A 72089-nucleotide genomic window follows, 5' to 3' on the forward strand; every position below is an offset into this window, starting at 1 on the left:
CTTAAGTTTTTTTCTTCCTTTCTTCTTCTTCTTCTTTTTTTTTTTTTTAATTGGCTTTAGATATGTAGCTACCATATCTACTCAGTACCTCAGTTTCTTCTGGGGTAAAATAATAGTATCTATTCACTCTGTATCTTAGAATAGTCTTCCAAGGATTAATAAACTAATGAATTTAAATCACTTTGTGTTTCTCAGTGATATTATTATGTATTATAATATATCCAACTTTAACTTATATATAACATCCAAGAAGGAGACATGAAAAACACTCTTTTTAGGGAATTTTCAGTACAAGATATTACTACAAAGTAATGAGATTGATTTTTTTTCCCCACAAGGTAGAGAGTGAATGTTTGTGGTATGTACTTACATGACACCTGAAAATTAAAGCAAGGCCTCTAAATTTCAATTCCTCCTAATCATTATGGAAAGAGTCAGTATCTAAACACACATAGTCCCTGAAGTCAGGTAGCTCTGCAGCTTCAGTCAAATTTAGACATTCTAATCTGTGTCCTCACAGGGATGCCCTGTGCCCTAGGGTCCTCCTCCTTGGGTGTACCTCCTATCACACCTTGGGATGGTCTCACACATCTCTGGGGGTATTGCCAAGGGGTAAGTGTTATCTCCCAAACACTGAAAGGACCTGTAGATGTCAATCCCTTAGAATATCCTGGAGACCCTCCTTTCCCTCTGCTTTAGTATCATCCCTTTACAGGCACTGGCCACTCTATCTGGCATAATCCTTTAATAGTCTCAATGCTTAAAGTTCAAATGATCTGCAAATTAAAGAAGAAATCCACTAGTACTAAAGTCAGAAACCCCATGCAGTTTCCATTCTGGGCAACTTCACTCTTATGCAGGTGACTTCCAGCCGTCTGGCCTATTAGGTTGCTGGATGTTCCAAGGACAACATTTATCTATAATTTACTTCAGCAACTTAGGCTTTGAATTCATATTGTACATGGAGAAGCAAGAGGAAAAGAAATTGAATATTGCTCACTTGTCTACCATGTATATCCCCTTTTGTAGTCTCCTTTTCTTAGATTTTACAAGTCTAACTAAAGAGGACTAACATATGTGAAGACCTCTGTTGGCTTGCATTAGAATTTCATGCTATCTAAACTTGGCTCAGCTTTCTATGTGTGTAAATGCCCAACCTTTCTCAGAAACTTCTAAACCTTCACTTTGTGGCCACTCAACAGTCTTATTTTCAGCATGCAATTTGGTCAAAAGAAAAACAAATGTACACACACACACACACACACACACACACACACACAGGGTGCCAAAAAATTTTCCTTTTTAAGAAAAGAAAAAACTGTATTAATTGTAAAACTCAATACATACTGATAACAAAAGATGAATACAGGTCACGTTTGTCTTCTGCAATTACAAGAGGTGCTCAAAATGGTTACCATCAGCATCCAGATACTTCTGATTATGACAAATTACTGCTTGAGCATAGATAACATCCCTTAAAATGTATATACATTTTTTCAGCACCCTTGGTGTGTGTGTGTGTGTGTGTGTGTGTGTGTGTGTGTGTGTGTATGTGATAAGCCATCCAGGAAGACATTCTTTGATCTCACCTTACCCCTACACCCATGTAATTCTTGCATACCTTAAATTAGCATATTTACCTGTTTTATTTTTCCTCTTTTGTCAGTTTTACACCAGTTTATTTGTCCAGTTTTATTTATGATACCCTTTCCCTTTTTCTGTCCTCTTGGCTTTCTTCATTAATTATTCTTGACTTTTATATTTTCAATATTTTTAAAAAATAGCTCTTTCTTTCCAGATTTTTGCCCAATTAGATGTTATTCAGTTCAGTTCAACATATATTTTTAGATACTCGATACTCATGCAAATTAACTTGCCCAGCCCTGTAGGAGATCTAAGCAGCTCACATGAATTTTAAGTCTCACTGAAGAGTTTTCTAATACAGATTTTCTTCTTTTCTACATCTCCAAATATCTTGAAATACTTCCACTATATTCAGTTTTTCCTCCTAAAACTCTTTAACTCATTATTCTTTGTCTTTAGGCTCTATTACTAAGTGAAACTATGTTGAAGGTCAATAACGACCTCCTTCTTTAAAACATCTAATGCCTACATTTTGGATATCATTTTAGATTATTATTTTTTTTTCTGCTGCACATGACAGTACAGAGCAAAGGTTATATTTAGCACTATTTTTATTCCCAATTTCTGTGAAGGTGGACATTCGTTAATCTGCTTTTATTGCGCTTACTGCTAATTCTCAGCCTCTCTACAGTTTCTTTGTTTTCACAATCCCCTTCACTGACTGATGCATTTTCTCTGAGGCATCTATTTGTGCCACTGACTCATTCATCCCAGTCATGTTTCCTTAGACCATTTTTCCAATTTGGATTGTTTGCCTGTGTTCTTGATTTGCAGTACGACTGTCCATAGGGCATTTTCAATGAGTCTACTTTAAGCTGCCACTCAATATGCCCCAACTCGAGCTCATTATTTTCACAGAAATATTTATTACTCATATTTAACATCTATATTAAAAATATCATTACAGTCTCTCTGGCAGATATCATTTGCCCCTGGTGACGAACACATTCTATATACAATAAAATCGGACATGGTTACAATCAAAATTGTTTTATTTAAAATTTATTTTTGTGTATTCTTTCCTTTTACAAGATCAAAGTCATACAATTTTGCAGCTAAGGAACTCTAAAGGTCATTAATTTTCTCATTGTTTAGATGAGTTTAGATGAGAATCCTGAGGCTTTGCAGGGTAGTGGTGAGGGATACATCTAAGTTAGTTAATGGCTAAGCTGGGTTTAAACCAAGTTACCCTTACTCTCAACCTCAGCAATCTAATGTTTTTTCTACTGCCACAGTTTATGAACTTGCTTCCTATCTTCCTAAGTATCCTCTAATAGATCCTTTACTTCATCCCCATTATATGATTTGTTAGGCATTTATTTGATACCTTTTAAATGCCATACATTGAACTATCCATGCTATTTTGCATAAAATAATGTTATCTGCTGAAGAAAAATAATGACTCTATAATTTTTTAAAATAAAATTCTAATTCCTTAGAAAGGTGCCCTGTGATATGGTCTCAAGTCTTTTCAGTTTCATTTTCTACTATTTGCATGTGCTCTACACTCCAGCATCATTTAAATCATCTGTTCTTTAATTACACCATGAAATCTCATAAGTCAATGTCTTTCCTTATACCCTATATTCCCTCAGGGTCAAATACCCTTCTTCTCATACTGCAAAACAGTTACCTTTCTTCCTTCAAAGTGAGGTGTGGGCACCATTGTAGCAAGGTTGATAAAAGGTCATGCTTTGGAATCATACAGTTCTGAGTTTGAATTCTGACCCTGACACCCGTTACGTGACTTTAAGTTAGTACTATAGCAGTGTTGAAAGAGATTTCAATTACTGGTATATGGTCTTACTATTAGTCACCTCCAGAGTATTGTAAAGATCGGGCAAGGTAAAACATGTAAAGATCTAGCATTGCTGTTGCTATTAGGAGTAGAACTGGAAACATAAGGAAGAATAAAAGAAAGAAGAGGAGGGTTATAGGAGGAGGTGGTATTCTTAGTGTATATAATCCCTCACCACCTTTTGCATTTATCTTTATTTTTATTTTTTATTTTTAGTGCATTTTTTTTTGTAGTCTATTAAAGTATTTCTTACAGATTTTATTTAACACGGCTTCATGTTGCACTTGTTTTATCATCAGTAACTTAAGTTCAGGGAGAACATTTTATTCAAGTTTGACTCTTTTCCTTCAATGCCTAATATAGCCTTTGTACCCAATAGGCTCTTAGGAAATATTGAAATAATTGACACTAGGTGGCTCAGATAAAGTGTTATAGGAATTCATGGGCTGTCTTGGGAAAAGAAGGATCGTACCGCAAGATCAGCCTCTCAGTTTATGTAGTCTGAATGCTTTCTCTTCTACATCATGGCCTCTGGTGCTAGATAGCAGAGGAAACAAAATCAAGCTGACCACAGAACAAGATGCGGTTGGCACAGTATCTTCTCTGTTATCGATTTGTGGTTGGTAGGCAATACTTTTGTTAGATTTCTCAACTCATTGAAGACAAAAATATTGACTTACACCAGTTATATCCACATAGACTAATGCTTTAAGCTCAAATATGAAAAATTAAAACCCCCAAGTGTACTAATTTGTGCAAATAAGACTGCTTTTGCTAGGATGAACAATTATTGGCCGGTCTAGAGGAAGGTTGAATTTACTTTATGCACATATACCTGAATGTGAGGCATATATAAATCACATTATAATATATGAAAGTGGCATTTAGTTGACAATTAATACACTTGTGCTTTAATGTAATGAAATTGGTTCTTAGACAATATCTTTGCGATTTAGCCACAACTCCCATTTTTTATAATCTTCAAAATTTATTAGACATAAAATGATTGATAATTATTAAAAAGTCTATATTGTGTAGGGTTGTTTTGTTTTTGTTTTCTTTTTTTTTTTTTTAAATTGGGGAACAGTGTGTTTTTCCAGGGCCCATCAGCTCCAAGTCGTTGCCCTTCAATCTAGTTGTGGAGGGTGCAGCTCACTGGCCCATGTGGGAATCCAACCATTAACCCTGTTGTTAGGAGCTCGTGCTCTAACCAACTGAGCCATCCGACCGTCCCATATTGTGTAGGTTTTTTTCATCTACATTCTCTTCAATTTTAGCATATGCATCTCAAGGTTTCACATATAAAAGGAGATTGTATATTTAAAAAAGTTCTAAGTAAAAATCTCTTGAGTTGCAATAAAAGATGTTTGGAGGAAGCAAATATTTGCTGAATGAAGTTTTAGGGATCTGTACAGATGAAAATCCAATTTGGCAAAATAAAATTTCTTCAAAATATTGGTTTTAAGTAATGAAAAAATATAAATATCAATGATTTCATTGTCTCCAGTTGCCAATTTCAATTTTAGGCTTCATATTTTAAAATTATATTTATTTTGCCAGTGGAGATGTTCAGCTTCATTGTGAAGCAGTCAAACGTGAATAGTGGAATACATTTAAATTAACTTTTCTTACACACTTTGTTTATATGTGATTAGAGTATTTATTTTCTTAATTGAGTTCAAGATACCTCAAAAACATCCTAAATGGTAAATGTTTTTTCTTCAACAAGATGCCAAAAGTTATTAGATTTTAACTTATTTGTTACAGTTTGCCTAGTATTTTCACATTTATCATCTCATTCTAGCACTAAAACACTACTGTGAAGGAATCTTCACTTTAAGTAAGTTGGGAGCCCAAAGCCCAGAGTTGTTAAGGGATTTGACCAAAGCCACATAAATAATGGGAGGCAAAACTAAGAATTGAAATAAGGGTCTATAATTTAACATAACTATTCATTCAGCCTTTCATTTGTTCTACAGTTTCTTTTTGTGAGCCAAGAACTACTTTAAGGACTGGGATTATATAAAGGAAACAAAACAGATGAGGTCAATACACTCGTGGTACTTACATGCTCACAAGGAGGGAAGATAAACAAATGCCTTCAACAAGGAAATAGTTCCATAAACATAATAAAACTGAGTAATATGATAGATGATGACATGTGAAGACTATGGTTATTCTTGTATTAGAGAATTCCAAAAGATTTCTTTGATCTGAGATGTCATTAATGGGAAAAACAAAACAAAACAGAACAAAAAACTCTATACCAAGATGTAGAAGAAGGAAGAGTTTAGTTCACTTTTTCTTAAGTATGAAAGTTTTATATACTAATTGTATAAGACACTTACTGTTTTTCTTTGTGTCCAATCTAATATGAAGGTAGATGGTAGTATTCATATATACACAGTCTAGAAAATGAGGAAAAATATTTCCCTGTGATGTGGTGCTGTATGCTTAACCTATTGAGGTTTAAAATTATAATTCAAAGTTTCTGACGGACCTTGCTATATTTTAGATATGCTAATAAAATTAAAAGTAATCTTAATAAAACAATTTTGAAAGTTTGGGTACTTACATAATTTGAATACAAACATAGGATTATATCAGGATGTGTACAAATACTAAGTCTCTGTCGCTAATTTCCCTTAGTGGAGTATTAGAAAGGTTGCGTTCAAAATGGTAAGTTACAGGATGATGAGAACATACATTTTAAATGCATCTCAGAGGTTATGTAGTTTAACTTTCCACAAAGTGCAGAAGCATATTTTAGCAAATCTAATCAAATTGCCTCCCAACAAAGACCTTGATGATTTCTCATCATCCTTAGCATGAAGATGAAGCTCCAAGTCCTTAACATGACTTATAAGGGTCATAAATGGGAACTGATTCTAACTGACTGTATCTGTATCCCATAGACACTCCCCTGTATATCTCCATTAGATAGTTTTGTCTTCTAAAGCTGTTGTAAAGGTCTGCTTTCTTTGCTATAATCACTAAACTGCCAAAAAAGAAAAAATATATAACATACATTCCAAGTTAGTGAGAAAACGATGACTTAATATTGGACAAAAAAAATTTTTTTTTAATTTTTTTCTAAGCCCCAAATTCCTCATTTGAAAAATATTCATTATTTTTTTTGGCTCCTTTAGGCAAATGTTCATTTACTTATTATCTACTTTATGCCACCCATTATGATAGGATTACAGTACTCATAGTGCACACCATAGTTGGGACTTCTGTTCTCCTAAATCTTACATTCTACTTACATTCTTAAGAGGGAGATAGATAATAAACATACAAAAAAAAAAAGAAAAAAAAAAAAAGAATTCATTAACAATGTTTTTGAAAGAAATTGGCTTATGAAATAGAGAAAAGCAAGTCCATGTTAAAGGCTGAGCTGAAGGAGAAATGTAGGTTATGACCTAATTGATGTGAAGAGGCACGGGATGAATGTCACCAAGGTAAAGGAACAATGAGAGGGAAGTTGCAACGTAGCAAAGAGCTTAGTGCTTTCTGAGAAGTAACAGAAAGCCAGTGTGATAGGAAGGTAGTGACTAAAGGCTGTCATCAGTCATCAAATGAGGTCGGAGATGTTGGGAGGGCTCTAGTCAAGCATGGGGAGGTTTTAGCTTTAATTCTAAGAAAAGACAAATTAATTAGAGTGTTTTAGGCAAATAATTCCATTCCATTTATATTTGTAAAAGAATTACTCAGATTGTGAGTAATTTATTAGAAAACACGAAAGGAGCTGGAAAGACCAGTGCAATAGCTGTTGCATTAGGTGATGACAGTTGATATGAGATGTGGGTAGATTTTGGAAACATTTTGGAGGGTAGAATCAACAGAAATTGATATATAAGGAAAAGGTATTTATAAAATGTGATTCCCCTAACTTCTTATTTTAGTGACTAGATGAATAGTGGTATGAATCAGAAGAAAATGTATTTGTAAAGCTTTGTAAACATAGATTAGGAAAGATCTGTTAAGCCCTGTGAGACAAAAATCATTTAAAAAAGAAAGATAAATGTAAATACTTAACATAGTTTAAAAATTATAACATACCTTTTACATTCACTAATACTGAATGTTTTCTTAATAAAAGAAAAATCTACAAAATAGTAAATAAAGATAGAAGGATCAACTTTTATTGAAAATAAAGTTTAGTGTGCACTTTGGAAAGAAATTTAAAATTTTAAATAAGAAAAATGAGGTAAACATTCCAGTGAAATAGTGAGAAATGGTCATCACAGGCAATTTAAAAAATAAATATAAATGACAGATATATTCTGCCTCATTGGAGACCAAACAATGAAATTTTTTTTACCAATAAAACTGTCAGATTAAAATAAAGAATAACACTTGAGGCAAGAATATAAAGGAAACCGTTATTCTAACTCACTTCAAGAAAAAGAATAAGTTTGATGTAACGCTTTGTAGGAAACATTGCTACTACATAGCAAAAGTGTTCCAAATCACCTCCTTAGACACAGTAATTCCTATTCTACAACATTAATAAGTAAGCATGTGTGAAAATGTTACCTATACAATTATGATATTGTCTATAATAAATAAGAAAGCCTTAGAAGTAGCTCAATGTTCATTTATAGAAGATTGGCCAAATAACTTATTGTAAATGCATTTTGAAGAATACCTATTCAAATATGAAGATATCCTCAATATATTGTTATATGACATACATATTTACAAAACATTGCACACATCATATATGTATTTGGTTTTCACTTTGAATTTTTTTATTAGTTTCAGGTATACAAAACAATGTAATAGTTAGACATTTATCATTTATACCCCTCACAAAGTGATAACCCCCTCCCCCAATCTACTACCCCTCTGACATCGCATACAGCTGTTACATCTCCACTGTCTCTATTCCTTATACTGTACTCCACTTCTTGTGAATATATATAAAATTATAGTTTGACATTCATTATTGTTCAGCTTTGACTTCAGGTGTACAGTGCAGTGACCAGGCATTTACAGCATCCCTGAAGTGGTCTCCTGAGATAAGTGTCCATTGGATACCCTACAAAATCTTTACAACATTAGTGATTATATTCCCCAAACTGTCTTTCGTATTCCATAGCAATCTTGTGGTTATCGATTGTGCTTTCTAATCCCCTTACCTTCTCCCTTATCTCCACCCCCTGTCCCATCTAGGGCCCTCAGTTTTTCCTCTATATCTCTGAGACTGTTTCTGATAAGTTCATTTGTTTATTCTTTTCTTTAGATTCCACATATAAGTGAGATCATATGGTATTTGTCTTTGTATGACTTATTTCACGTATCATAATGTTCTCTAGGTCCAGCCATATCATTGCAAATGGTAAGATTTCATTCTTCTTTATGGCTGCATAATATTCCATTGTATAAATGTATCACAGTTTCTTAATCCAGTTGTCTACTGATGGGCATTTTGGTTGTTTCCATGTCTTGGCTATTGTGTATAGTGCTGCAATAAACATAGGGGTGCATACATTTTTTTTGAATTAGAGTTTTGGATTTCTCTGGATACATATTTAGGAGTGGAATTGCTGGGTTATAAGGTAGTTCCATTTTCAGTTTTTTGAGATACCTCCATACTGATCATGTGGCTGCACCAATCTGCAATCTCACCAACAGTGCACAAGGGTTCCCTTTTCTCCACATCCTAGCTAGCACTTGTTGTTTGTTGATTTATTGATGATAGCCATTTTTACTGGGGTGAGGTGGTATCTCGTTGTGGTTTTCATTTGCATTTCTCTAATGATTAGTGAGGTTGAGCATTTTTTCATGTGTCTGTTTGCCATCTGTATGTCCTCTTTAGAAAAATATCTCTTCATGTCCTCTGCCCAATTTTTAATTGGGTTGTTTGTTTTTTTGGAGTTAAGTTGAGTGAGTTTTTTAAATAAATTTTGGATATTAACCCCTTATCGGATATATCATAGACAAGTATCTTCTCCCATTCAGCAGGCTCACTTTTTTTGTTTTTTTTTTATTGATGGTTTCCTTTGTTGCGAAAAAACTTTTTAGTTTGACGTAATCCCATGTTTATTTTTTCTCTTACTTCCTTTGCCCGAGGGGATATATCAGTAAAAATCTTACTCCGGGTAATATCTGTAAACTTTCTTCTTATCTTTTCTTCTAGGAGTTTTATGGTTTCAAAGCTTGCATTTAAGTCTTTAATCCATTTTGAATTTATTCTTGTATATGGTGTAAGGAGATGGTCCAGCTTCATTTTTTTGCATATGTGTGTCCAGGTTTCCCAGCACCATTTATTGAATAGACTGCCTTTACCCCACCATAAATTCTTACTTCCATTGTCGTACATTAAATTACCATATAGGCATGGATTTATTTCTGGACTCTCTATTCTGTTCCATTGATCTATATGTCTATTTTTATGCCAATACCATGCTGTTTTGATTACTGTAGGCTTGTAGTATAATTTGATGTCAGGTATCATGATACCTCCCACTTTGTTCTTATTTCTCAAGCTTGCCGAGGCTATCCGGGGTCTTGTATGGTTCCATATAAATTTTAGGATTATATGTTTTATTTCTGTGGAAAATGTCCTTGGTAGTTTGATAGGAATTGCGTTGAATCTGTATATTGCCTTAAGCAGTACAGACATTTAAGGATATTAATTCTTCTTATCCATGAGCATGGTGTGTGTTTCCATCTATATGTATCTTCTTTAATTTCTCTCTTCAGTGTCTTACAATTTTTTGAGTACAGGTCTTTTACTTTGGTTAAATTTATTCCTAGGTATTTTATAGTCTTTGAAGCAATTGTAAATGGGACTGTTTTCTTAATTTCTCCTTCTGATATTTTATTATTATATACAAGTACAACTGATTTCTGAATATTAATTTTGTATTCTGCTACTTTACTAAATTCATTTTTCAGTTCTAATAGTTTTTTGGGGGAGTCTTTAGGATTCTCTCTACATAGTATCATGTCATCTGCATATAGTGACAATTTTACTTCCTCCTTACCAATTTGGGTGCCTTTTCTTTCTTTTTCTTGTATGATTGCTGTGGCTAGAACTTCCAGAACTGTGTTGAAGAGAAGTGGAGAAAGTGGGCAACCTTGCCTTGTTCCTGATCTTAAGGGGAATGGTTTTAGCTTTTCCCCATTGAGTATGTTAGCTATGGGTTTAGCATATATTTCCTTTATTATGTTGCATTATGGTCCCTCTATTCCCACTTTCTTAAGTGTTTTTATCATAAGTGGCTGCTGGATTCTGTCAAAGGCTTTTTCTGCATCTATTGATATGATCATGTGATTTTTATTTTTCATTTTGTTAATGTGGTGTATCACATTAATTGATTTGCGGATGTTGAACCAACCTTGCATACCAGGAGTGAATCTCACTTGATCATGGTGTGCAATCTTTTTAATGTATTGCTGAATTCTGTTTGCTAATATTTTGTGGAGGATTTTTGCATATATGTTCATTAGCAATATCAGCCTGTAGTTTTCTTTTTTTTGTACTGTCTTTGTCTGATTTTGGGATCAGGATGAGAGTGGCCTCGTAAAAAGTGTTTGGGAGACTTCCCTCCTTCTGGATTTTTTGGAATAGTTTGAGGAGAATAGCTGATAATTCTGTTTTGAATGTTTTGTAAAATTCACCTGTAAAGCCATCTGGTCCAGGGCTTTTGTTTGTTGGGAGCTTGTTGATTACTGATTCGATTTCCCTGGTTGTAATCAGTCTATTAAGGTTTTCTGTTTCTTCTTAAGTTAGCCTTGGAAGGTTGTATGCTTCTAGAAAATTGTCCATTTCTTCCAGATTGTCTAATTTGTTGGCATATAGTTGCTCATAGTAATTTCTTAATTTTTTTTATTTTTGATTTTTGTGGTGTCTATTGTCACTTCTCTTCCATTTCTGATTTTATTAATTTGGGTCCTCTCTCTCTCTTGTTTTTTTTTTTGATGAGTCTGACTAAAGGTTTGTTGATTTTGCTTATCTTGTCTAAAAACCAGCTCTTGGATTCATTGATCTTTTGTTTTTTTTTTGTTTTTTTGTCTCTATTTCATTTATTTCTACTCTGATCTTTATTAGCTCCTTCCTTGTTCTCCACCTTGGACTTGTTTTGCTGTTCTTTTTCCAGACCCCTTAAGTGTAAAGATAAACTGTTGATTTTTGATTTTCCTTGTTTCTTTAGGTAGGCCTGCATTTCTATGAATTTCCCTCTTAGGACTGCTTTTGTTGCATCCCATAGATTCTGGGTCGTTGTGTTTTCATTTTCATTTGTCTTGAGATGTCTTTTGATTTCTTCCTTGATCTCATTGTTGACCCATTCATTATTTAGTAACATGTTATTCAGCCTCCATGTGTGTCTTCTATTTTTTTTTCCTGTAGTTGATTTCTAATTTCATAGCCCTGTGGTCAGAGAAGACAATTGGTATGATTTTAATTTTCTTAAATTTATCAAGACTTGTTTTGTGGCCTAACATGTGGTCTATCTTGGAAAATGTTCAAGTGCGCTTGAGAAGAACGTGTATTCTGCAGCTTTTGGGTGAAATACTCTGAAAATATGGATTAAATCCAACTGGTCCATTGTGTCATTTAGGCCACTATTTCCATATTTATTTTCCATCTGGAAGACCTGTCTCTTGTTGTCAGTGGTGTGTTGAAGTCCCCTACTATGATAGTGTTACTGTTGATCTCTATCTTTATGTCAGTCAATATCTGTTTTATATATTTAGTTGCTTCTATGTTGGGTGTATAGATGTTTACTAGGGTTATGTCCTAGTTAGATTGATCCCTTTATTATTATGTAGTGCCTATCTTTGTCTTTTAATATTTTCTTCATTTTAAAGTCTATTTTGTCAGGTATAAGTATTGCTACTTCAGTTTTTCCTCATTTTCATTTGCATGAAATATCTTACTCCAACCCTTCACTTTCAGCCTGTATGTGTCTTTTGATCTGAGGTGAGTCTCTTGTATACAGCATATGCAAGGGTTTTGTTTTCTTATCCACTCAGCTGCCCTATGTCTTTTGTTTGGAGCATTTAATCCATTTACATTTAAAATGATTATTGATACTACACAGTTATTGCCATTTTGTTATTTGTATTTAGATTGTTTTCATCTTTCTTCTGCTTATAGAAGCCCTTTTAATATTTCCTGCAATGCTGTCTTAGTGGTAATGAATTCCTTTAGCTTATTCTTTTCTGGGAAGCTCTTTATCTCTCCTTCAATTTTAAATGATAGCCTTGCTGGATAAAGCAATCTAGTTTGTAGGACTTTGTTTTCCATCACTTTGAGTACCTCCTGCCATTCCCTTCTGGTCTGCAAAGTTTCTATAGAAAAGTCATTTGATAGTCTTGTAGGAGTTCCCTTGTATGTAACCCGCTGTCTTTCTCTTGAGACTCTTATGATTCTCTCTTTGTCTTTAACCTTTGCCATTTTAACTAGAATGTGTCTTGGTGTGGACCTGTTTGAGTTCATCTTGGTTGGAACTCTCTGCACTTCCTGGGCTTGTATGTCAGTTTCCTTCACCAGGTTAGTGAAGTTTTCAGTCATTATTACTTCAAATAAGTTCTCGATGCCTTGCTCCCTCTATTCACCTCTGGTATTCGTATGATGCACATGTTGTTGCACTTGATGTTATCCCAGAGGTCTCGTAAATCATTTTCATTGTTTTTTTATTCTTTTTCTTTTTGTTCTGCTTGGGTGATCTCTACTAAATTGTCTTCTAAGTCGCTGATTCGATCTTCTGCCTCACTTAACCTACTGGTAATTCCTTCAAGTGTGTTCTTTATTTCAGTTATTGTATTCTTTATTTCTAACTGGTTATTCATTATGATTTCTCTATCCTTCTTTATGTCATCACTAAGCTGCTTAAACATTCTTATCATCAGTGTTCTGAACTCTGTCTCTGATATGTTGGTTACCTCTATTTCGTTTGGTTCCAATTCTGGAGGTTTCTTCTGTTCTTTTATTTGGGACATGTTTCTTTGTTTTACCATTCTGGCTGACTCTCTGTATTTGCTTCAATGTATTAGGTACCTCCCCTGGGGTTCTTTGTCTTTGCTGGGTGATCTTATGTAATATGTGTCCTTTATATTTGACTTGCACCACTTCCCTATTCTCCTGTGTGTGTGCTCCAAAGGTGACTCTTGTGTCGTGTATATTGTTCTGTCAAAGTTGATCTTTAATTGCTTGTGGCTTGTCAGTAGGGAGGATTGACTCATAGGCTGACTAATTGTGAGACTTGGATCTGTCCACAGTGGATGTTCTGCTGTGTGAGGGTTGACCACTCAAATGAGGCTTGGCCCCTATGGGTTCTTGTGCCTGTAGAGAATTCCCTCTGGGTGTGTCACTTGTAGGTCAAACCTGGTAATACTCTGGTTTGGTCTGGAGATGGCCTCTGGGTGTTTTGAATTTTGTGCCTCTTGGGCTGGACTCTGGTGTAGGGCAATTTCAGAACAAAGCGAATCACCAAGCACAACAACAACAAAGAAAAAAACAAATGCACTCACCTGTAAAAACAACCGATAAGCGACACTCAACACAGGCAAAAATATCAAAAATACAAAAAAAGAAAAAAAAGAAAAGACAAGAAAAAGTAGCGCCAGTCTTAGCTTAAGCCCATCAAGTAATCTCCAGGTTGTCCTCTGCTCTACAAAAAGTCCTCTGTGTCTTGTACAGGCTGACTTGGCCACCTGGTGCCCAGAGTGACCCTGGCACTGCAGTTCTGGATGAGTGGGTCCATGGGGTGTGAATGGTAGTTTTCACAAAGTCAGTGCAGCTTCTGAGCTCGCCTGCACATAGGCGCACTGAGAGTACCACAGCCAACCCTGTGCCCAGGTCTCCTGAGTCTTAGGGCACTTCTTCCCTCCGGAGTGGAGTGTGTGTGTAGAGGGTGCAAGATTTCTGAGCTGCTGAAAGCCCAGAGCAGCCTCTGCCACCTGCTGCTAATCCCTGGGTGTGTTTCCACAGTTGCAACTGCCCTGCCCTAGGCAGGCCAGAAAAGGTGGGGGCTGGGGATGGAGGAGTCTTCTGTCTCCCAGCCCAGCATGTCACACTCTTACCAGCCTCTTACCTGAGTCACAGTTGCAAACTGTGTCTTCCCAGATTCTGAGCGCTATGGCTCCTCTGTAATCTGACACTACTCCTCAGTTCAGGGGCCAGCTTGAGACGCTGGAAGGGAGGGAGTAGGATTGCTGTGGGAGAGTGGGGGGAGGGGCCCAGGTATGGTGTTTACTTCTTTGTCTGACCTAGGGCCCAGCTGGAGGTTTCAGCTGAGGTTACTGCCTCAAACGCTGAATCTGTTTCTCTCTTGCCATGAGATCAGCTACGGGATGCAGGGGAAGAGCCCACCTCCTGGCTCTTGTGATCTCTGTTCTGTCCCCTCAGTCTCCATAGCTGCAGATGCAGGCCGTGTCTCCACTCCGCTCCTTCCCTCTTCCCCTGCTCGCCCAGTTTGCCCACCTTCAAGTAATCCTCCTACAAGTCTCTTAGCTGTTCTGTGTGATGAGCAGAGAGTCCTTTGATGAGTTATAGATGTTCAATTTGTGGTAAATTCCGGAGGAGGACTCAGGAAGACCACCTTGCTGCTACCATTCCTATGACATCACTCCACATTATTTTTATATTGTATATGAAATATGAAATAATATGTAGATAAAGAATTGATAGATATATGATTGATAGATAGAGGATAGATACACAGGTAAAGTTCAGTGAGGGAAACAGAAATAAGTGTGGACATTTTGTAGAGAGGTAATTAATTAAAGGAAATTGTTTACAAACTGGTAGAAGAACAGGAGAGAAGAGGGGGAGGAATGGTTTTGATTTCCACTAGTGCTTCTTGTTGTCAGGAGTTAGTAGGAAGCCAGCAGCTGTATTCTCAGTTCCAGAAATATGGAGTAGAGTACACAAGGTGTGGGACTGAAGGACAAAAGGTGAAAAGAAGCAGACAGACAGAATGAAGGATATAAGGTGGTGAGGAGAGATGCAGGGAGAGAAGGAGGCAGTCAGGTAGGAGAAAATGGAAGAAAATAAACAGGTAGGGACAAAAGGAAAAAATAAAGCTATAGGATATATACATGAAGAATATCAAGTGATTATCTTTAAATTGCCACAAAAAGGTGTTTTTTTTTGTACTTTTTCACACTGACTCTCTCTCTCTATATGTATATATATATGTGTGTGTGTGTGTGTGTGTGTGTATATATATAAAAAGTACATTGAATTTTGAATAGATCGCCAAACTTTCTGTGAGATGACATGACTTCCAGTTCTGACTTTACTCTAAATTCTGTAATCCTGAGTAATTGTTTCAGACCACTTAATTTTCTTGCTATATTCTTTGAAGAAACTCTATTTTGTCAAAATTCATAGATGTAAGGAAGGATATGTCTTCTGTAAAAGGTATGTTTCAGTGTACTTGGGTAGAAAAATTTGGAGCAGAGCACTATTTTTATTATAGTTAAAAAAAAAAACAGAATGGAGGCTACAAACACAAAATTCCTATATCTGCATTAAATAGTGGTTCTGGATAAAACTATTATAAGAGTATTTGCTAATTTAATTTAATGCCTAGATATATTAAATGTCTCTCTTTCCATATATCCCCATAATTGTGACCTGACTTTTTTAACTTAATTATTTATTCCAAGGCAAATCAAATATATACATTGCATTAAAATCTATTATTCATAAGATAGTATTATTTTCTGTAAGAGAGCTTTTGAAGATAAAACTTGTTTGTGGCTCAAAAAGGAGCAAAGTCTATAGATATATAACATATTTGAGTCACTCTTTTTTCAATTACTTAAAATCATTCTATTTATATGTACAAGATCAGACAATCAATGTCCAGACACTTCTGATTCTGGCGAACTACTGCTTGAACAATGCTGACCAAAGTGTTGTGGGGACAGAGCCCTAAAGAGCAGTTTCCAGGCTCTCGGCCTGGAACTGGTATTCATTTTTTTGGCACCCCTGATACATATACTGTTATCTGTAAATAAAAAGAAAGAAATTCAACAAAATCAGACAGATGAATGGGTAAAGATGATGATGATGGTGATGATATATATGTCATCACCATCATCATCTTTACCCATTACACACACACACACACCCGTATACATGCATACACACACACACACATATATCATCACCATCATCATCATCTTTACACACTCATCTGTCTGATTTTGTTGAATTTCTTTCTATGTTTTTTCGTAGCTTACTGAACTTCCTTAAATCATCTGTTTTGAATTCCTTTTTGGGCGAATCACATATCTTCATTTGTTTGGGGCTTGTTACTGGAAAATTATTATGTTCCTTTGGTGGTATAATGTATATTTCCTTGATTTTTCATGTTTCTTGAAATCCTTTATTGCTATCTTCACGTAAGCAGTCACCTCCTCCAATTTTTACTGATTGCCTTTGGGAGAGAAATACGTTGTGTTGTCCTGCTAGGGTAGGGATCCGGAAACTTTCTCAGACATTGTCTGTGGATGTGCCCGCTCCACACTTCCTGTTCCCTCTTGGGGGGGAATTCTGAATATGTCTGCCCTCTTCTCAATCAAGCAAAGTCAAGTCCAATGCTAACAGCCTCCCGTTTGCTTTCCCTAGGGCAGTGCTGAAGGCTCAGTTTGCTAGCTTTCTCTCAGTCCTGCAGAGGTGGCGCCTTTTTCTGTGTGTTCACCTGCTGTCTACAAAGGCTCACACTCATCACTCTTAGGGGCACACACAGGGAGCCAGCCTCAGGGTGGAGATGTGTGTAGGTGATGTATGCAAAGTATTGGGGGTGCCCGTGGACCAGTCGAGGAGATCTGCAGGTGAGGAATCATGAGGAGGCTTTCTGAGGGCATCCCTGAGATGATTAGTAGCATCCCTGATGCCCTCTGAAAGCCCTGGCTGCTGTTCTGCTAGCTCCTCCCACATCAACGCCCTGTCATGCAGCACCCCCCCCCCACCCCCCCGGTATTCTGGAGAGAGCCAAGAAGAGGTGGGCCTGTTTAGCAGCCTCTTGTACAGGTGGGAAGCCAGGAACTCACTCACAGGCTTTCCTGTTTCTCCATGGGAGAAATCACAGGCCTAGAAGATCTGTCTGGGCACCGAGCTTGCCACCTTAGAAGAGGGATAATGTGGGTGAAGTGAAACTGTTCCTCTTAAACTCTTCAGTACATCCAATCTTGTTTTTTCTTTATGTTGTTTTTGTTTTTGTTTTATTTTGTTTGCTCCAGTGGTTGCTGCAACTTCTCTGCTGTACTCCTGGACTTCTACAAAGGCACTGTTGTCCATAAATAATTGTCTACATTGGTGTGTTTGTGGGGAAGATGGTAGAAAACTCCTATTTGGCCATTTTACTGACTTGACTCCTCAGTGATATTTGGCTTTGATTACACTTTCTAACAGTGCTCTGAATTGTACAGTTTGTGTATAAGTGAAGCTTATAAAAATTTAAGTATCATGAAAGCCAATGCCAAGAACTCAATTTTTGGCAGCTTAAATAATTCAGGGATTAGAGAGAAATAATGAAGGTGCCCATGAAAGAGAAGCAGAGTGTGTTAGGAAAAAGAGACAAATCAATGAAGATATTTCTTTGACATATCATAATTGGAAAGAAGTCTATAGGGAAAAATGGAGAAAAATTGAAATTAATTGAGTACCATGTTTACTTCTCTCATTTAAGTATCTAAAAAATAAATTAATAATTCCAAAGTCACTTATAAAAAAATTAAAACACTTGTTTTTGTGGTTTGGTTGTGCTTTTAAAAATAGGACACATTATTCAAAGTGATTTTACAAAGCAGAATCTACTTAGGTTAATCCTGATCAATTTCAGGCATGCTGCATTCATCACTGATGAGAGTAAGGAAACTAGACAGTATCTCTTTCCATACTATCTCAACATCAATGCCATTTTAAATTATAATAGAACATAAGCTAATTTTAAAATCTATTTACTTCTGGAGTACTGTACAAATAACATTTTCTTAGAGTTTTCTGTGAAGTAAATACTAATTATATGGTAAATAGATAATGCCACAAGTGAAAGAATAGTGGTATCCTCATTTGACTGGTAAAGAAATGGAGGCTTAGAGAGGTTAGATCACCCAGTTTAATTCACTTGGGAAGTGATTGAGTCGGGCTTTGAATACAGTCACTTCCCTTTCAGAGTTGAAACTTCCACATTTTCAAGGTAGCCAAATTAGATATATACTTTTTTTTTTTTAAAAAAAGAACATGATATTTATTTATTTATTTTTTAATTGGGGAATATTGGGGAACAGTGTGTTTCTCCATCAGCTCCAAGTTGCTGTCCTTCAATCTAGTTGTGGAGGGCACAGTTCAGCTCCAAGTCCAGTTGCTGTTTTCAATCTTTAGTTGCAGGAGGCACAACCCACCACCCCGTAGCAGGAATTGAACCAGCAACCTTGTTGTTGAGAGCTCATGCTCTAACCAACTGAGCCATCAGGCAGCCCCTCCAGAAGCTCAGCGGCAGCTCGTTGTCTTCTATCTCGTTGTGGAGGGCGCAGCTCACTGGCCCATGTGGGAATCAAACAGGAAACCCTGTTCAGAGCTTGCGCTCTAACCAACGGAGCCATCCAGCCACCCCAAAATATACTTTGTTTTTATACTGGACATTTAAGATATTTTTTTACCCTTTGAAATTTAACAGTTATAAAAATTAGCAGATTCTTGTGGTTTTGAAATCATAATAATACATAGAACTTGGGACCAATATAGATGTGTTCGTGTCCTTATTACTTGGCAGATTAAAGCAGCTATTGATTCTTTTTTACTTGCCATTATTACATTTATGTGAAATATATTTGTTTATATATCTGGAGGTCAATATGTAGTGAAATTTGGATTAGGATAGTGGATATGGATTTTTATTATTGATGCTAATTTTTTCTTTAATATTGTCAATAAAATAAAAATTATAAAATAAGCCTGATGACTTTCATGTCAAATGTTAAGTATTTTTTTTAAAAAAAACAAGCTATTGTGTACTCAGTTTGAGGAAAAATGGAGAGAGGGAGTGAAAATGAGATAGAAAGAGAGAGAGAGAGAGAGAAGTTTACTTTTATTCTAGCCAAAAAAGGAAAAGAAAATTCAATGTTCTAAGGTATTACTTTTTTTCCATTACACTTGCATGTATATGTGGGCCAGTCTGGTAAAGATTGCTGCATTTTATCCTAACATATAGCAGGCTGAAAGAGAACTTACTCTGTTTTCACATTGTCTGGTCACATTCAACCAAACTCAAGGCAAATCTCCTCTGAGCTGCTTTGTTGCTGTGTTACTGCTGTTTGCTTGAAGTTTCTGCAGCCCACTGTTTGATGGTCAAAGACAATAACCCTGAGTTGGAGCCAGAAGACGTTCTTATTGCTCACATGGCCCTCTGCACAGGAAGCTTCATCTTTCTCTGTGTGGGTTCTTAGAACCCTCCTCCCAACAATTGCAACCTGCTGAATTTACACCGATTGCTGACATAATGGGAGATATAACTAGATCTCAGAGACAATATCCACAGAGCTGTAAAGGAAACACAGGAGGTTGAAATTCAGAGTTCTTGTACTCCCTGACAGCACTGGGCATTTATAAGACCCATAGATCATAATGCTTAATGACACAATCTTGAGAGGTTAGTGTCACTGCTGATAGACAAAAGCGGCCATGGCAATAATCATAGTGTGAACATAAAGTGTGAACATATAGTGTGAACATAGAATGCAGGAGGAAAATCTCTTGTCTTTTCTCATGTCTCGTTTTGGATCATTACAATAATTCCTTGGAGGCATATCACATTTACTTATTCACCAGTGATATTTAAACTAAAACCTTGACTTTCCTCTATGTTTAGTTAGCACATAGGAGAATAATTGAGACTATGGTCTTTATTTTCATATAGAAATGTGGATATAGAATTACTGATTGTTCCCATGAATGTGAAATTGTCTAATAAGATCAAGATATACATAGCATGGTACACAGCTTTTCTTTTTGTATGAGTCATTGCTCGCTCAAAGAAAGCCTGGATCAGATCATTTAATTTCATATGGGCTGAGTTCTGTGCTAATTAGCTGAGAACATCTGACTTACTGAGAAGCATTACAGTGCAATGTAAGCACAGGGATATTCCTTTGAGGAGTCTGCAGCTCAACATAGACACATTCAGAAACTGGGTATTATTAGGGACTGAACAAAACCCATTTTTATCTTCCTTTCTGTAGGCTAGTACTCATTTTTAAGGCTAGCAATGAAGACAAACTTTTAGAATATTGTGTCTATGCCTACAGACTACTCTCTAGGATTACTTGAAAACATTTATATGTCAAACACATCATTTTAGTTCTCTGCTTATAAGTTGTTGCCTCTTTGTTTTATATGTCTAAACAGATGTAAACCCTACTTTTTTTTTTTTTTTTACAATGTAGAATTTATTTACCACAAAGTGATATTTATTCTGACTCCTTTTCTTTTTTCTTTCTTAGACCAGCTAGGATAGGTCATAGTGAGGTCCACTTATAGCTCCATTATTGCGTTTGAGGCTATTAAAATGGACAGGTCCTGCTGAGTTCTTTAGTAGCAACTTTCACAGCAAATCAACACATTTTGGACAAATTGTCTCACAGAAATTTCATAAATAATACTAGTTTAGGGAAATTTGCTTCTAGATCTTGATGTGACTTGAGATGGATAACTGCCTCAAATTGTTTTTATTTTTCTACATTTTTACTTGAAAGAAAGAGAGGGAAGGAAGGAAGGAAGGAAGAAAGGAGAGGGAGACAGAAAAAGAGAGAGACAGAGACAAAAGGAAGGAAGGAAGGAAGGAAGGAAGGAAGGAAGGAAGGAAGGAAGGAAGGAAGGAAAGAAGGAAAGAAGGAGAGAGACAGAGAGGGGGAGGGAGGGAGGGAGGGAAGGAGGAAAAATACAGAGGGAGGGAGGATAAATATGGAGGGAGGGAGGATTGAGGGGGTCTGCAGGGATATAGAATGGCAAACAAAGTTTTCTGTTACACTGAGTAGCATGAACTAAAGGAGCATATCAATTCAGTAGAGTTCAGTTAGTGTGTTTTGACAGATTTAATATTTCAGGTCAATATGTTGGACCACAAGACCTAAGTATCTATCTAAAAGTTGTAAGGCAGCCAGAAGTTATATCAACTTTGGTGGTGATATTTCATTCTTATTTGAACGGAACAATTGCAGTGCTACAAAGATAAATTACTAAGAATTCTTATATTAAACTCTTGTCTGTTTGGCTATGTGGCATATATTTTGATTTGTATGACATGGTTTCTTTTCTCAGGAACCCTACAAAACAGTACCAGTGAGCGTGATAGAAGGTGAAGATAATCTAATCCAACAAATATCACATAGTAGTGATACGGATGGCTTAAAGTCTTTTGAGTATAGTGGTCGATAAGGACTTCAGTAAATCAGATATACCAAACTTGTCACATTCCAAATAAGATGGGGATAAATGGGACCTGCCATTTATCATGGACCTATTTGAGTCAATATCCTAAACAGTTTCCATACACTTTGTTACTTAATTTAGGTAAACTTAATTTGTGATTAAGTTTAAGTTGAGTGATCCAGTGTCTCCCAAGTGCTGAGCATAATATCTGATGCATGAAAAAGAACAAATGTTTATTTATGACTTTCTGTTGGTCTTAGCAATGTTATTAATGCATCCTTCAAGAGAAGAAACTGAAACTCAGAGAGGTTAAGTAACTTCCTCTAGATTGTATTGCTAATGCAACTGTTTATGTGAACACACATTCTTCTGGCTATTTATAATTTTAAATAATCACACTAGACAGTTTCCTCTAACTAGACAGACACATTTATGTGGTGTTCTTATGGAATCATGCAAAAAATATACCTATATGTTTATTTTAGAATGTGAAAAACTTTGTCTTATAATTTATTTTCTTTTTGAGAATAACATGATATAAGGTGTTTTTTTTTGAAAGATTCTATAGTCCTGAGATTTATAATGAAGATATATTTACATTCATATGGCCATCTATCAAGTAGTACTTCATGGTGATACTTATCAGGCAGTGCACGAGCATGGCTAACATATGGCTTATTTTCTATCGCGCAGCACACTGACAGAATCATCTGGAAAAATAAATTCAGAGTCTAAAAATTTGGTTAGAAGAGAGAGAGTGCGTTACAGTACATGACAGATTGGCACTTTGGTTCAAACAAGAGATTGATTGACCTATAGATTTTGCTCAAAACGGTAATGTACAATGCTGCAGGCATAGAGAAGCATTAAGTTATCAAGATGGATAGGCAGAGAGTACTTATTTTCTTTGGTCCTACCTTCTTCAAGATAAATGCTGTAGTGGGGAGGCAGAAAGAATGGCATTGAGCAGTTCTAAGAAGTTGAATTTGGCAGATTTTAGTTAACAGAATATACAGGCAGACTTCTTATAGTCCTGTTTCTTTGCACCTGAAAATACAATCTGTGCTAATTATATTATTGGGTTTTTTTATGGCATAAACTGTTGTCAATTTTTTGAGCATGCTCACCTCTCCATCATTATTCAGTTACTATTTTGTTAATCGTCCCTTTCATTTTAACCAGTTAATAACAAAATTGTCTGACTCTGTCAGGGAAAGTCAATTCTTACTTGGGCACCTTTCAGTAGTCAGTAAATCCCACCCAGATTTTGGGTTATTTTGAGAATATCTCAGTAAATACAGTATTAATATATTTACAACCATAGTAACTGAATTGTTGAAATAAATATATACATATAAATTACTTGTGTAAAAACTGTTGAATATAAATCACTATCTACTAGAGAACAGATCAAATCTGTGTCGTATTTCCTCTACAGATACCTTGGTCTTGTCTATCAGTTATCCATTGTCACAATAATGCAGAACAAAAAAGCCTTTTGAACTGAGTGGCAACAACTGATACTAATTGTTGCTTAGGAGCCTGTGGATAATCTGGATGTTTCTTCTGCTTTCTTTTGAGCTCATTCATACATTAGCAGTTAGCTAGGGGTCAGGTAAGTGACTCTGCTAAACTTGTTTGTACTTTATTACCTGGCTTGGGATAAATTGTGTGTCATTTGGTCATGTGTTTTCTCCATTTTGCTGGTCATCGTCTCTCATTATCCACCAGACCAGCCCAAGCATTTTCTCATAGTGAAAACAAGAGTCTAAGAGAAAGAATGGAAGCACGTAAGACTTCTTGAGGCCTATCCCAGGAACTGTCACACTGTCACCACTGCCACATTCTATTGGCCAAACCAATTCACAAAACCTACATAGATTCAAGGAAGAAGGAATAAACACCTCTTGAGGGGAGAAGCAGCAAAGTCCATTGCAAAGGCATAGATTCAGAGAGAAGTGAAGGATAGGGGAAATTTGCAATTAATTTGTCATATTGACTCCCTCTTTTCTTATTTGGCCATTGTCTTCGCTTAAAATGGTAATAGTGGACATCCTTGTCTTATTTCAATTCTCTAAGAAAAAAGATTTTAAGATTTCACCATTCAGAAAATTTTTTGAGGTAGCTTTTTAAATAATTGCCTTTATCACATTAAGAAAGATTCTTTTTATTTCTAATTTGCCAAGAGATTTTGTCATGAACAGTTTATCAGATAAATGATTTTTCCACATCTAATTTATTGATGATATGATTTTTCTTTCTTCTTCATGTGGAATTACACTGTTAAAATTATTGAAAGTTAAATCACTTTCAACCTCTGCATTAATTTTCTATTCCTGCCATAAATTTAGCAGCTTAAACAATGAAAATCTATTATCTTAAAATTTTTTTGGTCAGAAGTCTATTACAGGTCTCAGTGGGCTAAAATAGAGATGTTTGCAGGGTTACATTTCATTCCCCTAAGTGCTTTAGGGGAAGATCTGTTTCCTTGCTCATTCTGGTTATTGGCTAAATTCAATTCCTTGTGGTTCTAGAACTGAGATTCCCATTTCCTTACAAACCATTCAATGATGACTGCTCCTAGCTTCCAGCGACCACACGCATTCCTTGGCTCCTGGCTCCTTTCCTCCATCTTTAAGCTATCAATAGCAAGTTGCGTTCCTCTGGCATCACATCTTTTTGATCCAGCAAGTGACATTTCTCTGCTTTAAAGGATCAGTGTGATTAGATTGGGTGCTACCCAGATAATGCAGGCAAATCTCCTTATCTCAAAATCCCAAACCATAATCATATCTGCAAAGTCCCTTTTGATATATAAGGTAACATATTTATAACTTTTGTCATCAGATCTCCTAGTATTACTGACTAATCCTTCTGCCTCCTCTTATAAGGACCTTTGTGATTACATTGTTCCCAAGTGGATAGTCCAGGATAATCTCCTGAATCTCCAAAATCTTGCAATTAGTCACATATGCAAAGTCCCTTTTACCATTTGAGGTTCTGGGGATTAAGGTGTGAACATTTTTGGGGAGTCATTATTCTGCCTACCACAACTTCCCAGAACAAATTCATTTGATTATAATGCATTAATTGTTTTGCTGAAATATTTGTTTGGGATTTTGCATCTGTGTTTATGAGAGAGATTGGTGTAAATTTTCTTTCCTGTAACATCTTTGTTAGGTTAGTTAAACTGATTTCATAAAATAAATTGGTAGAAGTCTTTCTCTTTTGTAATGCTCCAAAGAGTTTTTGTAAGATGGGTGCAGTTTCTTCTATAATGTTTGGTAGAATTCAAACATTTCATAAGAATTCATATGTTTTTAAATGTAAATCTAATCTAACTGAAAAAATAATATTCATTTTTTCTATTTAATCTTTTTGTCAGTTGTAATGAATTGTGCTTTTCTGGGGACTTAACCTAAATATTTAAAAAATATTCATTTAATTCTTCAAACAGCTCTCTTATTTTTGTAGAAATTTTGGTACTGTCTCTCTTATAATTCTTGATACTGATTGTTTATGTCTACTCTCCTTTTTCTTCTTTAGTTTTGTAAAATAATTTTTAATTGTTTACTTCATTTATAAAACATTAACTTTTGATTTGTTGATCCTCTAGATATTATATTTGTTTCTATTTCATTATTTTTTACTCATATTTATTATCGTTTCAATTTTTTGTTTGATTTGCTATTTTTATGTTGCATTAAAACATTTATGTCCAGATCATTGATTTTTCATCATTTTTAGAGTATTTTTCTATGATTTAAATCCTTTGAAATCCTTGAGACTTTCCTTGTAGCTCAACATATAGTTAATTTTGTTAATTTTCCCATTCTAATATTTTGGGGTGTGTGCTATATATACACCAATTAATTTTAGTTTGCTATTCATACTGTTCAATTCTTCTAACTACGTACTGATTTTTGGCATTCTTAGTCTATCATTTACTGAACAATATGTTAAAACATTTTTGTTCTGCTGTGTATTAATCTATTTAAACTTTTATTTCTGTTCATTTTCCCTTTATATAATTTGATATTATCTAAATTAAGATCATTTTATCTTTCTGGAGGATTGCCGCTGTTATTACTAGGCATGTTCCTCTTTAAGTCTAATAATGTTTCTTGCCTTAAAGTCTTGTAATTTGCATAATATTATTATAGGTATATCAGTTTCCTTTAGTCTAAAGTTTGTACAGTGTATTGTGTCTATATTTTATTTTTAACATAATTCTATCCTTATATTTAAAAAGTGTATCCCTTTCGAGTAGCATATAACACTATATTAGAGTATTTTGTCTATTAATATTTAGTATAATCATGATGATATTCTTATTTCTGTATAAAATCATACTCTTATTATCTGGTCATCCCACTTATTTAAAGTTCCCTTTTTTATTTACTTTCTTGGCATTTTAATAATATTTTAGAATTTATTTCTCTTGCTGTTTGTTTGTTGCCCTATATTCTTTTAGTTCAATTATTTCAGTTGTGTCTTTAAAGATTATAAGATCTGTCCTTGACTATTAATTAAATTATATTATTCTATAATCTAGGAATTTTATCTCTTCTTTTTGTCTATTTAGCTTATTCTGCCTTGAGTGCTCTTATGTGGTAAATAATTTTTGAATTTGTAATCTCATAATACTTCATATTATGGTACTATTTCTCTATATTTGCATGAATATTTGACCATTTCATCTCTTTCTTCATTAAAATTTTTCTGTCTCTGGGTTTCCATTTGTGTGCTTCTATTTGCTATTATGTTCCTTTCACTGGTGGTAACATGTGCTGTTATTTTCTTTGTTTGTAAAATTATTTTATTTTCATTTTCCAAGAGTGTTTTTACTGAATATACCATTCTAGATTGGCCAGTAGTTTTTAAAATCACTGTGAAGATGTCATTCCTTTGTCTTCTACATTTAATTTACTTTTCATTTTTTGTTTTTTTGAGAAGTTAGTTTTCATTAACATTATTCATTTTTGGCAATAATAGACCCTCTTTCCACCACCACCATGTGAGTTCTTTTAGGTTTCCTTTTTGTCTGGTTATTAGCATTTTACTATGATGTACCAAAGTGAGAGTTTTATTATTTCTTTTTAATTAGAAAAATATCCTTCTTGGAGATTTTAACATTTCTTTAATCTGTATCTTGATGGTATTTAAAATATTGCTTCTATACTTATCTGGCAGGGAGATACCATGATCACGAAGGTTTTTTTTCCCAGGGCGAGGCTTATCCATTGCACTCTGGATGTGCTGACCCCTGCGATTTCCCCAAATGTGGGAAACTCGACTGCATAATTTGTGGTAGTGGGGGACTGCGTTCACACTCTCCCGTGTAAAAAAACAAAACAAAAAACAAACAAACAAACAAACAAAAAAGAAATATATATATATATATATATATATATATATATATATATATATATATTGCTTCTGCCTTATTATCTTTCACATAACTACGATAGAAAGATTTATATATTTATTTTACTATTCTTTGTCAGTATTTTTATCTTTTCTCTTAATTTTGTCACTATAAATAAATTATTTTAAGGTGTGTGGATGATAACTGCAATATCTGCTTTGTCCTCTAGGTCAGTTTTTTTTTTTTTTTTTTGGAATTTTTTTAAATTGAAGTCAAGTAGCATTGTCCTGAACACCAAAGTGGTTTTGATTAAATTATGGACATTATTTAAGAAAATGCTAGAACTAATATAATGATCTAGATCAGGGGTGTCCAAACTTTTTTCAACTTTTTTTACCAAGGGCCATATGTGGTAAAATACACAAACAGCCGGGCCACTCGAGGTGAAGTACGTATTGCCTCACCTGGTTTATTTAAGTAAACTAAATATATTTTTGGAATTTGCTGCGGGCCAATTAACAATGGATTGCAGGCCGCAGTTGGCCTGAGGGCCGCAGTTTGGACACCCCTGATCTAGATGATGTAATTAGATTGCTCTTTCCTCAAGAACAAAGGCACTAAAGTTAAATAAATATGTTTTGATATTCAAAGGTATTGTTAAATTTACTTAACTAGGCTTTGCTTGCCATCAATTAATGTAAGGCTATGGCTCAGTTTATAAATTCTGTGAAGCCACTGGAAATACGTGCAAATTATTTTGTCTGTATTTGCTTTTGAGTACATAGGCCCTTGGAGAAAAGCTTTTACTCCCATTGGATGCTCTAAGGATTCATCAATGAAAAGAGTTTTAGGACAATGTGTAGATTGATTACCCAGTTTTAAGTGAGAAAGTTTTCAATAGAAACTTGAATATGCAATGGAGATAATAAAAACTGGTTACTCTGTGCAGATCTCCTGTTTCTGAACAAATTTTCTTCAGTATATGAAAACTAGCATTTATGCTGATTCCTGTATATTCTGCTGTAGGAAAGGAGAAAAAGCAGTGGCTAGTGCTCAAGTCATAAGAAAGTATGTGATCTGAGAGAAATGATCACACAGGAAAAGTGTCACCAGGATCATTTGTTTTTATCTAATAAATATTTTCAAGTTAGCATATTATTTAACTACATGTTTTGATCCTTTCCATACTTTTTCCTACTTTAAGCAATAGAAAATATTCTGATTTATTAAAAAAATACATTATTTAGATTCACTTTCTATCAAATTAATAAACTTACTAGAATCTAGTTTCATAGAAACACATCAAAATCCATAAATTTCACATTTAATCTCAATTCTCTTTGCCTGATGCCAATGTCAAGAGCTAAAAATTAAAACTACTAAAAGAAATCTGCTGATGTGAAACTAGGAATGAAAAAGGATGTCATGTAGTTGTATATGTTTTTTTTTATAATGATAGATGAAACATGAAAGAAAAGGATAACAAAGTAATTGTTAAAGTAAAAATTTCATGATACAAATTACTCATTTTTATAAATAATGGAGACAAATTTAAAATTAGCTTGAAGTTCAAGTGTTCCTTTAACAAAAGTGTAAGTAATAATTAATATTGTTACATGGCATGTGTTACATATTGCTTCATTATGCTGATAGCTCAGATGTCTTGGAACCTTACAGTCACATAAAAAGGAAAATATTTTATGCCTATTTAAAAAATTCTTTGTTCCTTTGACAATTACCCATATTCCAAACTGAGGCGGATGTTTTACTTAATGTTTTGATTCAGAATGACAAATACCGGGGGTGCCAAAATATGTACACATTTTAAGAGATGTTATCTGTGTATTGCTTTTCGAAGTTGAATTGAATTATAGTAGCTATGTGTAGTATGACGTTTGCTCAGAAGATGGTGTTAATCAAATGAATGCTAGTGTCATTCATTGTATGACATTTTAATACAATTTTTTCCTTTCTTAAAATGTGTATGCATATTTTGGCATCCTCGGTATATTCCCAGGTTGCATATTTTATTGATCGACAACAGATAAAGATCTTAATATTGGCCAATGAGGCAGTTTAATTGTCCATCAAAACTTTTATTTTAATCTATTGTTATCCTCATTCTTAATTAGAATGTTGAATCCATAATTGAAAGGGAATATATATATATGTATATATACATATATATGTAAAATATAGGGTTTGAAATTAAATATATATATATATATACACATATACAAACACTCACACACACACACACACACACACATATATATATATATACACATACATATGTTTAATTTCAAACCCTATATTTTACACTAAAACACAAGTTTTGAAGAAAAAGTCTTTTTTTTGTAATTAAAGTTTATTGGGGTGACAATCGTTAGTAAAGTTACATAGATTTCAGGTGTACAATTCTGTAATACATCATCTATATATCACATTGTGTGTTCACCACCCAGAGTGTCAGTTCTCTTTCCACCTTATCCTTTAGACATGAAGATATATTTTTCAAGTAGTGATAACCAGGAAACAAAAATATATAAACATTCTGAAATTATAAACTACATATGGAGTCTTTTACTTTTCAATATTCCAGCTCTTCTTTATCCTCTATAACAACAGATAATAAAAGAGAGATATTCACTGACAATATACTAATTTTTATCTCTCTGTAATAGGGAGGTGGTACTTAAATAGAAGACACAATTTCTTCACCAGACAAGACATAAGCACTTACTAACTTTGTCCCACGTCTTTTATTGAGATCTACTTGGGAAGATGCTTTACTGTGTGTGCTGTTAAATTCCATGTGGCTGACTAGGTAATGAATAGAAAAGACAGAACCTGAGGGCCACAGGGGTTTGCAGTTGTCAGCATGGTGATAAGCCAGCGCTTTATCATCAGGAACTAAAGAGTACTTAAATGATACTGGCTACAGTTGTAGCCATCATTTATCAGCCTCAAGTGACTCTGTGTATGTTCCTTTCCCTTACCTAATCTCAGTTTCTGTTTTGCTGGAGTCCGCATTATAAAACTTCAGCGATCCTCCTTCACATAGCTATTATTTTTCTAACATCAAAAGAATCGGAAAGAACACATGGCTTGAAAAATAAGACGGATACTGAAGAAAAAGAGTTCGAAAGCTAGTAAGATGCTGCTAAAATGCTGCTAAAATGCTACTAGAAAGGCTGTGGGCAGATGACAGTCCAAATAGAAAATTGGAGTTTAGTAGGCCCGAAACAGAACTATAGAAGTGATGCTTTTAAATAATAATTCATTCTAACATTGCAACATGAATGAGTTGAAATAGGCCATCTGAAAATGTTTTGTTAATTTGTAAAGTACCTTCTCTGAAAGGAATTGATTTTGAAATCCTTATATACTAGGTCATGAGAAGTTGAAAAGATTTAAATTTTTTACAAACAAGTTTTTTAAAATGTTTTTTCCTTCCCTTGAACAATAGCAACTTGAAAGAGCTAATTTTTGACAGTAAGCCAAGAATGCGTTTGCCCCATGTTCTGAAGCTGCCAGTGACAGAGGACATTTCTGAAAAACTACAATAAATGAAACATAAGAGTGAAATATTTCTTCTATGGAAAGAGTCTTCCTATGTTCACTTTGCCCCGGAATATTTGTTCCTATTGAAACCTCAGTGAGGAAACCTAAAGCTTTTCCTTTTCCTTTTTCTTTTTAATCTATGCCGCAAGAAAAAAAAGAATAGTAACTATATAAGAGATGGATATGTTACTTAGCTTGGATGTAATAATCATTTCACTATACAGAAATGTTATGTTGTATATCTTAAATATATACTTTGTTTAATTTAGAAAAGAAAAAATTGTAGAAACACAAATGGCGGTCAACAGATGAATGGCTAAGCAAAATGTGATGTATTCATATAATAGGGTAGTCATGCTTCCACATAGATAAACCCTAAAAACATTGTGGTGGTGCAAGAAGCCTGACACAAAAGGCTGCCCATTGTATGATTCCACTTGTATAAAAAGTCGGACTAGGTAGATAAATGTAGGATGCAGATTAGTGGTTGTCACAGGCAAGGGGGAAAGAGAGGAATGGGGAGTGACTGCTTATGGGTACAGGGTTTCTGTTTGGGGTGATGAAAATGTTCTGGCACTAAACAATGGTGACGAGGTAAAGTATAGTGAATGGAGTCAATGCCAATGAATTGTAAAATTAAAAAAAAATTGAATTTTGCCACAGAATACAAATATTAAGAAAGTAGAACCAGGATTAATAATCTTAATGAGAATATAAAGTATGGAGTTAATTGCAGGGTACACTTGTGTGTGTTGTGAAAGTAACAGTCATGATCACTCCTGATAGAGTTTCTTATTCTAAGACAGAGACAAGAGGTCTGACGTCAAGACTGTGCTCTCCAAGAGACAGATGCTGAGGTGGAGATTTGCAGGCACATGGTTATTGGAGGAGTGCTCTAAACAAACAAACAAACAAACAAACAAACAAACAAAACAGTTATAAAGGAGTGAGAGAACTTGGATTGACCAGAGGAAGAAGGAAGAAGCAAGAGAGACTTTGACTGAAGCCTTTCAGAAAAGTTCCGACTTAAAGCAAAGAAATCAAGTTTTAATTCTATTGTTTCCAGTAGTCATTGGATGTGAAATGTTCCAAGGAGGAGTTGAGGTAGCTCCATCTGGCCAACAAAATTTTCAGGAAAGACCAGGGCTATGAGCCATTAATTAGCAACAAGCTCACCTTTGATCATTTTCCTTTCATTTATTTTGGTTGTATAGATTGAGCAATACCCTTGTTAGCTGCCCACCTAAATTCTCCTTAGAGTTCTGTGTTCTATTAAATGTCTCCACAGTTCACTACTGATAAGAACCCATTAGCTTCCACTCCAAGTTTTTCATTTATTATTATAATTCTATTTAGCTTTTTTCTTATCCATAAGACCTGCCACCTAGGACACCATCACCACTAGTGCTAACAAGGAGCCCCGTTTTATAATAGCACTCGCCAAAAACCCAGGCCAACACAAATAAAAGCTACCACTGAGCTTCTAAATGATGTTGGTGCCCATCTCACCAGCCCATTCTTTATCACACTGGAAATGTGATTCCTCCAGACACCCTTATGAAACAATCAGCTAGCGGTTATTCTGGCCTTATGTGATCACTGGCTTCAGGCTGCCCTCAAGAAAGGTGGTGCCCTTGGGAAAAGGCAGTATTTGGGGAGGGACTCATACAAGCTGTCAGCAAGCAACATTTTCAGCAGGCATCTAGGGTAATGAGTGCTTAGTTCCTAAAAAGTGGGCATTTGGGTGATGGGTCATAATATCCACTATGGGAATCCTGACCTCACCTCTTCAGAGACATCTATGTACTATCATAGCATCCATTGTATATGGATGTGTGCATTGTATGTGTGGTACAGTGTGTGTTTGTGTACATTTTGGAGAGGAGAAAAATGAGGGTGATTTGACCATCTTCCAAGGTGATTTTGATGATGTTTACAGATAATTTTTTAGTCTGTAAATTCCTTGAGGGCATATAACTTCTATATTTGTTTATTTTGCTCTCTAGAGATCTATTAAAGAGTAGACCATAAACAAATGTCTGCTGAATAGTCTCATTGAATAATCATATTTATTTCCTTCTTTTTTTCCTTCCCACTCCTTTCACCCACCATTCTTGTTTGGTTTTTCTTTTTATATTGATCAGATATATACTTAGTTTTTAGGGAATTTTTGTTTACTTTTTTTTATTTAGTTTTATTTGAATTTCCATTTTTGGATGTATTTATTGCAGAATTGCATCTAATTCTGAAAAAACATTAAAAAAATCCTGTTTAACCATGGAAAGAAAAAAATAGTATCTGTACAATAGAGACATCTGGCAGATACTACCATAAGCAAGTGATAAATTATGTTGTTATTGTGTTGATGTAATATACCCCTGATAGAACATGATAATAATTTCAGATCTGTGGTGTTCTTGAATACCTATAATTCCAATCTCATCTAGGAAAAAAAAAAAAAATCAAACCTAAACTGAGTGTTGCTCTAAATAAATACATTTAAAGACTAAGACTTTTCAAAACTGTCAAGGTGATGGGTGAAAAAAAGGGAGAAAACAAACGTATAAGAGAAACCACTGGAGATTGGAGGAGACTAAGGGAACGTGATGACTAAATGTGATGAGGTATCCTGGATTTCTTTTGGGACACAAAAATAGTGGAAAAGTTGGTAACGTCTAAATAAAGTCTGAAGTTTAGGTAATAGTAATGCATTAATGTTAATTTCTTGGTGTTGACAAATGCACCATACTTACTAAAGATGATTAACATTAAGGAACTATTAACGTTAGGAAACTTTTAAATTTTATGACTTGAAGGTGACTCAGCTAATGAGGTTAACAATGAATAATCATGGACATTTTTCATTCTTCAGGATTAGTGATATACGAGGTCTGACAATGAAGTTCGAGAACGTGTTACAAAGATGTTGGTAACCTTTTTTGACATCAGAGAGATTATTCATTATGAATTTGTACCAGCTGGACAACCAGTTAACCAAGTTGACTATTTGGAAGTGCTGAAAAGGCTGCATGAAAAAGTTAGACGACCTGAACTGAACTTTTTACCAACAATTCATGGCTCTTGTATCACGACAATGCACCAGCTCACACGGCACTGTCTGTGAGGGAGTTTTTAGCCAGTAAACAAATAACTGTATTGGAACACCCTCCCTACTCACCCGATCTGGCCCCCAACGACTTCTTTCTTTACCCGAAGATAAAGGATATATTGAAAGGAAGAGATTTTGATGACATTCAGGACATCAAGGGTAGTATGACGATGACACCTCTGATGGCCATTCCAGAAAGAGAGTTCCAAAATTGCTTTGAAGGGTGGACTAGGTGCTGGCATCAGTGTGTAGGCTTCCCAAGGGGAGTGCTTTGAAAGTGACCATAGTGATATTCAGCAATGAGGTATGTAGCACTTTTTCTAGGTTAAGTTCGCGAACTTAATTGTCCGACCTCGCATGCCAGTCAGTGTCCAATCAAAGAAGTAGAATTAGTAGGAGAAAAATAGATGAGAGACATATGATAGATGGATGGGTAGATGGATGGATGGATAGCTAGATAGAAAGAAAGATAGATGATAGTACAGGAAGTTGAATAAAGTAATGTGGGGCTGGCTAAGCAGTCCCTGCAAGGCAGTGTCCATCTCAATACTGAAGCACAACGCATAAAGTGCAGGCTGCAACCATGAGCACAAGCTGGGGACCACATAATCATGAGCTGAAACTGAGAAAACATGAGACAGAACCCTAGAACCACGAACTGTAGCCAGGTTCCATGTCATTGTCTCTGGCCTTGGTAATGAGCCTGCAGAAGTTAGGCCCTTCCTCATGGAGCTGACATCTTGCTTCTAGTTCACGAATCAGAGAAAATTAGGAAAGATCCAGGGAGGGGGAAGGGAAAGAGAAATGCAGGACTAGCTACTGCTTTGTGCCAGTGAAATGAGTCAACAGATCAGCAATAAGACCTTTGTGCTACAAAATAGTTGCTACCCTTCTTTTGGTCATTTCCTTGACAAGTTTATTAAGCTGCAGCCAGTGGACTCTTTTCTCGTATTGTGTGTTATCTCCTGGAACTTTGTTTCATATAACAAATATTCAGCCTCCTTAGTATATTGCATTTGTATCTAAATACTAGCATTATTTTCTAACTTTAGTCTCAAAAAATAAGATTAATGTAAGTCAGTTGATTACTATAGTACATTTGTATTTTGTTTTTAATTAGGTGGAATGAAGATGTTAATAGAGCCTTTGCTATTTCTACTCATTTCATTAAATATGAAATGTATATTTATAAACATATATATCTAACATAAAACATTGAATATTTATGCAATGCTTTGCTGCCAAAGTCCATACATGAATATCCATGGACTTTCAGATAATTTTCTGAATTGATGGATTTATTCGTATAATGCAATGACTGTCTTTATTACCAACCTTTTAGTTATGATAGCTTTCAGCTATTAAACATGAGGAATTAACTCTCAGATGAATTTTGAACAAAAAGAGATCCTGGTAACTCTTAAGATATGTTATGAAATGCTATGATTATATACCATTAAATTTATTCCAAAGGATATTTTTTCAATTGCCTGTGGAAATATGAGTGTTTTTATTTTCTCTCCTTTTAATCATGAAACTTGCTTCAGGTTGCCAAAAATGCAGCCATAAGCGTTCTTTAGTGAGGGCAGTTTAGTTCTGTCAGCCATTTTATCTCCCCTGTTGTATGGATGATGTTTTAATCAGTAAATACACACATAAAATTGGAACCATAATCCTACCTTCGTTACACAGAAGGTCTCCAGCTGCTTCCCTGATATTTGGAGCCTATCTGCTAAAGAAACTACACACACATGCAGAAAAGAACGTGTTGACAAATTATATGTATTGCCAAGTAACAGAATTATTATAGATGACCAATAATAAAATGATGAAAGTATAAAGACCAATTAAAGGAAAATTAATAAAGAAACCATTTTGTTAGTAATGTTACAAAGATTAGATGACCTCTATGGAGCTGACCCTAAAATATCTACCTGTTATTTCTTACATCAGGTTATTTTTCTAGAAGTATATCATTAACTCATGTGACTGTGTGACCCTTTGCATACACTGACTTTCTATGCCATACGTAAAAACCTCAGCATACTTTATTGTCTTTACACAAAAGACCTGAAGACATAATTTTATGCATAAAATGACAGAGAAGAATAGCAGTTATAACAGTTATAAAATCTTAAAACTTATGGTATATAAATAGGTTTTAGCTTTGCTTCTAAAGCAAAGGGAACTCTTTTAGATCTTTACAAATACTCTATTATGTTGCAGGAGTTGCACAGAGAAGAATAGACGTGAACGAAAACCTAAAAAAAATTATGAAAATATCTTATATACAGCTGTATTTATAATACTTTATCATCAAAGGATATTTATTAAACACAAACAGATGTGACATACCTGTTTTAAAAGCAGAGATTATGAATAATGAGGCATTTCTACCTTTTATGAACCCACAGACCAGAGGGAGAGCAGATGTAAATACCTAATTATAAGTATGATATTGATGTTTTCTCTTAAGCTCAGTATTGAGTGTGTGGATGATTCTACCATTATTTGTTAAACCCCACACAGCTACATCACACACACACGCGCGCGCGCACACACACACACACACACACTCACATCCTCACATCCACACTTACATGTTGTTTTGTATATGTATTTCATAGTGTAAAATAATAATGAAAATACATATTGTATCAGAATAGATCCATGCTAGCGAAGGAATTCTCCAGTTCTTAATTAGGGAAGAATTGCAAACTGGAATAAAACAAACAATGAAACAAACAAACAACACCTATGTAACAGTGTGTTCAGAATTTGTACCTATGTCTGCTCACAGATAGTATATAGTAGATTCTATTCAACTAAATGAAACCTTTTTACTCTACACTTATTAATACAAATATTTATTATCAAAAATAGGTTTGGAGTTAGTAAAATGTACTAGCTGTGTGAACTCAGATAATTATTTGAATTGATTCAGTTTTCTTATCTGTAAAGTATCTGGGTAATAATAACTATTGCACTGCTCCCTCCTTCCCTGCCTCCCATCCCTCACAGAACCCACACAGCTCTTTTGTCCTCAAGTACTTTCTTTAACAGAAGTGTTCTTTGATAAGTGATTGGATAAGAAAGATGCGGTACATACTCGTAATACAACAGAATACTACTTAGTCATAAGAAAAGATGAAATACTGCCGTTTGTGACAACCTAGATGGATCTTGAGATTATTATGCTAAGCAAAATAAGTCAGACAGAAAAAGTTGAGAATCATTTGATTTTACTTATATGTGGGATATAAAACTGAAAGCAACAAATAAGCAAGAAACAAACAAGCAAAAACTCATAGACAGAGACAATGGTTTAGTGGTTACCAGAGGGTAAGGGGGAAGGAGGGTGGTAGAAGATGGTAAAGGGGGATCAAATATATGGTGATAGAAGGAGATTTGACTTTGGGTGGTGAACATACAATGCAATATACAGATGATGTATTATAGAATTTTACACTTGAAACCTGTATAATTCTATTAACCAATGTCACTGCTATAAATTTAATAAAAAACAAAAAAGATCCCCACCAAATCCGGTCCCCTTATATCTACCACAAATATTGCCTTCCAGGGAGCTCCTTCTAGCCACTATACATTGAATCCCAACTCCAGCTGACCATCAGACTATCATATTTTCACTTGAATTTTTTTCAGAGTGCTTAGAACAATCAAAAATGATTTTACTAAACTATTTACTTATTTATCCCCTGTCTCTCCTCACTGGACCCTAAACTCCATAAGGGTAAGTAACTCATCTGTTTTGCTCACCACTATATTACTAGTTCCTAGCCTGGTGCCTGGTACATAATGGGTCATGAATAGTTATTGAATGCAAGAGTGAAATATGGAAAACACACCTAGCATTAAGCTTGACACAACGAAAATTTCTATATAAATTCCTTCTACGAATAACCTCTTATTTTTCATACTCTAAATTGGGCCTTGTACATAATAAATATTCAATAATTCAGGGTTAGTTGAATGAATTCCGCGTCACAGTGTGGAATGCCAATTCAACTTTACAAGACTGATACTGATACCATTAACAGAATTGCTTTTGTGTCAATTAGCATCATTAAGATACATTAATGGATTAGATATACATTTCTTTAGTCTTTAGAAAACTGGCATTGATGATTAGAAACTTTTTCACCAACTTAACAGCACTCATCAAATCAACACATCTCATATTTTCATTCATCCCAAACACACTTTTATAGAAATCAAAAGATTAGCTCAGTCTAAGTGATACTGAAATTATTTTCACTATTAAATTCATTTAAATAAACGTGTGAATAATTTACTCCAAATAAGGTTGTTATTGTGGACCAAAAAAGGGCCATTTACTAAACCTGACAAGCTCACAGAAGACCAGCATCCTGGGCCCTAATTTCAAAGACCAAAATTAACCACATAGGATGGTCTGAACATAAAAATTCCTAATTAAAAGCAGGTCATGACCGGTAGTCACATCCTGTAGCTTTCTTGACAAAGGGCAACCTTTACCTTAAGGTCAACCTGAGCCTGTCTATCTCTTTTTGCATCTAAAATAACATACCCTTGGAATGTCAGAGTAATCCCTTTATTCGGACACCTCAGGGCACAACCTTGCACCGGAGCAGGAGACCACAGAACCCCTTACTGTTATCTTGTTTCCAAATACATCTCTATGTGCTGTAAATGTTATTAACTAGCATGTACTCACCAATGTAAAAGAAGTATGCATCTTATTACTTCTTATCCAATCGCAGAGATTTTCCCGTTTTACCTTCTTCCAACCCCTTAATCTTCCACCAATGGGTTTCATGTAACCCTTCTTACATCTCCGCCTTTGATTTTAATATGTAAAATAAGCTGCAAACCTGCATTCTCTGAAGCATTTTCTTAATCCATTGAGATTTTGCATCCTGGCAGTTGTCGTCAATTTGGCTCAAATAGCTCATAAAAATTCTCTACAGGTTCGGACATTTCTTACTTCGACAATGTAAATATTTCCTAGAGATAAGCTGCTGCTTATGTTAGTATGCTACAAGTGTTCATTTATTTGTTAATTTAATTTGACCAGTAACCACTGGGATTAAACTAATATAGGAGTACAGATACACTTCATCAAGTTTAATATTAATATTACATTTTAGTTAACAAAACAAGGAAAAGGAAGACAGTTACCAGAAGTTTCTGCCATGAATAAAGGAAAAAGCTTCTCCTGAAATGTTAATGGAAACCCACAGCTTCGCTCTACCATAAAAGCCATACTGCTAAACATTAATAACTGAAGAAAAATTTTCCTCCCGGCACATTTTCAAACACACTAGGGTTCAAACTTCTTTGCCACTGAACATTTTGAGCAGTTTCCCTAATATTTTGGGAATAAGAGGAAATTTAATTTTTTCAATAATGAGAAATCTCTTTTTGCCTGTTTCAGCATTAAAAACCTAAGCTTATTCAATTGAAAACATTTCATATCCAATTTTACATAGATTTTTATCCTAATTTCAGTTCTGATTTTGGCTCAGAAATTCCTCTTGGGCTGACGAACAAGGTAGTGTTCCTTTGCTGTTTGGTCTTTCCTTTTGTTTTTATCCAAGATTTTTTGTTTCCTTCTAGGAAGAGTTCAGACTAGGAAAAGGTACAAACATTTTCTATACTTTCTCTATGCTAATGGGCCTGGAGGTCATGCTCCATCTTATGACAAGTTCACAACTATTAGTTCTTTCAAAGATTACACTTATTCATAGAGTCACACCCACTTCTGGAGCACAGCAGTACCTCATTCCCTGCCTCCTACCATTGGTGATGCAGGGTTCAAGTAATTTCCTGAGACATCTCTTATCCTGTAGCCGTCCTCAGTGTTTCCTTCTCAACCTCTCACACAAATATAACAGAGTTTTCTGGTTTTATTTTCAGGGTTAGGCTATAATGAATTGGGACATGTTTTCTCTTTTCTATTCTCTGCAAGAATTTGTAAAATATGATTTCTTGAAAGTTGGTACAACATGGAAAAAATCTTGGCGTAGTGTTCAGAAGATATAGCTATAAAAGTAAATATATATGTATTACCTATACATTTATATAGGTATATGAATGTGTGTATATATGAGGTGTGATAAAAAGTGGTAAATGTTTAAATTAAAAATTGTTACAGTAAAAGACACAGTGCCATTAATTCCCTTCAAAATACTTCCCCTCACTTTGAACACAATTATCCCCTCATTTCTGCCACTTTCTAAAGCAGTTCTGGAAACTGTCTTTCAGGAGTGTCTTTAGTTGCGCTGTCATGGCTGCCTTGATGTCGTGGCTGCCTTAGACACCATTTTGATGGTTGTCTAAAATGTAAACTTTTGCTTATTATGTATACATTTTCTTTGCACTTTTAACTTGTGGGGTTGTCTTAGTTTTCACTATTTTTCATTTTAAAGACAAAACCAGTGTCTGAAGTTATTTGGTCTTCAAGTATATTTTTCCCGAATAAGTTTTAAGTACTTTATTCAAAATTCTTTTCCATGAAGGTGTTTGTATATAAAAATTCTGAAGCTTGTATTTTGTATTCTTAAGAAAATGTTCATCATGATCTCATATTTAAATTACAGTTTGGCTGGTTACAAAATCCTCATTCAAATATATTTTCCATCTATATTTTTAGAAGTACTATTCATTCATCTTCCTCAATTAATATGAATATGGAAAAATACATTATTATTCTGTATATAATCTATTCTCTCTCTGTGAAAGCTTTTAAAATTTTCTATTTGTATTTTATATTCTCAAAATTAGTATACATTGTGGGCTTTTCCTCATTTGCTCTCTTTTGTTTTCTATCACGTACGTTTATTCTCATTTGGCATATCTGAGAAATTTATCTCTATTTTTTTTTCCAAATATTTTTCCTTTTCATTTTTTTTCTTCTTGGGATTTCTATTACTGAATGCTTAGTTTTCTGCTATATTCTTGTTCTAGTGTATTTACTATATATTTATCCTATTCTTCTTTCTCTGAATGAGTTTTTAAATCCTCTTTGTCAGTAGACTAATTTATTTCTCAAATGTATTCCATAGTTTACTGCACTTGTTAACTGCACTTGTCAGGTTAATAATCCAAGCACTACAACCTATACAATGTGCACATATAAAGCTGGCATAGTGAAGGAATTTGGAAGAAGATGCTCAATAAAATGCATGTAGTCCTCCAAAATCCTGCCATCACACTGAATTGACTGTTTGGACCTGACATTGTGTATGAACCTTTAAGTTCCAGGGAGACATTTAAAAACTTTTGTGCCCAAAAGGGAGAGAAAGAAGAATAACTCAGGAGATTTGGAAATGCCTGAAGTTTACACTTTGTGTTGCATTCTTGCTGTTGTGCAAAGCATTCTCTTCTTGGACACCAGAACCAAGAAGTTTGTATAACACCATTGGTTTTAGCTGATTGCTGAGTCAACCAGTTGATTGAGTTACAAATATCATCCAGGGCAAAAATGACTTGTCTTTCCACACCATCTATTGTATTCTTTGTTTCAATTATTATATTCCTTGCAACTAAATCTTTCTTATTTCCTTTGTGGTTTTTTTTTATTTTGGTTTTCTTTCATTTTGCTAATATTATCTCATAACCTTTAAGTCCTTGATCCATTTATTCTAATATCTCTGCTTCTGATGGCATGTTTTGTTTTGTTTTTTAATAGTTGAACCACTCAGATTGAGATTATTTTTGTCTGTGAGTTTATATTTCCATTGAGAATAGTAGGAACTATGTCCAGTAATATGTGTGCGAAATCTCCTAACAACAGACTTCTGTCCCCTAGTGAATTCAAACTAAGTTAGAATGAGTCCTACCATGGAAATCTACAGACTTGAGAATAATACAGTTAACCCATTCTTAAACCAAGGGAACAATTGTCACTTCAAGGCATTACCCTACACCTTCAGGGAGAAGCAGATTTAGGGAAAACTCTTTGGAATGTTCTTCACCAGCCTTAAGAATTCAGAAAACTAGTGTTTGGAAAGCAAATTCCACAGGCTGGTCAGCCCTCACAATTTTTCTTTTTCCCCTAGCAATTTACCCAACTCGTTTTTATTTTATCCTGGAATACATCTACCCCAGACATCTGATTTACATAGGTGTGGGATCAGACACTGACAGTTCCAAGGTAATGTAAGGTTAGGTATAAGAAGTGATACCATAGAATCCTTTTTTATCTTATTAGACTGGTGCCTGTCCATCTCTTGCCACAAGCTAAAGCCTCTATCACTAAGGTAGATCTGTTCCAAAGACAAACTTTTTCTCTAGGGGTTTCTCCTCACTTGTTGTTTCAGCCTTTAATTCCTCTGGGATTGGTCTTGGGGAGAATGCCAACAGTTTTTGCTAGATCAGCATAATGCTAAGAACTGGAATAGTTCTACATTAAGAAATTTATTGAGGTTTGCTTCCAGTGAATTTTTATACATATTTTATGGCACCTAAAACTGTTTAATCTCTGTCATCAGGGTTTAAAGAGTGATCTGTATTTTTCCTAGAACAATGCATTACATTATTTGGAAGCAGTGTTTCTTTATTATCTGAATTTATGGCCATAAGTTATATTTTCCTATTATAGATGTTATGCTGAATTTCCCTTGCAGTTCCTTCTATTTTAGCTTTATAAATTTTGATGCTTTTTTATTTGGTGAAGAACGATTTTCAGTGTTTGCATTCTTTGTGTTTTTTATTTTTTTGTCATTTTAAATGTTAATCCTCAAATTCATATATTTCTGGGAATTGCACTGTGATCCAAAGTTAATATTTGTTTGGTTAATTACTTTGTAGTGGTTTTATAAATATTTCCAAACAGATACTGAAGTATAGTTAATTGTTTACTAAAATTTATGATGAAATCTGTGTTTTATTGTTTTTTACCTTGTGGTCATTTGGATGATTTATACTATGATTTTGGTACCATGGGTTATATTTATGTATTTAGTTTATTTAACATTTTTTAAATCAACTTTAAAAATGAAAAGATAAAGTGTTCTAGATTTCCCTAAGACAATAATATATATTGGTCTAAATTGGTCTAAAATTATATATTACTGTTAACAAATCTTCCTAAAACACATATAGGTCCAAAAGAAGAGAATATAAAATAATTCATAGACCATGATTTTATGTTTCTAGAGCACAGTGACGATCAACTTTTATTCACATTTAGGTGGGGAAATACTCATGTGAGACTTACAAAGGTGGGTACGAGGGGCATATTAGACATATGTTTCAGACAAACAACAGAAAAGAAAGGATAGTGCATTAGGATACTAGAGGTGAAAATAAAGATATCATTAATGAATTTTTATTCTCAGAAGGAGAAGACTCTTCCATGAGTTGAAATACTGGAAGCAGTTCTGTGACCTAATGGATCAAAGCCTTGGCCATTGGTGATTAGCAAGAAAAAGTTTGGAAAGTCGGTAAGATGGCAGTCTTAGAAAGATGCTGTTTCATAGTTAAGAAAATATTTTGGAAGAACATCTCCCTCGTGGGCTTAGTGATAGAATAAAGAAGTGAATGTTGAAGGAACATAATAAAACAAGATAGAACAAAAGAAGCAGAAGTGAGAAACAAACAAACAAAAAAAATGAAAGCATTGTAGATTAGGGAAACAGTACTTTAGCCAGAGAAGAGTTTTCTCTTAAATTGAGAAATTAACCCCCCCCCATACCCTTTATAGTCTCCCTTGAAATTGCCAGTCTAAAAAATTTTTTAAAGATTTTAATCACAAAAAAATATTAAACATAAAATTTTATAACAAGAAATGAAAATTAAGTTAAAAGCCTTTAGCAAAACGTACACAAACGTGCACATATAGACACACACATATAACAACCCATGAAGCAAATTTAATAATAAATGAAGCAAATGACATATGAAAATATATGTACATTGAGGAAAATGTGAAATAAGACCTATTAAATTTCAGGAAATATATTGAAGAATAAAGAAAAAAAGCATTTTAATGTATAAAAACAAATTGCAAAGTTTGAATATATCTACTGATAGTTTAATAAGGACTGAATAATGAGATCCAAAAATTACACAGGAAAATAAATATTTAAAAGGTAGAAACAAAGTGATAGGTAAAGAAAATAAAAAGACTCTAACATAAATATAACTGGATCTTCTGAAAAACAGAAACAACCACTATGTAAAATTAATAGAACTTGTAATTAATATTGAATAAGTTAAAAAAAAAAAAAAGACTTTTCAGAAATCAAAGAAAACTATATTTTCAAAGGACCTACGTCGCAATTAGGGAAATGAACCTCGAAAGATTGACTAAGACATAACCTTTTCAACCATTAAACTTTGACATTAAAAAAAAAAATAGTGTCTTTGAGCATTCAGGCAAAACATCAAAGAAAAGGGAAAAAAGTCAACTTTGTTACAAAATGACTTAATAGCATGTACAACCTTAGAGCATTTAGAACATTTTTCTAAGAACTCAAGGAAAAGAAGTTTAATCCAAAGATTTTCTCCTCAGCCAAATTAGAAAATAAAATATGAGGACTATAGAAAAACTATTTTCGACATGAAGTAACTTGGTGAATATTGTACCCATGAGCAATTCCAGAAGAATTTATTGTAAAAGGTTTATTATAGAAGGGACTTAATCTTAACCAAAGAATGATTTAAAAAAATGGCAAAAAGATTGGTGGTTTTCAGTTTTATATACCACGTATCAGTGAAATCATATGGTTCTCGACTTTTTCTGTCTGATTTATTTCGCTTAGCATAATAATCTTAAGATCCATCCATGTTGTCACATGGCAGTATTTCATGTTTTCTTGTGGCAGAATCATATTTCATTGTGTATATATACCACATCTTCTTTATCTAATCATCTATCAAAGGACACTTTGGTTGTTTCCATGTCTTGGCCACTGTAAGTAAAGTGACAATGAACATCAGAGCACTTATATCTTTATGGATAACTGTTTTCAGATTTCTTGGCTATATACCCAGGAGAGGGATTGCTGGTTATATACAACTCAGACCAGAGCTCAGAGCTCTGTTCTATTTTTAAAAAACAATGTCATTGGGAGTTTTATGGGGATTGTGTTAAATCTGTGTATTGCTTTGGGTAATATAGCCATTTAACTATCTTGATTCTTCCAATCCATGCATATGGAATATGGAGTATCTTTCCATTTCTTCTTAAATTTCTTTTAAGAATGTCTTATAGTTTTCAGTGTATAGGTTCTTCACATCTTTTTTTAAAGTTTATTCCTAGGTATTTTATTCTTTTTGTTGCAGTTGTCAATGGAATTTTTTTTTTCCATTTCTTTTTCTGAAATTTCATTGTTAGAATATCAGAATGCAATCAATTTTTGTACATTGATTCTGAAGGTCCATGGATGGTGGTGCTGACAAAAGTAACAGGTGTAGGTGAGGAACACACATATATTTTTCGGTGTCCCTGCATTATGGAAAGAGTTCAATAAAATGTACCTAATATCAGATCAGTGGTCTGTTCCCTCAAGGAAAATTAGCATATTAGAAACTCAGTTTGGGTCTCTGTTCTTGGCAAGTGATCAGCAGTGGCAAATGGAAGTTCACTTGTTGACCAAATGCCTAACTTCCATCTCTCTTACTCTGGTCCTGTAAGTCCTATGGACAACCACTAAAGAGGGCAGAGAATCAGGTTCACTGGCTGTAATAGAACAGGCCATCTTGGATGATTTATTATTAACAGCATCCTTTGCAGTGGTTGTCCTTTGGGAGCACTCAAATAGGAAACACATATCCTTAACCTGAGGGAACATTTTGAGTTTCCAATTACATATTTGTTCCTCAATCTCTTAGCACCAATCTCGTTCTGATTTCCTGTGATCTAGCCACATCATTGGCTATGTAAATTCATACTTCTGTTCATCTCTTCTCCCAGCAGGTGAACAGATGTTCTGCTTGAAGTTCCATTTATGGAGTGCAGTTAACATCAGCACTACCCTTCTGGCCTAAGTCAGACTGTAATGTTGCAGTGATCCATTTCTAAAATGTGCTAGTGTAATAGAAACATATATATAAAACAAGATTGATTTATTTTCTGTTGTCAATTAGTCATAGAGAATTCTCCATTAGGTCTAGGTGTGGACTGAGAGGAGAAATACTTGGTGACAGTAAATTCCTTTGAGGAATTTGGCCATGTAGTCAGCGAATGGTCAGCAAGCAGCAGAAGGATGCACACAAAATTGTACTTCTAAATTTTAGGAAAGCATATTAGTTCCCGCTGAGTCTCTAAATGAGAACATGCTAGAACAGTGCTGGAAATTTTTGTAGAAAATAATTCTGACAGCACAATTACAAACAATTCCATTGAGAAAAAATTATAGAAGGTGTTGAAATATAGTCACATTAAATGCTTGATAGAAAAAAAAGCAAGGTATAAATTGTAAACAAATACTTTGAAGAGCTTGATGTGATTTCACACACACACACACACACACTATATTAAGCTCAGATTGAAATTTTTGTGTAAAACCTGAAAATAATAAAATCGAGACTCAGTCACATCCCACGTAATGAACTGGCATTTATGGGGGCGAAAACAAAAGAAAACTAACAAAGGATAAGAAACATGATTTTAGTTATCTTCAGAGGAAGAAGAGCCAGAAAGCTTTCAGCCACTCATTAAGAAATACCTTATAATAGCAATGATGACACTGAGAGAGAGAGAGAGAAAAAAAAATTCCCTCCACTCCTGCTGTGCCCTCATTTTTCTTGCTGAAGAAAAGAGTCACACTGGAATAGAAAATTTACATAGCACTTTCTATTGGTAAAATTCAAATCCAAACAAAGAGGACAAATTATAAGAAAGCAACTACATTATTTCTCATATTCTACACATTATGAATTAAATTCTGAAGTACAAAAAATATGACAATAAAATGCAGAATCATTGCCAATAAGAATTAGCAGAGAAGCATAGGAGAAATTAGATGGTCAAAGCACACAAGTTTTGAGGCCAAATAGAAGGCATGTTCTGCAGACCAAGGATATTGATGCCAGTTTTGAATAATTTCCCACAGTCTATTAATAAAAGAACAGTGCTGGAACACCTATAAATGAGAATGGTGATGACGAGGAACTAATACAAGCTCGTTAAATAAGTTACACTAGGCTAATTCAATTGTCTTTTTTGATATGGTTATGAACTCAAAAAAGTGCTGAGTAGAAATGATTTTCAGCAAGCTGTTTGACAGACTCTCACATGATATATCCTGTTGTGAAAAATGGAGAAATGTATATGAGCATGGTACAATAGGTGAATGAATAGAACCAAAGAACAATTAACAAGGCTCAAGTTCAAGTCATTTTGACACGTTCTTTGATCTTCCTCTGACCATCTTTACTGTCTCAATGAATTGGATGCAAACTTTGATCACATCTTCACTAGATTTGCTCAGACATGGAGTTGGAAATATAAGTAGTTATTTTGGATATTTTAAATTCAGCATTCAAAAAAATATCTGCAGTCTAGAAAGATGAGTTGAATGCAAAAGTTTACAGTTAAAAATAGGTAGCAATGTACAGAGAAAAACAACAAAAAGAAAACAAGAAGAGGAGAAAAGAAGGACAACATAAATGACCAAAGGAGAAGCAGACTTTAATAGCAATAAGGATAACTAAATAGAAATTTCAGTTAGGGGTAAGATTAGCATAAACTAAAGGTATGATTAGTATATGACAATTAAAACAAAATTGTTTTATGTATTTTCTTTTTAGTCCTTTAATATTTTAAAAATTAAAGTATAGTAAACATACAATATTACATTATTTTCAGGTAAACGACATGGTTATTCAACATAGTTATTCACCTAACGAAGTGATCACTACAGTAAATCTAGTAACCATTTGTCACCATACAAAGTTATTACAATAATATTGAGTATATTTACCATGCCAGACATTATATCCCCATTTTTCCCATGGTTATATCACCTCCTTTATCATAGATTAATTCACCATATTAAGAGTCAGTTTATTTCTGGGCCCTCTATTCTGTTGCATTTATCTCTGTGTCTTTTTCTGTGCCAGTACCATACTGTTTTGTTTACTATAAATTTGTAATAAAGTTTGAAATTAGGAAGTGTGATATGTTTAACTTTGTGCTTTCTCAGGATTGCTTTGGTTTCGTGGGTCTTTGGTGGTTCAATACTAATTTTAGGATTATTTGGTCTAGTTTTGTGAAAAATGCCATTGGTATTTTAATAGGGATTGCATTGGATCTGCAGATTGCTTTCAGTAGTATGGACCTTTTAACGATATTAATTCTTTCAATCCATGAACACAGTATATTTTCTATTTATTTGTGTCATCTTCAATTTCTTTCTTCAGTGTCTTACAGTTTTTACAGTACAAGTCTTTCACCTCCTTGATTAAATTTATCCCTAGGTATTTTATTCTTTTTGAGCAATTGTAAATGAGATTGTTTTCTTCATTTCTCTTACTGATAGTTTGTTATTAGGACATAGAAATGCAACTAATTTTCACATGTTAATTTTGTTTCCTGTGAATTTACTGAATTCATTTATTGGTTATAATAATATTTTGGTGGAGTCTTTAGGGTTTTCTATATAGAGTATCGTATTATCTGCAAATGGTGATAGTTTACTTCTTCCTTTCCAATTTAGGTGACTTTTATTTCTTTTTCTTGTCAGATTTCTATGAGTAGGACTTCTAATACTCTGTTGAATAAAAGTGGTAGGAATAGACATCTTTGTCTTGTTCCTAAAAAGTTTTTAGCTTTCCACCATTATGAATGATGTTAGCTGTGGAATTGTCTTATATAGACCTTTTTATGTTGAGGTATATTCCCTCTATTCACACTTTGTTTAGAGTTGTTATAAAAAATGGATGTTGAATTTTGCCTAGTGCTTTTTCTGACTCTATTGAGATGATCATATGATTTTTATTCCTTGTATTAGACTGGAATGAAATTGAGAAGATCTACAGTTTTGTTCCACTTCATTTTGGTGAAATATTAGAAATAATTTTAAGTAGATAGAGGTTTTCGATGAGTTTGTTTTACAAAGTTATTAGTTAAAAACATTATTTTAAATGAAGACAAAAGAACTGTGAAAAAATCTGTATGTTATTACATGTTGTAAATTACTTTTAGATCTTGAAATGAATGATAAATTATATGGCCACTTTCTTCATGTGGGTCAGAAAGGATTAACTTTAGATAATTGAGGTAATGTGAAGTGTTTAGACTTTACTAAATATGACTAAAACGTGGAAAATGGTTAATATTGCTTTAAAACTGTAAAATATGTTCAGGAAGAAATATTTCATTGAGGGTCTTTCATGGAAAGAATAGTTACTGAAGAATGGTTATTGAATAAATACCTGTAATATCTTCTCCAAATCTAAGTAGGAATTTCTACAACTTTGTGAAAATAATTATTCTGAATAGATTGATGCATTGTGGTTCTAAGTAGATGCATATGTTATGAATGGGGAGGTAGAACTCATCATGCTTTCTTTATGAATAAGGCTTCATTTTTATTACAATCATGGATTGTCTAACAGTTGGAAAGATTTATGATGAGATTACTAAAATTCTCAATTCTAGTGGTGTTCACAGCAAGAGAATTGGCCATGATTACAGCCACATATGCTTACAAAATACACAGCCAACATAAACCTCTATAAGCAAGATTCTGTTATAAGTGGAGTGAGATTATAACAATGACTATTATGAAAAATAGGGATATTTTCTCTGTTAGTGTCTATGTAAAGCTTCCAAAATTACAATTGTATTAACTGAACTATTTAGGCGAGATTAGCGGAACTATTTAGTCAAAAGCCACTTGGCATCTGCTTGTTTTTAAAGAAGTTAAACATTTCTGAATGGATTAAGTAACAAATTCCATTAAAATTTATATATATATAATAAAACGATCTATACTTCTTTGAGATATCCTGTGAAAGTAAATTCTTGGTCACTAGTGGATAGAATCTGTAACTTTCTTGGTTACTTCAGAGAATAGATTCTGATGACACAAAATATGAGTATGATTGCAGTAGAGAAAGAAGGAAAGATTAATAATGGACTTGTCTTTACTATCAGTTTACTGCGTCTCCATGTACAGAAACAAATTTTAAAAGGAACAGATATGACAAATAGAAAGGAAAGATGACAAAAAAAATAGATGGAGAAATTTCAAAATAGATTGCAGTATTAATGTAGAATGTTACTTAAAAAAAGACATCTAAGCCAACTAAATATTAAAAAAATTCATAGAATTTTCAAATCTGATTAGAATTATAATTGAATACATCTTTTCTTTAATAATTAAAGTAATAAATATTAGAGAAAAAATAGGTTACAAGAGAGCATGGGAGAAAAAAGAAGAAAAATATAGGTTTAATGTACAAATAATAGTAAACATTCATTTAATATATATATAAATATTCCAGTGATATAATATTAAGAAATAATAAAACAAAAGGTTAAATTAATGTTCTTTTGAGAGTAAATCTTGTGGTAAGCATAGCAGGAAAAAAAGAGTAGAACAAGTCATATTTTTTGGTAGTCAGTATCATACACAAATAAGATTATAACAAAATATACATTATTTTCTGAGAATTTTATAAAACTTAACAAGTAATGCAAATTATTTAAAGAATAATGACATGCTTTATAAAATTCTGTTTCCTTTTGTACAAAAAAATACTTGGGAATTTTGTACAATGGCAGGAATTTTGAGTGCGTTTCTAATTATGCTTTGAAAAATTTGCTTAGTTAATTTTTATTTAAGTAAAAACAGATGTTCCCTTTCCACCAGGAAGTGATAACTGATTTATAAAAGGCAGTAACTGGAGATGCACGGATACATATATGAAAGTAGAACACATAAGATATTAAACTTGAATTTAGATACATCTCTTTTTAATCCAAAAAAGATATCACTGTAATAACCTTTATATAAAACATGTTTTTTTTTTCCTTTCTTTTTGTTTTTCTTTTAATGAAAAGACATACACAGGTTATTTTAGTTTTTCTGTTATAGTACAACTGAGGAAAATATATTTCATTTAGCTGTGAATTAAAAATACTATGAAATATAGTTTTCAAATCCACAAGTCTTTTGCACAAAGCCAGAAAGAAGGCACATATGTACCCTTAAGCACTTTTGTCACTTGGTTTGTATCTTCCCAATGTCTGCCTTTGAATCTTTATTACCCATTCTTGTTCAGCCATGAAAATTAGAATTGATGTGATTGGCTCCTTCCCCGTGGCAACTCCCTCTGCTGTCCTAAACATCTAGTTTCGGTATATCTAATTTTCTACTGTTGCTCAAAAAATAATGCTGGCCTACTGACTCTGAGTTGTATTGTCATTATTTTATGGAAGTAGTGGACATACAGAAATGATATTGGAATATTATGAAGTGTTTTTATTAATACATTTGAAGCTATTGAGTAGTGTCTTTAAGTTAGAGGACAAATGAGAACCATTATTTTTAAATGTTTTAGGATTGGCATTATTCATTATAAGTGATATTGCTTATTTTCTCAAAGCAAGTAAAGTCTATGAGTGTTAAAATTATTTTCCTACAGTGTTAAAATTAGTGTTTTCTGATTAACTAGTACTTTTTCTAGTGTTAAAGTTATTTTCTCCAGATTGTGATAATTATTTTTCTCTGAATCCTATACCTGTCTTTCTTATATCCTTAGAAACCAGAATTTATTTTCTTTTTTACCTTTTTTCTCTTATTCACCTAAAGGCTTTGGTGATTGCCTCCAATTCTATCCCAGAACACCACACTGCAGCTCTTTCAGAGTGAGAATCCAGTACGTTCTGCATTGGCTGTTTTGAAAGCACATTGAAAATCAGGTCACCTCTGATAGAATTGTACCACAGATATATGGGAAAGAATACATAAGGCTAAAGGAAGGACCAGGTGAACAAGGTACAAAATGATGGTGGAAGCAGGAAGAATTTTTAGGAATTCAAAAGTGACAATGGGTTATTCATATTAGAGTTGGAAAAGAGCTGAACCAACCGTCTTTAATTTGACATGTATCATTTTTAAAAATAAACTTTTTAGTTTAAAAAAGTTTAGATTTAGAGAATTATTGTGAAGATAGTACTAAGAGTCTGCACCCCATTTCCCTTATTAACAACATATTAGCATGGTACATTTGTCAAAACTAATGAACAACTATTGATGAATTATAATTAACTAAGTTTATACCCGCTACACTTTCCCTCAGTTTTGCCCAATGTCCTTTTCTTGTTTCATGATCTCATCCAGAATATCACAGTACATTAGTTATAGTGTCTCCTTAGGCTCTTCTTGTCTGTGACTTTTTTTCAGACTTGCCTTGTGTTTGGTGACCTTGAGAGTTTTGAAGAACACTGGTCAGGTATTTTGTAGAATGCCCCTTAACTGGGATGTGTCTAATGTTTTTCTCATAATTAGATTGGGAATAAGACCACAAAGGTAAAGTGCCGGTCTTATCACAGCATGTCAATGATATAATATGTAAATATGATTTATCACAGTTGATGTTAACCTTGATCAAATAGCTTTACATAGTGTTTGTCAGTCTTCATTACTGTAAAGTTACTATTTTTCTTTTCCCCTTCCATACTCTATTCTTTGGAAGAAATTCACTATGTGTAGCTGGAACTTGGAGAGTGGGAATTTATGCTCCTTCATCTTAAGAAAGGAGTATGTACATATATTAGAATTCTTCTGAACATGGAATTTTAAAAATCTACCCTATTGATTTCTTTATTCAATTGTTTATTTATATCAGTATATGTTTGTGGGGTTTTTTTGGGGAGGAGCATTTTCTTAATTTTTGACATTAGACATTGTTCCAGGCTCATCATATTTCCTGCTTTGGTCCCAGAATCAGTCACTTTTCCAAGGACCCCTGGTTTCTGTTTTGTAAATAGTAATAGAAACTAAGAATTGGGCATGAGGTGTGCTTGTTACTTCTGGGGTGTGCTTACTTCTAGGACCTCTCAAGAGGAAATATGTGTGTGTGTGTATATAAATATATATACATTTCTATAAATATTTCAGCTTGTTGCCATTTGTTTTGGTGTTTATCCTGGTTGGTGGTCTCTGAGCTTCCTGGGTATGTGGTGTGGTATCTGCCATTAATATTTGAAAGCTGTCTGCCATTAGTACTTTAATTTATTTTTCTGTGTTCTCTCTTACTTCTTCTTGGATATTAGATATTTTCTTCTGTTTACTTTTTTCATTCTTTTTGTTTGTTTACATTTCATCTGGGAAGTTTCTATTGCTATATCTTCAAGGTCACTGACTCTTTCCCTAGCCATGTTCAATAAAATGGTGAGTTGATCAAAGGCATTCTTTATTTTCTTATAGTGGTTTTGATTTCTAGCATTTCCTTTTGATTATTTCTTAGTGTCCATTTTTTACTTATATTTCCCATCTGTTTTTGCATGTTGTCCAGTTTTTCCATTAGAGCCCTTAGTATATTAATCAAAATTATTTTAAATTCCTGTGTGAAAATTCTAAAATATAAGTCATATTTGAGTCTCCTTCTGATGCTTGCTTTGTCTCTTCACACTGTGTTTTTTCTTGTCTTTTAGCAGGCCTTGTAAGTTCTTGATATTCAGAAATATTCTATCAGGCAATAGACATTGAGGTAAATCATACTTAGTTAAGGATTTATATGAACATGGCTAGGAGTTAGGTTTTGTTTAATGGTTACTGTAGGTATAGATGCCTGAGGCCACAACTGCATCTCCTGTCTTTGTTTTTGTCTTCCTTCTTAGTGTCTCTCCAGAAAGTGTCTGTGTCTTGTAACTCACCTGTAATTCACTATTATTGTACTGAAGTCCTACACCATATTGTTATGGTAAGTTTTGGTGGGAGGCAAGTTGTCTGTAATTTTCCAGTTAAATCTAAGTCTTTATTGAGTCTTGTGTGTCTTGTCTATTATCTTCACCGGTGTTTCTCCTTGAATAGCTTCCTCCTTCCACCTTTGATGGGATAAGAATGTTAGAGGCTACTGGCGTGGGAGGAATGCCCTTCCCTCATGGCACTGAAAGAAGTCAATGATAAAGCCTTTCCTCCTGGATAGTTGGCCATTTCAGTGGAGAAGTCTTTGCTCGCATTTCACAAGGATTGCTCTTCCTTTGCCTGTAACACATACCCAAAGGACTCATTCTAGTATTTTACTGGAGTTACCAATCTGATGTATTTCCTGGAGTTCCCAGGAAAGTGTAACTTGGCTCCTCCAAGATGGCAGTCTTGAGTGTTTTACTTACACACAAGTCTCCCTTAGTCTCCAGAAGTTTACCAGGCTATGGCTCTAAAAGCTTCTGCTCCAGATAGTAGATTTTGGCTGTGACTTTCTGGATTTACCTGTCTCTTCTCAGATTTCAGGATGAAAATTTCACCTACAAGGTCATTTCTCTGATGTGTGAAAGAAAAAAAAAAGATTTTCAGTTTATCTATCTTTCGATTGATCTATCCATCTATCTATTTATTTAATTTTTCAGATTGTAATAATGAGAATGAAAACCTTCAGCTTCTTTACTTGTTGGAGGTAAAACTGGAAGTTCAAATTAGCTTTTAAAACCTTTATTGTTTTCTGGTGTCCTTATCAGATTGCTCAGCTGATGGTTGCCTCTAGTGGCAATTACTATATCACTTTCCCTCCATTTATACTTCATCTAATCATCCTCCTCAAACTTCTTACACGGTTTCTTAATTTTTTTCTGAAAGCTACTTTTACATTATTTTGTTTTTGTCATTTGCACTTCCTTCTTTCTGTTTCAAGGTTTTTGTTTGTAATTGTAAATTTCATAATTGCATCATGTGACTTTCTAATTCATTGTCCTTCTTTTAGCCTACAGTAACTGGGCACTGATTTAAAATAGGAAATACTGATTTTGGTCTTTTAGAAAAATTAATTCTGTTGATTTCTTTCCCCCTAGGTTCTCTTTGGTTGAACTTCCTGACAAATGTTAAATCTGGGTTTTATGTATATTTGCTTGTTTAATGTCAGTTTCTTTTCATTGTTGTCACAATGCTTTCATGTGTATAAATCACAAAAATGGAAAAATTACTAACACAAATTCTTTCTGAAACTTTTCTTGATATTTTAGCTTAACACTTTCAAAATTATGCCTTTAAAAAAATTATATATATATATACATATATGCTAAAAGGCATAGAGGTACTATCTTTGGTTTCTTTGGGTTCATACTCATGTACTTAAAAGTATATTCAGCTCCATCAATAAAAAGGAGGCAGAAATTACTAGAAAACTCAAGAACTCTTGTAAGATTTATGTAAATAGTAAATTATTTAATATTCAATTATTGAAAGGGATCTTGGATCTAAAAGTGAATTATTGCATAACTTTGAATGAGAGTTGCATTTTATGGGGCTGAAATCTTTAAACACTAAAAGAAGAGAAGGTTCCAGACTTGTCATTTCATGATTCATATTCTGTTTAGTGCCTGCAATATACTCTGCTAGTAAGCTTGTAAGTAACACGTGTATCTTTAGTCCTCCAGGTGACACTTTTATACCAATGTAGTACTGATTACAATGAACTGTGGAGGGCTGAAAGGGGCAACAAATATTCTATACTGTTTTTGAAAGTAACATAGGCACAGAGTGAGTTAGTCTTATTTAGTTTTGTGAAGATCCTGGGTAAATATCAAATATGAATTAGTACAACAGCATTGTACCATTTAATTCAGGTTTTTAAAAGGCATATATGCATAACATTTCATGCTACTAGTACCACCTTAAAACTAAGTAAAAATGTTAACATATGGTGGTATGTTAATAAGAAAGCAAACCATTTGCAAACTAAAACAGTAGAAAATATATTGTGTACATCCCTATTCTATTGTGTATACTATTTGTGAGAAGATTAGTCACAAAGTTCAGGGGGTTAATCATGGCCAAATCACCTGATTCATTGTCCTAAGTAATTACTCTTAAAATCTACAATAAAGCCCTCAAAATCCAAACAATTTAATTTAGTTATGGTATTGAAAATAGAAACACTTATAAAGAAGCATATTTTAAAATCTGATGTATTTATATTTTGGTAATTGATACATAATTATCTCAGTTGGCAGATTTTACTAACTAGGGATATATATATATATATATATATATATATATAATATATATAGTATATTATATATATATACATACACACACATATATATGTATATATGTGTGTGTGTATATACATACATTTGGACAAAAAGTCCTTACAAATTGTGCCTATATAGTAGGAAGAAATAAGGTAGAGAAAATATTTTGTAAGTCTATATGTTTTAAATATATTATGTCTGATATAGCAGATATAATGTTTAAAACGTGGCATAAGATTTTCTTAAAGCTATAATATTTTCATAACATAGAGCTATAAACATAAAACTAATATATCATTCTGTGGATAAAGAGGAGGTGATATATATACATAATGGAATATTGCTCAGCCCTGGAAGGGAATTGGTTCTTGCCATCTGCAGCAGCATGGATGGACCTGGAGGGTATTGTGCTGAGTAGAGTATGTCAGACAGAAAGACAGATGCAATATGATTTCAAACTCAGTTACAGAGACACAGAGAACATTTTCATGGTTGCCAGTTGGGTGGGGGTTGGAGGTGGATGAAAAAGGGGAAAGCATTAAGAAGTACAAATTGGTTGTTACAAAGTAGTCATGGGGATGGGTATAGCATACGGAACATAGTCAACAATATTGTAATAACTATACATATGTATGGTGTCTGATGGGTACTAGATCTATTGGGGTGATAGATGAACGGAGATTTGGGGACAAGTTGAAAAAGTTGAAGGAATTAAAAATGCATATTGGTAGTTTCAGAATAGTCATGGGAGGTAAATTAAGGCATAGGGAATATATTCAATAATATGGAATAATGATGTATATTGCCAAGTGGGTTCTAGACTAGTCAGAGAGATCACTTCTTAAATAAAATAAATGTCTACTATACTATACACCTGAAATTGATATAAAATAATATTGAAAGTCAACTGTAATTGAAAAATTTAAAAAACGGGGGGAAAGGTGAAGGAGAGTAAGAGGTCCAAATTTCCAGGTAAACAAATTTCCAGGTAAAAACAAGTAAGTAATGGGGATGTAATGTACAGCATAGGGAATATAACAATACTATTGTGTCAGGTGGTTGCAGGGTTTATGATGATCACTTCTTTAGGTATGTAAACATATAAATATAATATAATACAATATAAATACAAATGTTGAATCACTATAGTGTAGACCTAAAACTAATATAATGTTGTATGTTAACTATATTTTAATACAATATCTTAAAAAAATAAGACATTATTCTAAAGGAAAATGAGAAGTTTAGAAGTTAAATATTAAATACATGTAATGAGTACTGGGTAAGTTTAATACAATTTTTAGTCCAACACATCGATTCCAGAATGGAATAAATTCTTTTTAGCTATATCAATAACACAGAAACTGCCTTGTGAAATGGATGGAAGCATATTTCTTTATTTAAAACATTAAAAACATTTTATTTTTATTGAGATACAATTGACATATAAAGATTTAGGGTCTTGGTGCTAGGGTTAATAGATTAAATTCTTATTAGAAGTATTATTTTCAATAGAAAAATTTTATCCCATTGTTTTTCATATGTGTTTACTTAATTATAAAAGTAATCAAATTGTCTATTCAAAATATAACTGGCCTGAATCAATCAGAGCAGTAGGAGAGAAAATGACAATAAACAGGAATTAACTCACGCTAAGACTTAATTGAGCTGACTCCAGGGGTTGGATATACATCTCTACATGAAACACATTAATATTAGATTATGATGGCATGAGCAGGGATAAAAGTCTTGGACTCAACATTGACTTTTGAATGTAAAACCTTTTGTGACATAAATTATAGAAATAAGTAGTAAGAAAATATTTTGAACCAATTCAGGAAAATTTACAGTAATAAATTTACTCAGTTACAGAGATACAGAGAACATTTTCATGGTTGCCAGTTGGGTGGGGGTTGGAGGTGGGTGAAAAAGAGGAAAGGATTAAGAAGTACAAATTGGTTGTTGCAAAGTAGTCATGGGGCTGGGTATAGCATACGGAACATAGTCAACAATATTGTAATAACTATATGTATGTATGGTGTTAGATGGTTACTAGATCTATCGGGGTGATAGCTGGATGGAGATTCTACTATGTAAAAACATTTCCCCCTTAGGTATTCCAGATTAATATTGACTGCTTTTACTGGGATTTTCTGACTTAGAAACAGGGAAATTAAAAAGGTCTTTTAAAAGTATATAGATTAGTCTTGTAACTATTTCCTAGAGTTATTTGTACACATTATCAATAATCAAGAATATAATTATGTGTGTGTGTGTGTGTGTGTGTGTTTGAAGGAGAGAGGGAGGGAGACAGAGAGAGAGAGAGAGAGTGAGAGAGAGATCATTCTAGCCACACACAAAGTCAGGTGATAAGTTTAAAATTGTAAATGTTACTCAGTTTTCCTTGATTATATTTCCATTTGATTAACACAACAAGAAAAATTGAGAAATTGAGTAATACTTAGAATTTTAGATTTATCATCTTGTTTTTGTCAAAAACACGATGATAGCATGTTTTCAATTATTCTGTCACCACTATTTATTTCAAAACAACGTCTAAAATAGGGGAGTATGTGTATCCATTTCATGGCAAAGACTGTTTTATATACTTTGCATCCATATTCTTTTTAAGAGGTAAATGCATGAGTATGACTTTTATATCATTTTGACATCATTCTGTTTATGTGGTTTTTTTTTTTCCTTTTCTTGTTGCTTCCCTCAGATCTGAAAATAAGGGGTATAGTGGAGTAACAATCCCATCATATTTGATAAGTTGCAAGGATTTTTGGAATAACAAAACTCATGAAAAAATTAACTGAAGAAATGGCCATCTTTGATCCTAATACTACATTTTCTCATTAGAAAATTCTTATGCAAAATCTGGAAATCGTAACCAACTGAATTTCACTCTACATCTGAGGAAACATGACTTTGGTTAGCAAAAATTGTCCCTAAAAAAAAATGTGTTTTTGGTTTTGCTTTCTAGAAGACTGAGTGGGCAATAACTTTCATTGTAGATAATATATAAAGATATCTTGGGGCCATTCTTTGTTGATGATCATCTTTCCTAAATTAGTTAAATATCTAAAAACTGTAATATCATAATTTAATTTTCCATGGACAATTGTTACCTGTGAAGAGTAATTTGCAAGAAATCAATTTAATACATTCAGTCCTTCTCAAGAAAAGGAAAAAAAAGGGTTTGTCTACTGAGGGATACATTTATAGATTCTTGTGTCATACTTCTGAGAGATCCTACCATTATCATATTTATGATTTGAAATGGATATTTAAAACTATCTTCTACTCAATGTGAAATCCCCATATTAATTCTATACATTATAGTGTCCACTGCTTATACTTAATTTTAACATAACAAATAATTGCAAGTAGGAGATTCAAGGAGATATGATTAAAATAAAATTCTGTAAGTAAACAACTATATCAGTTTCTGAAATATTGGCATATTACACTATTTACCATATATATGACACCTCCTTAGAGCATAAATTCTTCTAGGATTGCAAACATTATTTATGCCCTACTTTCTCTAGGATGTCATTTCAAACATGATTGTATCTCTCTCTTATTTCTAACAACTTTCCCATCATCTCCAAATATGCATAGGCCCTACTGTATCTTAGCAATGCCAATTTGATCTGCATGTCATTTTCTTTCCCTGTAAACGTCTCAGATAAAATCTTTGCTTCCACAATTTTATTCATCACACATATTTTAGCCACCTGTAAATTTGAGTATCTATTTTACATATTGCCCTTAACTTCACAATTGTTTATGGTCAATATAAATGAGTGAAATTTACTTCATTCATTCATTTAGTCATCTATTTTTCTATGAATAAAGTATTGAGTATTTTTTCTTCTTTCTTCTTCTTTTTTTTTTTTTTTTGAACCAAGTTGTCTGTGCTAAGGCTTAGGTTTCAATACAGGCACATTCTCTGCCCCTACAGACTTTATATGCACTTAGAGAAGAGAGTTATTTTACCAATAATGAATTGCAAGTAGGAAACTTTACTCAAAAGGAGAAATAGTGAATCACCCTAGAAATCAAAAGCTGAGGAGTCAGGGAATGACTCCCTGTCTTTGGGGCTGCCATAACAGACTACCATAGACTGAGTGGCTTAAATAACAGAAATTAATTTTCTCAGTTCTGGAGGCTGGGAGTCCAAGATCAAGGTGCTGTCTTACTGTATTCCTGATGAGAGCTCTTTCTGGGTTACTGATGCCCACCCTTTCCCTTTGCCTGCATGTATAACCTTGCCTTTGTGTGTGAGCATGGAGGGAGGGAGGGAGGGAGGGAGGGAAGGAAAGAGAGAGAGAGAGAGAGAGAGAGAGAGAGAGAGATCAAGCTCTCTGGTGTCTCTTCTCATAAGTGCACTAGTCCCATCCTGAGGGCCTCACCCTCATGACCTCCTCTAACCCTAATTACCTCCCAAACGCCCCCATCTCCATCTCCAAATACCATCACATTGCAGATTAGGGCTGCAACATATGAATTTTCAGGGAACACAAACATTCAGTCCATAATGCTCCTGAATGAAAACTACACTTTTACTGATACTTAAAAGTGAAGTGAGGTGACAATGGGAAGGCAGAGGCAAATGCTTTTTTGAAGTATTTGAGTTAGAAAACAAACACAAAGCATTTGATTAACTAAAACAAGCCTAGTAATGTTAGAGCCTGGTAAACAAGACAGAGGGAGTGTCATAAGATATAGATGAGAGAGGCAAAGATCAGATCATAATATTTTAAACATTGGACTTAAAAGCAAAAATTAGAGTGATTGGCTTTAAGAAGGAGAATACTGAATCCCTTTTGTGCTTTTCAAATAAAATAGTGAAAAGTAAGTCTGAAAGCACAAGAGAGGATTGTTGTAGTATATCCAGGAAATAATTATTGTGGTTTGTACTACAACAGTGATAACAAATATAGAGATAAGTGAACAACCTTGAGAAATACTCAAGGCTTGGCAATCAATTAACCGGTAATCAGGTAGGATGTGAAAATAAATGCTCTTCTTTGTACAAAGTCCATATTTCTGGTGTAAACGTCTCCTGGTATATTACTACCAAATAGTTAGATGGGGGACTTTCAGAAAGGCATGAACACAAAGTCCCTTTGTGAATGTTTTTCCTAGTTTTAGTAAAAATGTTGTGTCTTTTTCTTGGGCTAATATCACTACCTTGAAATGGAAATTAACTTCCTAGATTACATTAGGATTGAGACCCCGATTTATTATTTTTGACCACTTTGAGAAGGGACTAAGGGGCCTATTTCTGACTCGCAGACCTATAACTGTGTCCTGGCTATCTCCTAAGCAGGCAGTTTTTAGTAATTAGGCAGGAAGTGTAAAATCAGAATAGGTGACTGAATGCAAATCACATTTTCTGGTTACTGGAGATCCTACTTAAGTTACTTTATTTAGCTCCCAGCTTGGAGCATCAGATTATGACATGTTCATAAACTTTCCTTATTGGGATATTCTATCCCCCCTGGCTTACTTCTCCAATATATAGATGATTTGGGACTTTAGAATCACTATCACACTCTCCAACATTATTCCTATATTAATTTTTGGAAATTTCAATATTCACTTAACCTTTCAACAACCTAGCTCCTTAAACTGCTTTTCTTTAGTGATTGGTGATCTTATTTCCCATCCCTATTTGACCAGTATCTACCATCATATTCTAAAGTTTGTCATCACCAATAACTGCAACCCTACTATGATTCCAAGTTCATGCATTTGATAGTTTCATGTATCAAGTTGACTAGACTATAGTACTCAGTTATTCAATCAAACACTAATATAGGTATTGATGTGAAGGTATTTTATAGATATAATTAACATCTACCATTAGTTGACTTTAAGTAAAGGACAGCCTTGATAATGCGGTTGACCTCATCCAATCAGTTAAGTTACTAAAAGAAAAATTGAGGTCTTCCTAAGGATGAAGAAATCCTGCCTCAAGGATTTGGCATGAATTCTTGGCCAAGAGAGTTTTCTTTCTGCCAACATGCTCTATGAATTTCAGTCTTGCAAGCCCCAGAAATTAATTACATAAGCCGATTCTTTGAAATAAATCTATCTCTCTTTATCTCATCTATCAAGTACATGTAAATATATATCTAGTGTATGTAAATATATAGCTAAATAGATAAATTATAGGTAGCTAGATAGATAAATAGATATAGATAGAGCTAGCAGGATCTTGATACACACACACACACACACACACACACACACACACACACACACACACAGATGACTGGTTCTGCTTCTGCTTTTCTGGAGAATCCTGGCTGGTACAATGCATCTCCATTCTGAGTTCTAACGTTCATTTAACCCCAGTCAGATCTCTCATGTTGATCATCTGTTCTTTCACTTACTTTTGTGCCTTTCGTGTTCTCTCTTCCTCTCTTATTCAGTTTAAATTGTATAGTAAATCAATGTAATCACTCCCTCGAATATACGTGTTCAATTGCCTTGTGCCCTGCTTTCTTATTCATATGAACTCAGAAGATTCACAACCTTGGTTAAACCTAACTCACCCAAACTCTGCACACACATCTGCAACCATTCAAGTGCAGGCAGCTGGAGAAAAGCACTGATTTGTCTAACATTAAGTTAATGACCAAAGAGCTCATGTGAGCTCTTCATGCTTCTTGTCCATTCACATTCCCGATGTCCTACATGGCAGGTTTACATCTTACCTTTTCTCCTCAAATATCCACCACAGTCTTTTACATTTTCTTTCATTTTATGTCCTTGCTTTCTACATCACAGAGAAAACTGAAATAATCAGATGGAGATTCTCATAGTGTAGTAGCCGGTGCCCCTGCTTGAGCTGATACATCCAATCCGAGCTTCTGTGACTATTGGCTGCTAATTGTTTATCACTGTACAGTTCTCCAGAGACTTGTCCTTGACCATAGAAGTTTTCTTAGCTCGAAGTGCTTGGATGGGGATTCTTATGCAAATGATTTATCCAGTGAGTTCTCTCAGCAGAAAAACCTATGAGGACGTAAGAAAATCAAGTGAGGTCCATGCTACTGTGTCAGTGAGATTGGCTGAGGATCATTTGCCAGTGATGTGAGGAGGCTGGTGTAATGACCCAAGCACTTCCATCTACGTCTCTTCTTCAGGAAATTTAATCTAGAACACATAGATTACCACCATCACATACCAGGATCTGTATTCATCTACTCTGGATTTCTTCTTGTTACTACAGAATAACTATCTATATTCCTGTCAATATATTTGCAGTAGATTCCATCACCTTGCACATACTCAGAGGCATAGTTCCTACAATTCTCTCCTATTTCTCCTACATTATTAATATTTGCCCATGTACTTGACCACTTTCATTAACATTCCACATTCTGCAGTTTCTCCTGTTTAAAATTATTTTTCGTATTCCATTTCTCCCACCTATTACTTTGTTTATGTTCTTCCCTTTGCAATAACCTCTCAAAACTGTTAACTGTATCTGATGTTGCCTACTATTCTTTTCCCATTTTCTCTTAAACCCGTGAAGTAAACATCTAAAATAAGATTTTAGAAATAGAGGACTAAACTCTTGGGATGTCAAGAGCAATTAATTTATGAACAATATAAGTTATGAGTAATGAACAATACAAGATATTTTCATGGTCTGAACCATAGATGTCAATGTTCTAGATTCTTTTCTTGCTTTTTTTCATCCACCCCAATAATTTAAAAACCATGGTAATACATAAAAAGAAATGCAAATGGTTCCCAATCCATATTCTAGCCTAGTATCTTTTTCACCCATCAAATTCTAGAAAAAAATGATTGAACCAAAGGTTAATGTAATGCTAACACTAGCATTGATCAAGAATGTGTTTATCAGTAGACGATAGGAAACCCCTTCAAATAATGATTGCACCCCCTCCAGATTCTGCTTTCATAATCCAGACAGGAGGACGAGAGGGGGGCAAAAGACTGCAGAAGCATGCCTAATGGATTTGCTTACTTTTAAAAGATGTTTTTTCTCCAGAAGTAACTTCCATATAAATATTATGGATTAGAAATGAATAGCCACTTCCAGCTGCAAGAAAGTCTAGGAAGTTGATGGTTTTAACATCACTGCAAATAACCAATTTAAGTTGTTTTGCTGGGTTTTTTTGTTTGTTTGTTTTTGTTTTTGGTTTGGTAAAGAAAGGGGAGAATGAAAGTTATGTGGTAACCAGAAGTTTCAATATAATTACTTTCAAGATTTTTATGTAGTGGTTTTGTAATGATATATAAATCAAAATTATTACACTGTAAATCACAATGAGATTATTATGTTGCTGCAAATGGTAGCACACAAAATCAATCAATAATTCATTGTAATTATTTAAACTATTTATTAAGTAATAATATATATATATATATATACTAATAATTTAAGAAAGTTTTTAATTATTAGTAACATCCTTGTAGGAATAGAAATTCCATTCTACATAATGAAAATAGAATAATTTTATGATAAAAGTATAAAATATAGAAAAATGAACTTTCTTCACAGAGATATCTAAAACAAAATTTGAGTAAATTCAGAATTATTAATTTCTAGTTAAGTACAAGTAAGATAAAAATCCTAACACTTTATTGTTTTGGGGGGGAGAGGGTAGAATAATTTAAAAAATAAAATCATTCCAAAATAATCTGAAATAAAAAGAAACATGAAACAATAGAAAGTAAAATGCCAAAAAAAATAACAATACTCAGCAACCATACCACCAGATCTTACAGTGTATTATAAAATCAGAATAGGCAAAGGAGGTAGATCAATATAACAGGAGGAATTGGAAAGAAGAATGAGTATTTATCAAGTAATTTATTAGGTGTTTGATAAATACTTCATTTTGATTAAAATATATATTTTAACTTTACCGTGTCTTTTTTCCAGAAGTGGAGACATTTGAAATTCAGTGGTACGCCTCCAATTAAAAGAGGAATGCATTTGTAGATTAGATTATTTACTTATTTATTCTAATATTTTCTGATCTTTGAGTTAATGTTATGACTGTGTGCTGCCTTAACCCTTGGCACCTGTAAAATCATATATTGCAATCCCTAAAATGAACAATGGAATGGCATCTTGAGAATTTCTATACAGGGACAGCAATCTTGTTGTAAAAATAATGTAAAAAAAGTGTTTGAATAGAACTTTATATAAAATTAATTTTAATAAAATCAATTGCACATTCCTAAAATGATGATAGGACAATAAATATGTAGATGGACGGAAGGCTAAGGTCCTTCTTTCCCAAGCTAATTCTAAACACTATCACTGCTGATTCAAACTCTTATTTACCTTTGATCCCAGTTCTGAATTCCAAATTTTTAAATTAGGATTATTGACTACCCAACATGACCCTTTTATTAACTTGTATCATGCTCCTCTACTACCCTCATTTGGTAAATACAGATTCTTCCTCCATGTTGGTGAGATTTATTCTTGGGAAATAAATAAATCAAAAAACAAAAACAAAAACAAAAAACTACACAGTGCATTTTAAACAGTTTTGTAATTTTTTTTTTAATTAGCACATAAATGAGTCTTTGGAAATGATTTCCAAGGGTAGATTTTTTTTTTTCAATAGTTCTTGAAAGGAAAATATTTGCAGACAATGAACATGGCAAAGTGACAAAGCATTTCTGCTCTTGTCCTGTCAACCAGTAACACTGAAAGTATGACTGCTATTAGATTGCCAAAAAACAACTTCAGCCTAACTATTCTTTCTCTAGAGATATGAAAAAAAGGAGACATTTCAGATATATCACTATCCATAGTACATTCCTATTTTCAAGTCTATATAGACACAAATGTCACAAGTCTTGTGATTCCACCCCATTTCACTGGGCTGTGGTTTGGTATGTTGAACAAATTTCGATTTGTTATGTTTCCACTAACCTTTTTGACAAGAAATTCCATTTTGAATGAAATGGATATCAGTTAAATTTCATTGCAGAAACATACAGTAAAGTATCCTCACTTGCTGTATTTTTCTTTACTCATGTATTTATTAATGTTGAACATATTACATTAAAGACACATTCATAGAATGTTTTAATCCAATCTCTGTCTTTGCAATAGTTGGAATGAGAAACTCTCGGGTTTCTGAGCTAAAATTGGTGGTTCAGCTATTTAGTATCAGATATTTAGCAGTATCTCCATAAAACCACTTATTCCCTTTGAGAAAACAAAAAAAATCAGAGATTAAAATGTAGAAATATTTATATCCAAATACCTCATAGACCTTACTATCTTAGACTTTATTAAAATAAAGTCTAAGACACCACATAATCCTGTATTTGGAGTGTTAGAGGATCAATATTATGTTTGGACTGGTGTACAGTTTGTACTTCAAAAATATATCTCTTTTGGTTTATAATCTTAAAAGCAGAAGAATGTCATTGATTCTTCATTATCTTCAATTAAATACTTTACTAAGGTCTGCAAAAGTTTCAACCACATTCAACTTTAATAGGTTATCTGCAGTAGTACTTGACAATGGATTTATTTTTCCAGCTCTAGCTTTAATAGAATTACATTGTTTCTGTGAAATATTTTGCATAGAATAAAAGAAATCTTCGAGTTTCTAAAAAGCAATGGAGTACAATATATTCTTCATCATTCATCTCAATGTCATTGTATTGCCCATCTACAGATCCTCAGAAATAGTAGGGGAAATAATAAAATCATAGTTGCCATGGTGAGGTATATAAATTTGTAATGTAAGAGAAACTGGTGCCAATGACAGCAATTTGAGAGAAAAATGCAGCAAATTTTTTCAGGCATGTAACTATGAGGGGGATGGGAGTCCAGGATATGGAAATAGTGAATATACCTGTGATGAAAGATGAACAGAGGAAGATAATCAGGTGTTGAAGTCTCTCTGGTCCTAGAAAAGACTTGATGATAAAGCAAGTGTTCAGTAAATTAAGCTAGTGTGCTAAGAAGTGAGACCGAAAGGGAGAGATGATATCTAAAATGAACAAGGAAGTTAAACTGACGTTAAAGTATGTTAAAGGCAGATGCAGAGGCCAGGGACTGGAGAAGAATTCAAGGAGAAGAATGTAGTAATTCACGATAAGCGTTTTCATGTAGTCGCACAATTGCTCGGGTGCTGAAAGCTAAAAGGCGAAGTAAAGATGGATTTTGGATTTTTCATCTCTGTTAGTTTCAGTCCTAATCACTCTGCTTTTAAAATAGCCTTGTCAGAGCTGCCCGAGGAACATTATTTGTGCTAATAACTGTTGAAAACTATAGCATGCCAATAAATAAATAATTCATATTTTGTTTTGGTCTCTACTATCCTCTCTTTTCTTTTCTCACTTCTCCTATTATCTCCTGTCCTCTCTTCTCTCCTGCCTTCCCCTCCCTTTCTCTTGCCTTTTTGTTTCTTTTCTCTCTTTTTATTTATTTTTTTTTTTACATCTCTCCGTTTCTCCTTCCTTTCTTCTTCCAGCCAATACATAAACAACTACGATGTGTATACTGGCTCAGACATTAGTTTTCCTGCTGGTAGTACACCCCTCTCCATCTTGCTTTAACGATATATCTTGCATAATATCATCAACTTTAATTTCCTAGAACAAAATTCTGGTCTTCCAAATTCATTTCCCAAAATGCATTATAAAATAGCTTCTTATTACCTATTGAAATATTTCTAAATTTTGGACTTGCAGGTGCCTCAATAATTTACCCTAGATTGGTATTTCAGACTATCATTTCTACTCTCTTGCATTTGCTGTATTTTAATCAAATAAATATTTTATTATTCTTCAAACTTGCCTTATGCCAGTGTTTCTAAAACTTTTCCTCAAAGTTCTGCAAATGGTAAAATTAAGCAAGTGCATATTCTAATTTTCATGAAGAGAATGAGAAATCTATTAGAGGACTTGTGTCACTTACATTATGCTCCCATATACTATATCCATTTTTAATGTAAGAAATTATATTTGTTGGTACCAGAAAAAGGCTAAAAAACTGTGTTTCCCATTGGTTACGAGAGATGTAAGATTGTGAAAGATGTTCTTTCCCTAAACTTATCAACTTTTGAAGAATAAGACAATTAAAAAGAGTTGATTTTCTTTGACTGATATGACACACAGCTTGTTTACATTCTTTACTTTTGTCACAATATTTTGAGAACAATAATTCATTTAAATCTGTGATCATTTCTGTGTTTTTTTTTTCGTCTGTTTGCTTTTTACTGTTTCACAAGTTGATTCTGGATTATCACAAGTGCACAAAGTTCAGAAGCCTGTCAAAGATGTGTATCACGAAAAGTCATCAGACGACTAATGGTAGGAATCTCAATGAGTGAGCCTTCCTGGTGGAAGGTCCAAATACTTGTCACATGGCAGGATGATGAAACCTCTGTCAGTTTTCCTCATTCTTTTAGAGAAATATCTGTCAAATAATATTTAATTGCAAACATATAGCTGATGATGGTCTCTTTTTAACCACCAGTGCTATAACTTTCATCATATTTAATTAAACAAAGTGTCTCAAATGACCACTAGTACGTATGATCTATTTTTTCTGCCAACTCATAGTCTTCATTTTAATGATTTGGATGGTTCGCTAAAAACATTAAAAATTTTGTTGACTCATAGTGTTTTATACTGAAAAATAACTTCTAATTAAATTGAGTTTTTGAGCTATACAATCATATATCACCTATGGATTAACTCATTTTATATCCTGATTTTTAATTTCAGCATAACCAGCCCAACATTTCATAATTTTAAATAAAAATTTACTATTGTCTGTCACAGTTCTGTGGATTGACTAAGCTCAGCTAAGCAGTTCTTATTTTAGATTTTCATATACTGTGTTTCTTGGAAAATAACACCTAGCTGGACCATCAGCTCTAATGTGTCTTTTGGAGCAAAAATTAATATAAGACCCAGTATTATATTATATTGTATTTTATTATATTATAAGACCTGGTCTTATGTTAAAATAAGACCAGGTCTTATATTAATTTTTGCTCCAAAAGGTGCATTAGAGATGATGGTCCAGCTAGGTCTTATTTTCAGGGAAACATAGTAATTGCCATCAGGTAGTAGCTTGGGACATCTAGGCTCTCCACTGAACTTGAATGTCCAAGGTGGCAGACTTGCATGGCTGGAAGTAGATGCTGACTGTTGACTCATACCGGAGTTAGGTCTGGCAACTGACATGCCTACTAATGACATTTCCATTTGGCTTGAGTCTCTCACAATATGGTGTCTGAATTCTCAAAGAGTATCCCCAAATCAGTATTCCAGAAGGCCCAGGTAAAAGCACAGCCTTGAAAGTAAACAACCTCATTTCTACTGTATTCTATTGCTAGTAGCAGTCTCAGGGTCTACTCAGACTCAAGGGTATGGTGAACTACATTCTTCTTGTTCAGGGAATGACAGAATCATATTGCAGAATAACATGCATGATAGGAGATTCTGTTGAAGTTCTCGTTGCAAAACTCAATCTGAAGCAGTCTTCCCCCTGATCATAACAATTCACATGTTTCCTACATGTAAAACATATTCCCTCTTTCCTCTAAAATATACTATTACATCATCAATTCAAGTCCAGGAATCAGCTAAATGTCCAGGATCTCACCATCTCAGTTAGGTTGAGGAGCAGAAGAGACTCCTTAGGATCAAATCTGCTAGTCTACAGTTCCTCTCATCTGAACACCTTTGAGCTAAAAGCAAAGTATCTGTCTCTCCTATGTTCAACAGGTGTTGATGAGGCTGGCATTTAGATACTCATATTAGAAAACAATAAAAAGGGAATGTCCATAGAAGTCACTAGTACAATACAGTTCTGAAAGTCATCCAGCTACATGCACCGGTTCCTTCATTAGGGCCCAGTCCTTCCCCTTTGAAGTGGCTTTCTATGATTTTCATTTTGCCTTCTGACCCTTGGTTCTGACTGTCATATTTTTCCTTTTTAATCAGAAATGACCTCTGTTTTTAGAGAGTACATTTCCCAGTCCATTTCCTGTGCATAGAAGTTTGGAGTCTAAGAAGCTTCTTTCATTTGGAGCCACCTTTGTCATTTTTATTACAGCATGACGATGTTCTCTTTTAAGAGAATTTTACAATTCTCTTAAAAACAATGCCTTTTTTTTTATGTGTGTGTGTGTGTGGTTATTATCAAGATTTACTCCATTGGACAAAAGACACACCCTCAAATTTCTTTGAGACAGGCCCTTTCTGTCATGGACTAAGAGTCAGGGTGATGTGGGATGACTTTAGGATTCTTAAAAGACTTTTGGTTTATCAGAGGAAGTCTAAAAGGCATGCACTTATGAAACTTTGATATCTTTTCATCTAGTTCAGGAGTAGCAAACTATGGCCCCCACAGGACAAATTTGGCCTATGACGTGTTTATTTATTTATTTATTTGTAGAGAAAGTTTTTTGGAACACAGCCATATACATTATGCATGTATTTCTATGGCAGCTTTCTCTCTACACTGACAGAATGAGTGTTGCTGCATAGATTATATGACTGACAAAATCTGAAATATTTATTATCTCGTGTTTTAAAAGTGTTTACTGACACTGGTCTAGTTGAGGTGGCTTACAAGGCACTACTTAAATCTTTATGATGTCTTAACAAAAGAGGTTACAGTCACCCCGTGATAAGAAAGTTACTCTAAGGTTTTGTTTTGTAGGCAGCATCCTGGATTTTATTTTTGCCCTTATGTTATTTCCTGTTTTAAAAGGTTTTTTGCTGGATTTAAAGACTTACAGTGGAAAAAAATTATGATTTTCTAGCCTAACAAGTCCTGGGTTTTTTATATTTTGGCTAAATTCTACTTAAAGTCAAACTTTTCAAACCTCACCTAATCTCTCTGTATTCCTTCTTATCATACACAGTTAAAATTCTGCTTGGAAATCTCCTTAGATCTAAAAGATCTAAAGTAAATTTTCTATTCTCCATATAACTGTAGACCATTATTCTGCTAAATTTCTGCTGCACATGTCATCTTCATTCCAGTTCCTTAGAAGAATTTTCTCAGCGTCCTTCCTATTCTCACTAATAGTCTTCTTAAGAACTTTCTGGCATATAGCTACATAAAAGTCACAAAGCTACAGTCCTACTTCATGAATTCATCTAAAATTAGTACCTGTTTTTAGAGTAAATTTGAAAAAAAATTCATTTTGCCCAAATTTTTTATCTTCTTGAGACAATATCAGAAATCCATACTTATCAAAAATATTGATTTCACATAGATTTTTAAATACAAGCTTAATATATATGAGGTTTTGTATCCTTTCTCTATTGTTCTGATCTTTATTGTGTGTTCTAAAATTATTTCTTAGATATTCATACTTGATTTGTATCAACTTTTTAAAGATAATTCTTTGATTTGATTTTTCAAATCTGATGTATGGAGGAGCTAATTCAACTATTTCAGCTTTCAGATTTATTGGTTCCCTTTTCCTATGTATACTGGCTTACTTTTATTGTTTTCCTTGGTATCCTAATTTAAATTCTGTATTTATTTATTTTGATTGTTTTTCCACTAAAATGTATCTGGTTTTATCTTATTCTAGTGCTTCATTCAGCATCATGGCAATACATTTTAAGTATTGCTTAATAATACCGTGTTTCCCCAAAAGTAAGACCTAGCCGGACAATCAGCTCGAATGCATCCTTTGGAGCAAAAATTAATATAAGACCCAGTCTTATATTACCTAATATAAAATGTTATAGTAAAATAAGACCGAGTCTTATATTAATATTTGCTCCAAAAGGTGCATTAGAGCTGATTGTCTTACTAGGTCTTATTTTCGGGGAAATAAGTTATTTCATGTTATTAACATGAAAATAACATGTTATTTTATCTCAATGAAAATTATTTTTAAAAAGTCAACAATGAAAATGGTAGACATTAAAAATTTTAAATTACACATTTGATTACTCATTATGATAGAGCACGTAGCAGATTAAGCCTACACTTGTGAACTAAGCATGATTTAAAAGAACTTTATTGAATTGATGATTTGTATT

The 72089-nt window shown here is 33.8% G+C and overlaps 1 non-coding gene across 1 annotated transcript; it reads left to right on the forward strand.

Annotated features, from left to right (window-relative positions):
• The first annotated feature begins 27020 nt into the window (after window positions 1–27020).
• On the forward strand, window positions 27021–27184 carry LOC141570910 (U1 spliceosomal RNA). The gene has a single exon (XR_012495352.1). It is a non-coding gene; the product is annotated as a U1 spliceosomal RNA (small nuclear RNA).
• The last annotated feature ends 44905 nt before the right edge of the window (window positions 27185–72089 follow it).

The sequence above is a fragment of the Rhinolophus sinicus genome, linkage group LG03 (assembly GCF_036562045.2).
Source record: "Rhinolophus sinicus isolate RSC01 linkage group LG03, ASM3656204v1, whole genome shotgun sequence".
Lineage (NCBI taxonomy): Eukaryota > Metazoa > Chordata > Mammalia > Chiroptera > Rhinolophidae > Rhinolophus > Rhinolophus sinicus.